General features: G+C 44.4%; 2 protein-coding genes across 2 annotated transcripts; one reads left to right on the plus strand and one right to left on the minus strand.

The window, feature by feature from the left end:
* The first annotated feature begins 8,680 nt into the window (after positions 1 to 8,680).
* Positions 8,681 to 33,320, plus strand: FSD1 (fibronectin type III and SPRY domain containing 1). Its single transcript, XM_060784949.2, has 13 exons — positions 8,681 to 8,814; positions 14,178 to 14,273; positions 14,567 to 14,698; positions 16,367 to 16,468; positions 17,645 to 17,667; positions 17,857 to 17,978; positions 20,682 to 20,891; positions 22,217 to 22,315; positions 22,752 to 22,911; positions 23,042 to 23,121; positions 26,764 to 27,015; positions 27,421 to 27,509; positions 32,391 to 33,320. The coding sequence occupies exons 1-13, from the start codon at positions 8,800 to 8,802 to the stop codon at positions 32,499 to 32,501; spliced, it is 1,491 nt and encodes a 496-aa protein (XP_060640932.2). The 5' UTR covers positions 8,681 to 8,799; the 3' UTR covers positions 32,502 to 33,320.
* A 1,552-nt stretch (positions 33,321 to 34,872) lies between these two features.
* STAP2 (signal transducing adaptor family member 2) lies at positions 34,873 to 60,630 on the minus strand. The gene is made up of 13 exons (XM_060784950.2): positions 60,324 to 60,630; positions 58,938 to 59,009; positions 55,237 to 55,368; positions 48,742 to 48,798; positions 46,477 to 46,607; positions 43,967 to 44,098; positions 42,137 to 42,206; positions 41,235 to 41,337; positions 40,831 to 40,914; positions 39,399 to 39,557; positions 38,615 to 38,695; positions 37,835 to 37,900; positions 34,873 to 35,076 (listed from the first exon to the last, which is right to left on the minus strand). The coding sequence occupies exons 1-13, from the start codon at positions 60,423 to 60,425 to the stop codon at positions 35,018 to 35,020; spliced, it is 1,248 nt and encodes a 415-aa protein (XP_060640933.2). The 5' UTR covers positions 60,426 to 60,630; the 3' UTR covers positions 34,873 to 35,017.
* Positions 60,631 to 60,948: the final 318 nt, after the last annotated feature.

A 60,948-nucleotide genomic window follows, 5' to 3' on the forward strand; every position in this document is an offset into this window, starting at 1 on the left:
ATATGAGACGAGGAAAGAATTTTAGCTCAGTCTGGTCAACGTTGGAGTTTCATGACCATCTTGTTTCTAAGTGGACGTCTAGTTTCATGTTTCAAGTTTTGCCAGATTCCTGTTCTGGGTATTGGATCTCCATGCTGTTATGTTCTTTTGGATTTTCCATTCTTAGATCTTGTGTTTTTACCTTTGTACCTTGAAGTTCATGGACTGTTACCTTTGGAGTATACTGTTTGGACTATACTGTTTCTACCATTTTTACTGCTTTGCTGACATATCCTTCAATAAACTGCTTATGATTATACTGAACTGATGTGGTGTTTAAGGACAGAGGTGTTCCTGCTCTGGGATACACGACTATATGAAATCTAGAGGCAAGCTGAACATGAGTCAAGGGTGTGATGCAGCAGCAAAAAAGGCCAATGTGATCCTAGGCTGCATCGATAGGTATCTAGGTGGAGGAAAATTACAGTTTAAATATTTGAAAGATGTCACATTGAGGAGACAGGAAGCTTGTTTTTCTGAGGCTCCTGGAATCAAATGGCAGGAAAAGAAATTCAAATTAAACATGAGGAAGAACGTCCCGACATAAAGAGCTGTTTGGCAGTGGAATCGCCTGAAATCACTGCATTTTAAAATTTGTTCTGTGTATTTTAATAGGTGTGTTTCATAGAAATATATTTTAATATAAGTATTTCATTGAACGTTTCATAGTGATGAGTTTTTACCTATGACGTGCCCTGCCTTGAGAGCTGCGAGCAGAAGTGAGTAAGAAATAAAGTTAGACATGTATTTCGTGGAATGTTTTGTGATGTTGTGTTTTTAACTATGTTGGGCCTCACCTTGAGCCATGAGGAGAGGCAGTTAAGAAATAAAATTATTATTATTATTATTATTATTATTATTATTATTTGTTGTTGTTGTTGTTGTTGTTTATTCATTCAGTCGCTTCTGACTCTTTGTAATCTCATGGACCAGCCCAGACCAGAGCTCCCTGTCGGCCGTGGCCACCTCCAGCTCCTTCAAGCCAGTCCTTTCAAGGATACCATCCATCCATCCTGTCCTTGGTCGGCCCCTCTTCCTTTTTCCTTCCATTTTCCCCAGCACCATTGTCTTCTCCAAGCTTTCCTGACTACTCATTATGTGGCCAAAGTACTTAATCTTTGCCTCTAATATCCTTCCCTCCAGGGAGCAGTCGGGCTTTATTTTCTGAAGTATGGACTGGTTTGATCTTCTTGCAGTCCAAGGCACTCTCAGAATTTTTCTCTAGCACCACAGTTCAAAAGCATCGATCTTCCTTCGTTCAGCCTTCCTTATGGTCCAGCTCTCACATCCATAGGTTGCTACAGGGAATACCATTGCTTTAATTATGCGGATCTTTGTTGCTAGTGTGATATCTCTACTCTTCCCTATTTTATCGAGATTGGTCATTGCTCTTTTCCCAAGAAGGAAACATCTTCTGATTTCCTGGCTGCAGTCTGCGTCTGCAGTCATCTTTGTGCCTAAAAATACAAAGTCTTCCATGGCCTGCACATTTTCTCCCTTATCAATCCATCTGGTTGCCATTATCTTGGTGGGTTTTTTTTTATGTGTAACTACAACCCAGCTTTTTCACTTTATTCTTTCACCTTGGTTAGAAGGCTCCTCAGCTCCTCCTTGCTTTCAGCCATCAAAGTGGTATCATCTGCATATCTAAGGTTGTTAATATTTCATCCAGCAATTTTAACTCCAGCCTTGGGTTTGTCATAAAATACACATTGCATGATGTGTTCTGCATACAAGTTGAATAGGTCGGGTGAAAGTAGACAGCCCTGCCATACCCCTTTCTCAATTTTGAACCAGTCTGCTGTTCTGTAGTCTGTTCTTACTGTTGCTACTTGGTCGCTCGTACAGATTCCTCAGGACACAGACAAGGTGATTTGGTATCCTCATACCACCAAGAACTTGCCACAATTTATTATGATCCACACAGTCAAAAGCATTAGAATAGTCAACAAAACAGAAATAGATGTGTTTCTGAAACTCCCTGCCTTTCTCCATTATCCAGCGGATATTGGCAATTTGGTCTCTCGTTCCTCTGCCTTTTCTAAACCCAGCTTGAACATCTGGCAACTCTCACTCCATGTCTTGCTGGAGTCTTCCTTGCAGGATCTTGAGCATTACCTTACTGGCATGAGAAATAAGTGCCACTGCGACAAGGCCATGATCCCTTGCAGGAGATTATTACTATTATTAATGTTGTTGTTGTTGTTACTGTTATTATTATTACCTGGAACTCAAATGCGTAACCTGACTCAGAACATAGAAGATGGTTTTGCAAGGCAGCAGATCATAGGAGCTCTCTTCTTAGACCTGTCAGCAGCTTATGATACTGTAAATCCAACAGGCCTTTGAGCGTGTGGCATTCTGGCCAGCCCGATGACCCGGTTGTGTCTCTCTGCACTTTGTTATTGCTGATACTTTATTTATTTATTTATTTATTTCGAACATTTTTACCCCGCCCTTCTCAACTCCTGGTGGGACTCAGGGTAGCTTACAATTGGCAATAATTCAATGCCGCATCATAAAATACAGAATAACAAATATAATAATTAAACATGAACATTAATAAATAAAGATTAAAACAGTATACTTACACTCTGATTAGCTATTGCCCGTCTGGTGGCTGTTTAGCTAGCCATCTACTAATGATTACTCCGCTTAACTTACCCAAATCCTCTTCCATGCCATAGTCAACATTATCGATTGTCCTTTAACCTAATTGCCTGAAGGCCTGGTCCCACAGCCACGTTTTAACCTTTTTTCTAAAGGTGAGGAGGGATGACGATGACCTAATTTCCCCGGGGAGCAAATTCCACAGGGGGGGCCACCACCGAGAAGGCCCTGTCCCTCATCCCCGCCAAGCATGTTTGAGACAAAGGTGGGACCAAGAGAAGGGCCTCCCCAGAAGATCTTAAGCTCCGAGGTGCGACGTAGAAGGAGATACGTTTGGACAGGTACGCTGGACCGGAGCCATATAGTTTTATAGGTCAAGACCAGCACTTTGAATTGTGCTTGGAATTGGATTGGCAGCCAGTGGAGCTGGCACAGCAGGGGGGGGGGGGGTGGTATACTCCCTGTATGATGCTCTGGTGAGTAATCTAGCTGCCGCCCATTGGACTAATTGCAATTTCCGAACAGTCTTCAAAGGCAATCCCATGTAGAGCTGATGGTTAGCTTATTCACAGGTTCTACTGAATTTTAGCAATTTTTAAAGATAATTGTTATATTTTGACTGGGATTTTATGTACATTATTGCTTTTATGCTTATGTTATATATTTGTATACTTGTATACTATGTATTGTGGTTCAGATGCAGCACCATAGTGCTTCTGTGAGCTGCCCTGAGTCCCCCAGGGAGATGGTGGCGGGGTACAAATAAATATTTGTTATTATTGTTGTTGTTGTTGTTGTTGTTGTTGTTATTATTATTATTATTAAATCATTGCCCCCTTCTGAGGAAAATGTATAATATCACAAAGGATTACCACCTCGCCTGCTTCATAGAAAAACTGCTACAAAACAGGGGCTCCTTTGTTGAGTCAGAGAAGCAGATGGCAAAAACAGAAGAACGGTCTGCCTCAGGGGAGTGTGCTTGCTCCATCAGTGTTTAACATTTACACAAATGACCAGTCACTGCCAGAAGGTACAGAGAGTTTCATCTATGCTGATGATCGTGCCATCACCGCTCAAGCAGGGAGCTTTGAAATGGTTGAACAGAAGCTCTCTGAAGCTTTAGGTGCTCTTACTGCCTATTACAGCAAAAACCAGCTGATTCCTAATCCATCTATAGCACAGACATGTGCTTTACATCTTACGAACAGACAAGCACCTCGACAAGCACCTATAGTGGGGAGGGGGAGATGCAGGAAAGGGAGACCTCAAATTCGGCCTAGGGATTGTAGAACTTTAGTAATTCCAAATTGGTCTCCTGACGTGGTAAATCGGTGTACCCAGGATGGCGGTCCCTCCGGATTGAAGGTGGTGTTGTTGAACGCCAGATCTGTCAATGGAAAAACAACTTTCATCCAGGATTTAATCCTGGATGAGCGGGCAGATCTGGCGTGCATTACAGAGACCTGGTTGGATGAAGCAGGAGGTGTAAATCTGACCCAGCTTTGCCCACCAGGGTTCTCCGTGCAGCACCAACCGAGATCCGGAGGGTGGGGAGGCGGGGTTGCAGTGGTCTATAGAAATACCATTCCTCTGACCAGGGGCCCCATCCCACAGTCAACCAATTTTGAGTGTCTCTATCTGAGAGTGGGTGATCGGGACAGAATAGGGATTCTGTTAGTGTACTGTCCACCTCGCTGCACTACGGTCTCCCTACCTGAGCTAGCAGGGGTGGTCTCGAGTTTGGCATTGGAGTCCCAATGGCTCCTTGTGCTGGGGGACTTCAATGTACACGCCGAGGCTACCCTACTAGGAGCAGCTCAGGACTTCATGTCTTCCATGGCAACCATGGGGCTGTCCCAAAGGGTATCTGGCCCCACTCACAGTGCGGGACATACGTTGGATTTGGTTTTCTGCCAGGGATGTGAGGAGGATGGCGGTGTCGAGGAGATGACTATCTCACCATTGCCATGGACCAACCACTACCTGGTCAGATTTAGACTCACTGCACCCCTAACCTCTGCAGGGGTGGAGGACCCATTAAGTTGGTCCGCCCCAGGAGGCTTATGGATCCGGATGGATTCCTGATGGCTCTTGGGGAGTTTCCCGCCACCTCGGTAGGTGATCCTGTTGATGCCTTGGTCACTCTCTGGAACGGGGAGATGACTAGGGCAATAGACATGATCGCTCCAGAACGTCCCCTCTCAAGTAGCTGAGTTAAACCAGCTCCTTGGTTCAATGAGGAGTTGGCAGCGATGAAGCAAAGGAAGAGGGAACTAGAGAGCGTGTGGCGTTCGGATCCGAGCGAGCCAAATTGAACACGGTTTGTGTCCTTTTTAAGGGTATATGCCACGGCAATAAATGCCACTATTGCGTCTGCAAAGAACCGTCCAGCTGAACTGTTTCAAGTTGTGAGAGGCCTTCTAAATTTTACCTCTCAGGTTGGGAGCCCTGACAACTCGACAGCTCGCTGTGAAGCTTTTGCTCAGTTCTTTGCAGACAAAATCGCTTTGATCCATTCTGGTCTGGACACCATGTTAACAGCAGTCTCTGTGGATGTAATAGATTTCAATGGCTTCTCTGTGTAGTCTGACATGGTGGTTGTTGGAGTGGTCCAGCATTTCTGTGTTCTCAAATAATATGCTGTGTCCAGGCTGAACGTAGCATTTGTTGGATTTTCTTGGTGGGTCTGTAGATTGTTTGTATGTTGTGTTTCCTCATCAGCTTCCCTATGCGGTCAACAAATGCTATGTTCAGCAAAGGACAAGAGAGATCTTCTCACTTCTGCAGGACTCTACCGTATACCATGCAGCTGTGGACAAGTCTACTTAGGGGCCACCAAACGCAGCGCCCAAACACGAATCAAGGAACATGAAAGGCACTGCAGACTACTTCAACCAGAGAAATCAGCCATAGCAGAGCACCTGATGAACCAGCCTGGACACAGCATATTATCTGAGAACACAGAAATGCTGGACCACTCCAACAACCACCATGTCAGACTACACAGAGAAGCCACTGAAATCCACAAGCATGTGGACAATTTCAACAGAAAGGAGGAGACCATGAAAATGAACAAAATCTGGCTACCAGTATTAAAAAACTCAAAAATTACAAGTGGCTCCGGTCCTTCCTAGAGGGTCGATCTCAGAAGGTGTTATTGGGAGACACCTGTTCAACTCCACAACCATTGTCTTGTGGAGTTCCTCAGGGCTCAATACTGTCTCCCATATTGTTTAACATCTACATGAAGACGCTGGGAGAGATCATCCGGAGTTTTGGGGTACAATGTCATCTGTACGCGGATGATGTCCAACTCTGTCACTCCTTTCCACCTGCTACTAAGGAGGATGTTCAGGAGGATGCTTGGCCGCTGTAACGGTCTGGATGAGGGCGAACAAATTGAAACTGAATCCAGACAAGACAGAGGTACTCCTGGTCAGTCGCAAGGCCCAACAGGGCATAGGGTTACAGCCTGTGTTGGATGGGGTTACACTCCCCCTGAAGACGCAGGTTCACAGTCTACGTGTGATCCTGGACTCAGCGCTGAGCCTGGAACCCCAGGTTTCAGCGGTGACCATGGAAGCATTCGCACAGTTAAAACTTGTGTGCCAGATGCACCCGTACCTTGGGAAGTCTGACTTGGCCACGGTAGTCCACGCTCTGGTCACATCCCGTATAGACTACTGCAACGCTCTCTACGTGGGGTTGCCTCTGAAGACTGCTCGGAAACTTCAAATGGTCCAACGATTGGCAGCCAGGATGCTAACAGGAGCGGCACCCAGGGAGCATACAACTCCAATGTTGAGCCAGCGCCACTGGCTGCCAATTTGCTACCGGGCACAATTCAAATTGCTGGCTTTAGCCTTTAAAGCCCTAAACGGTTCTGGCCCAACTTACCTGTCCGAACGCATTTCCTCCTATGAACCAGTTAGGACACTAAGATCATCTGGGGTGGCCCTGCTCTCGATCCCGCCGGCTTCACAAGCACGCCTGGCGGGGACGAGAGACAGGGCCTTCTCAGTGGTGGCCCCTCGGCTGTGGAACGCCCTTCCTACGGACATTAGATCGGCCCCCTCCCTATTGGCATTCCGGAGGAGAGTGAAGACCTGGCTGTTCAAACAGGCATTCAACTAGGCAGTGCAATTGATTATTGGAACACGGAAAATGGATGTGGAGACTGGATTCTGATTTTATTGGTGAGATGTGATGATTTGTTAAATTGATGTATCGATGTATTGATGTTTGATGTTTAATCACTTTGCTTTTAAATGTTCAATGATTTTCTACTGTGTATATTGGAATTGTTAACCGCTCTGAGTCGCCTAAGGGCTGAGAAGAGTGGTATACAAGCGAAGTAAGTAAATAAATAAATAAATTACCTGGGAAGGAATCCCACTGGAGCATTGCAGCACACCCAAAGACCTGGGAGTTACTCTGAACTGTGCTCTGACTTACAAGAAGCACTGCTTGAATATCAAGCAAAAAGTGGGCACAAATAATACGATACAAAACCTGACTGGCACAACCTGGGGATCACAACCAGTCACAGTGAAGACATCTGCCCTTGCGCTTTGCTACTTTGCTGCTGAATACGCATGCCCAGTGTGGAATACATCTCACCATGTTAAAACAGTGGATGTGGCTTAATGAGACATGCCTCATTATCACAGGATGTCTATGTCCAACACCTCTGGAGAAATACTATTTAGCCAATATTTAGCCACCGGGATTGTGGTGCAGCTGGCTGAGTGTCAGCTGCATTAAGATCACTCTGACCAAAAGGTCATGAGTTCAAATCCAGCCCGGGTTGGAGTGGGTTTCCAACCAATTGTGTAGCCTGTTGTCGACCTTTGCAACCCGAAAGACAGTTGCATCTGTCAAGTAGGAAAATAAGGTACCACCTTAAAGTGTGGGGAGGCTAAATTAACTAATTTATGAGGCCATAAAAAAAAGACTTCAGCAAGCACTCCAGCAAAAAGCATGCGGGGAATGCGGAAGTACTTCATCAGTGTCGCAGATGGACGATGAAAGCGACAGCTTTCCTGGCGGCCAGAAAAAGTTAAATAGCCTCTGTCTATGTCTGTATATGTTGTATGTCAAAATTGGCATTGAATGTTTGCCATATATGTGTACACTGTAATCCTCCCTGAGTCCCCTGCGGGGTGAGAAGGGCGGAATATAAAAGCTGTAAATAAATAAATAAATAAATAAATATTGCACCACCTGACAGCTGATGAGAAGTAACAGCCAATAATGAAAGGACTGATGTATTGACACCTCCGACTGATCCTCTGTGCAGATATCGCCCAGCACACCAACACCTTAAAGCAAGAAATAGCTTCCTAAGATCTACAGAGTTACTTGCGGGAACACCTCGGCAAGCAAGAGTCCAAAAGTGGCAAGCTTACGCCCAGAACCTCAATCAGTGTCTGAGACCAGATGAGAAACTCCCTTCTGGGCACACAGAAGACTGGGCAACTTGGAAAGCGCTGAACAGACTGCTCTCTGTTACCACAAGATGCAGAAGCAAACTTAAGAAATGGGGCTAGAAAGCGGAGTCCACACTATGCGCGTGCGGAGAAGAGCAAAGCACAGAGCAGTAACTACAATGCAATCTGAGCCCTGACACATGCACAATGATCGACCTTCTCACACCGACACCAGAGACCCTCCAAGTGACCAGGACATTAAATATAAGGCCATGTTTTTCACTTTGTTTGTGGTTTTTCTATTCATTATAACTGTATTCTCAATTTGCTTCTGACATGATAAATATAAATAAATAAATAGCCTTGTCTTTCTAGGCACCTTCTGTTTTTGACATTCAAACAACCAGCAGAAACCACTCTGTGCATGCTCAGAGGCACCCTTGCTCTTTCTCCTCTTTGCCTTCCCTTTAAACCTGCTCTTCCCTGGAATGTCAGCAACCTAGGCTTCCAAAGAACATCTCTTCTCAGCTTCAGCTGCATCCTTTGTTCCTTTTTTTGTAGCATCTCTTCCCGCTCTCTCCAGCTTTTGTGGCCTGGACTATCTTTCCCAGCATGCTCTCTCCTTGACGCGGGGAGGAGAAAGGCCACCACGTCCCTCCCCTCCTCCTTCCCCATCAGCTTTGTTAATGCCAAGGGAGGGAAAACCACACCGGAGAGAAAGATGGGGGACCAAAAGGTAAGTAAGGATGCTGATGGGGAAGGATGCTGGGGATGCAGCAATGGCTGGACCAGAGGGAGGAAAGGCTGCCATTGTCAAGAGTGACTTCTTCCTTTCAGCCGTGCTTTGGAGCCCTTCTTCCTCTCCTCCATCCCTAGGCTCCTTCTTTTTTATCCTCTGCTTTGTCATCTTCGTCCTGCTATGTTAAGGGAGGAAGGAAAAAGATAGGCCTGTCCCCTGCTTCTGAACAATTGATGGGGAGTGGAGGAGGAAGACGAGGAGAAAATACTCAGAATGGAGCGAAGGAGAGAGACCTGCAGGGTAGTCATAGCTTCAGGGTTCTGTATGCTCTTTCTGTGTTCAAATGACAACCCTCCGCACATAGAAACCCAGCATATCAAAGGATATGGCTCTTGATATGCTACTTTTCTCTGATTTAACAAATTTTGAAAATCACAGCAGGAATCTTTTGCCACATTAGCCCAGGTTGGCATTCCAGGAGTATGGCTAGATGAGAAAGCAGGTATGTGTCTGCTTTCCTTCCTTCCTTCCTTCCTTACTTACTTACTTACTTAAGTCTAGCTGTAAATTATAGAATAAACAGTGGTTCTTACAGTTGAACAGCACCAGTGCTTCCACTTCTGTAGTGATCACCCTTCTGATGGTTTTTTGAACTGAGGCTGGATGGCCATCTGTCAGGAGAGCTTTGACTGTGCCTTCCTGCCTTGTTGAACAAGGTTGCTCTGCTCTTTGGGCCCTCAATATGTTCATCCCCCCCCCCTCTTCAATTCATGTTATTAGTATCAAATTGGGTTTAATTTTTACACCCTGCCATATATGTAAGCATAGTGTACATATAAGAAAACAGAAGGAAACACCCTTGGGAGTCAAAAGCGATACATATTTCACAACTATTTTCCAATTGAATTATTGTCAATTAAATATCCTATATTCCTATGCAATATCGGTTGCGGACTTGCCATTTCAGCATGGGCTGATCCCAAGAGTGTATTGTGATTTGTCTTTTTTGATTTGTTTGTTTTGATTTAACCTTTTTTGGATTGTAAGTGTGACTGATATTATATACATTGTTTCCTCTTGTTGTAAGCCACCCCGAGTCCCCTTGAAGAGAGGGAGCGGGATATAATTACAACATTGTTGTTGTTGTTGTTACTCCTCCTTCCCCCTTCCTTCCTTTCATTTCCTTTCCTTCTCTTCCCTACCTCATTCCCTTCCTTTTCATTCTTCCTTCCTTCTTCATCCTTCTTTCCTCCCTTCATCCATCCTTCTCTCTCCTTCCTCCCTCATTTCCTTTCCCTTCCTTCCTTTTCTCCTTTCCTTTCCACCTCTTCCCTCACCCCTTCCTTCCTTCCTTCCTTCCTTCCTTCCTTCCTTCCTTCCTTCCTTCCTTCCTTCTTCATCCATCTTTCCTTCTTTCCTCCCTCCCTCCTCCTTTTCTCTCCTCCGTCCCTCCCTCCCTTCTTCCTTCTTCCCCATTTCTTCCCTTCTCCTCACTTCCTTTCTAAAATTGCTACCAAGGAGAGGCAGGTAAATAATGATGATGATGATGCAAGGAAGCTGATGAAAAAAATAGATCACATCCTCAGCCGCTGCAAGAAGATCGCACAGACAGACTACAAGCAGAGGCATAACACCATTGCTCTGATGATTCATTGGAACATGTGCCACAAATACCATCTGCCTGCAACAAAGAACTGGTGGGATCACAAGCCTGAAAAAGTTACAGAAAATGAACACGTCAAACTCCTCTGGGACTTCCAAATTCAGACAGACAGAGTTTTGGAGCACAATATTCCTGACCTCATGATCGTGTTAAAAAGTATGGATCATCGATGTTGCAATCCCAGGTGACAGCAGAATTGAAGAGAAGCAACTGGAAAAGCTGACACAATATGAGGATTTAAAGATCGAACTGCAAAGACTCTGGCGCAAGCCAGTAAAGGTGGTTCCAGTGGTGATCGGCACACTGGGTGCAATGCCTAAAGACCTTGGCCTGCACTTAAACACAACCAGCTGCAAAAGGCCGCCTTACTGGGATCTACACGCATTATTTGCCGATACATCACACAGTCCTATACACTTGGGAAGTGTCCGACATGTGACCCAATGCAACAGCCCGCAGAGTGATCTTGTCTGCTGTGGACTCATCTTGTTGCGTTTCAAATAATAATAATAATTTTATTTATTTATTATGTCAGAAGCAAGTTGAGGGTACCGTTAAAATGGATTTTAAAACTTGGCATGTTAAATGTCCTTTGACCAAAAGCTGGCCAATTGGAGTGCCTCTGGTGTCGCTGTGAGAAGGCCCTCCATTGTGCATGTAGCAGGGCTAAAGTTGCATTTTAGTCAGTGGTCTGTGGTTTCCTCTTCTCTGCACTCGCATGTCATGAACTCTGTAGCCCCATTTCTTAATATTGGCTCTGCATCTCATCGTGCGAGAGCGCAGTCTGTTCAGTACCTTCCAAGTTGCCCAGTCTTCTGTGTGCCCAGGAAGGAGTTTCTCATCTGGTCTCAGCCACTGATCAAGGTTCTGGGTTTTAACCTGCCACTTTTGGATTCTTGCTTGCTGAGGTGTTCCTGCGAGTATCTCTCTCGTATCCACTGTTTTAACATGGTGAGATGTCTTCCACACTGGGCATGCGTATTCAGCAGCAGAGTAGCAAAGCGCAAGCAAAGCGAAATGTCTTCGCTGTATCTGGTTGTGATCCCCAGGTTCTTCCAGTCAGCTTTCGTAAGATATTATTTCTAGCACCCACTTTTTGCATGTAAGTCAGAGCACAGTCCAAAGTAACTCCCAGGTATTTGGGTGTGCTGCAGTGCTCCAGCAGGATTCCTTCCCTGGTAATCCTCAGAGCTTGAAGTGCTTGTCTGTTCTTAAGATGAAAAGCACATGTCTGTGTTTTAGATGGATGAGGAATCAGCTGGTTTTCCCTGTAATACGCAGTAAGAGCACCTAAAACTTTGGAGAGCTTCTGTTCAACCATTTCAAAGCTCCCTGCTTAAGCAGTGATGGCACAATCGTCAGCATAGATGAAACTCTCTGTCCCTTCTGGCACTGGCTAGTTATTTGTGCAAATGTTACATATTGATGGAGCGAGCACGCTCCCCTGAGGCAGACCGTTCTTCTGTTTTTGTCAGGGATTGGGGCGACTGATATGATCTTATCACCTAAGACAGTGGTTCTCAACCTGGGGTCCCCAGATGTTTTGGCCTTCAACTCCCAGAAATCCTAACAGCTGGTAAACTGGCTGGGATTTCTGGGAGTTTTAGGCCAAAACATCTGGGGACCCACAGGTTGAGAACCACTCTGAGAATTTAGACCAACCTGCCTTTCTGAAGTTGAATCTTTGTTTAAATCGAACTTCCTGAGACCTTACAGTTGGGAACACTTGATATACTATTGGCCGGTGCTATGTGTTTGGTATTGGTGGTCCCACTGATTTAGTGCACTGCTGCACAAATAGGAGGTCAAGGTTATATCCTCAGTGCCATCTCCCATAGTTGTAGAATGGTGGACATGAGAGAAGCCTCCCTGCAGGATCGTAACACATCCGGGTGTCCCCTAGGCAACGTCTTCATAGATGGCTGATTCTGTCACACCAGAAGCGACTTGCGACTTGCAGCATAATGATGATGATGATGATGATGCAGGACGTTAGATTAGAATTTGGATGAGAAAAGCTGATCCTCCCAGAAATTGCTTACCCATCCATCCGTCCAGCCATCTATCATATCTATCTATCTATCTATCTATTTATTCATATCTATCTATCTATCTATCTATCTATCTATCTATCCATCCATCCATCCATCCATCCAAATATCTATCTATGTATCCAGCTATCCATCTATCTCAGCTTTTACAAAGGCATAAACTTTCATAGGACATTATTAATGTTTCAGTAGAGATCATGATTACCTCCTGCAATTTTTTTGCATATTGTTCTTGAAAACTTAAATCCACTTTTACACATAGGTTGCGCTCTCTCTCTCTCTCTCTCTCTCTCTCTCTCTCTCTCTATATATATATATATATATATACATACATATACACACACGCACATATAGAGCAACCTTTGTGTAAATTTGCACCAGCTGCGACTGTACCTCGTGAAGTCGGATCTGGCCAGGGTGGTCCATGCCTTAGTCACCTCCAGATCAGATTACTGTAATGCACTCTACGTGGGGCTGCCCTTGAAGATGGCCTGAAAATTCCAATTGGTACAACGGGCGGTAGCCAGTTTACTAACTGGCGCGACTTACAGGGAGCGGTCAACCCCCCTGTTTAAGGAACTACATTGGCTACCGTTTATTTTCCAGTCCCAATTCAAGGTGCAGGTTCTTACCTACAAAGCCCTGAACGGTTTGGGATCCGCCTACCTGAGTGACCGCATTTCTGTGTACGAACTCACACGATCTCTTTGATCATCTGGAGAGGCCCTGCTCTCACTCCCACCCCCCTCGCAGATGTGGTTGATGGGCACGAGAGAGAGGGCCTTCTCGGTGGTGGCCCCCCAACTCTGGAACTCACTTTCCAGGGATATCAGGTATGCCCCAACATTGGCAGTCTTTAGAAGGAGCCTGAAAACGTGGCTGTTCTAGTGTGCCTTCCCAGAATAAGGAAATAATTCCCAGCAAAATGTCCTCAGAATGCACTTTAACTATTGTTGAAGGCTTTCATGGCTGTAATCACTAGGTTCTTGTGGGTTTTTTTGGGCTATAGGGCCATGTTCTAGAGGCATTTCTCCTGATGTTTTGCCTGCATCTATGGCAAGCACCTCTGAGGATGCTTGCCATAGATGCAGGCGAAATGTCAGGAGAAATGCCTCTAGAACATGGCCCTATAGCCCGAAAAAACCCACAAGAACCTACTTTAACTATTCATTGGATTGCGTTCCCATCACTTCTTTTAAAACCTTCCTACTAGATATATCCTACCTTGTTCATGCCCAGCTTTTATTTTTTAATTTTAAACTATTACATTTCGCCCGGCCACAGGTTTTTAAATCCTTGTGTGTTATGATTTGTATGTGATTTATACTAATTGTATTGTTTTTTCATAGAATCATAGAATCATAGAGTTGGAAGAGACCGCATGGGCCATCCAGTCCAACCCCCCTGGTTTATTGCTTTCTTGTTTTATTGATGTGTTGTTGGGCTTGGCTTCATGTAAGCCACTCCGAATCCCTTGATAAGATGGTGGCGGGGTATAAATAAAGTAGTTATTATTATTATTATTATTATTATTATTATTATTAAGCTTTCTGGAAGATGCTCATCCTTGCACAAGCTTCTTTTTTATCCCACTTTTTAAAAAGTTGTCACATTCTCATGCACGTTCTTTTTCTTCTTTGGAATAGGACGCTCTACGTAAAATCATCACCACGCTTGCTGTGAAAAATGAAGAAATCCAGAACTTCATCTATGTCCTCAAACAGATGCTCCAGAACTTAGAGGTAATGCTCCAAATTCAGCTGACTGGATCTCGATGGTGCAAAACCACACCCTGTACGTGTTAGGGCTGTACGTAAATTGACTGTTGGGGTTTGTTCCAGATGCCCAAGGATTCTATGCTCCTTTAAAGTCTGGAATGAAAGGGGAATCACAGCATCCCTGACACAGAAACTACTAATCCCAACTGCAACCCCTCTTTGAAATTGTTCCATGATGAAAAACGGGGTATAAACTTATTAAAAGGGAGTCTCTCTCCTGGCTTCCGGGTTAACCCTGTTTTTTTGGCTTCCTTCAGGCCAATTCAGATCGGGTCCAGAAAGACTTGGAAGCTGAGTTCCAGTCGCTGTATGTTCTACTGGATGAACTGAAGGAAGGGATGGTCATGAAGATCAAGCAAGACCGGGCCAGCCGGACTTATGACCTGCAGGTAAGGGAGTGCTGTCTTCGATAAACAGCTGCCATTGTCTTGCCTCAGAAGGAGAGAAGACCAGCCAGGTATAGATTCATCATGACTTGACCTTGTGGTTGGCGAGAGGCCCTCGCTCCATGCTCCAGATGACATTGTTCTTGCCTTTGAGAGAGACACAAGCCGCCAGGCTCAGATCCATCCTGCGTTGGCTCTCCTTCCAAGGTCCTGCTGCCTTGGAGGGAGAGACAAGCAGCTTGACTCAGATCCTTCTTATTTATTTATTACTAGCTGTCCCCTGCCACACGTTGCTGTGGCCCACGTAGGTGTTCTGTGTGGGAGTTTGGCCCAATTCTATCATTGGTGGGGTTCAGAATGCTCTGTGATCGTAGGTGAACTATAAATCCCAGCAACTACAGCTACCAAATGTCAAGATTCCATTTCCCCCAAACTCCACCAGTGTTCACATTTGGGCATATTGAGTATTCGTGTAGAGTTTGGTCCAGATCCATCATTGTTTGAGTCCACAGTGATCTCTGGATGTAGGTGAACTACAACTCCAAAACCAAAGGACACTGCCCACCGAACCCTTCCAGTATTTTCTGTTGGTCGTGGGAGTTCTGTGTGCCAAGTTTGGTCCAATTCTATTGTCGGTGGGGTTCAGAATGCTCTTTGATTGTAGGTGAACTATAATCCCAGCAACTACAACTCCCAAATGACAAAATCAAATTTTTTGAGTGGAGGACATAAATTGGGTTGTTAGGTGTATCATGTCCAAATTTGGTGTGAATTCCTCCAGTGGTTTTTGAGTTCTGTGAATATCACAAACGAACATTACATTTTTATTTATATAGATTTATGTATTAAGAGCATTTCTTTCTCGTCCTTCTTGCTTCCGAAGAGGGACTCAGGACAGCTACCAGCAGGCACCATTTGGAGCCAAACAATATACAACATAAAGTACATTTAACCTACATTAAAAACACTTATAAATACATTAAAACAATACGCCATTTCATGTCATCCTCCAAATCAATCCATCGCCATCAGTTCAAACAGTCCATTAAAACCATTTTCAATCCATTGCCGCCAACTAAAAAAAACAGTCTGTTAAAACCATCTATCCTGCAAATGCTTGATCCCATAGCCAGGATTCGAGCTTTTTCCGGAAGGTCATGAGGGAGGGGGCAGATCTAATCTCGTTAGGGAGGGCGTTCCACAGCTGAGGGGCCACCACCCAGAAGGCCCTGTCTTCTTGCCTTGGAACTCCCTCCATGTCCCAACTGCCATTGCCTTGGAGGGAGAGGCAAGCAGCTTGACTCAGACCCTTCTTGCCTTGGAAGTCCCTCCATTTCCCAGCTGCCATTGCCTTTGCCTTGGAGAGAACAGTAGCCAGGCAACAGATCCATCATACATTTGGGTCTACTGCCATTGCCCTTGCCTGGGAGGGAGAGAAGAGCAGCCAGGCTCAGATCCACCGTGCTTGGTGTCATATTTAAACTGTGTTATCTATAAATATACTGGGCAATTAGTATTTGTTGGGTCTGATGAGGTCTGTAGTTTTAGCTGGCAACTCTATTAACTAAAATAACATTTCTATCTTTTTGTTTTCTGAATGGAGCCAGCCTATCCTTGGCCATTTCTTTCCTCTTTTGGCCTCTCCACTCCTCTCTTTGGTCTTTTTGGCAGAACCAGCTGGCTGCCTGCACCAAAGCTTTGGAGAGTTCCGAGGAGCTGCTGGAGACGGCCAACCAGACCTTGCAGGGAGCTGAGAACCACGATTTCAACCAGGTAAAAGCCCGAAAAAAATAATAATCAGGAAACCACACTGGCTTCCGGGTCAGGAATATGCCGAATAGCTTCTGTCGGAGTCTGAAAGACATTGGTTAGGAAAGGGGTGTCTGTAGATTAGTGTTTCTCAACCTGGGGATTGGGACCCCTGAGGGGGTTGCAAGTGGGTTTCAGGGGGATTGCCAAAGACCATCAGAAAATATATATTTCTATGGCGTTTCGGAAATTATGGCCTATATCTAGTTCTCTGAATATTTCTTTAAAGAATTCCCAACTCAGGTTGTCAAAGGCCCTTTCGGCGTCTATGGCCATTAAAGCCAGTTCTTTTTCATGATGTGGCAGAGAAGGCTGAAGATCTCTCCGCCTGTCCTTCTCTTCCTTTTTGGAAGCAGATGGCGAATCCTTCCACCAAAAGCCCTCCTCCTCTGTGATTGGCTGGCCTCTCAGAGAAGGGGAGGGCTGATCCTGAGACTCCAAGCGGGGAGGGGAGAGCAGGTGTGCTCGTGCATGGAAACATGGTGCGCATGTGCGTGCGACGGAGAGCATGTGAGGTTGGAGGGAGGCTCACGCCAGTGAGCCCTTTCAAGGCATGGGGCTTCTGTGTGGGAAGTTTGGCCCAATTCTATTGTTGGTGGGGCTCAGAACGCTCTTTGATTGTAGGTGAACTACAACTCCAAAACTCAAGGTTAATGCCCACCAAACTCTTCCAGTATTTTCTGTTGGTTGTGGGAGTTCTGTGTGCCAAGTCTGGTTTAATTCCATCGCTGGTGGGGTTCGGAATGCTCTTTGGTATAAATCCCAGCAACCACAACTCCCAAATGACAAAATCAATCCCTCCCCCCGAACCCCACCAATATTTAAAATTTGAGCCTATTGGGTACTTGTGCCAAATTTGGCCCAATGAATGAAAACACATCCTGCATATCAGATATTTACATTGCAATTCAGAACAGTAGCAAAATGACACTTATGAAGTGGCCACGAAAATAATTGTATGTGGGTGTCACCACATCATGAGGAACTATATTAAGGGAGTGTGACCTTAAGAAGATTGAGAAACACTGCTGTAGATGCTCCTTTTGATGGCTGAACTCCTTGTGACTCCTTGCCTTGATTTTTATTTCTTTTTCTTTCTGCTTTTCTCTCTTCATTCAACCACTTGGCACTGCTTCGAAGGCTGCGAAACAGATCAAGGACAGGTACGTAGCACACTTGAAAAAGGCCTCACCTTCCGTCTTTTGCATATAATCCAAGTCTTTAGGGCACACAATAAGGCAACAGTCTCCTTCCCATCCCAACCAAAAATCCAAGTAGGCAAACCCAACAGTACCTTGTTGCCTTTGCGGGCTGTTCCCTGACTCTTCTGTTCTTCTTCGCTTTGCCTCCAGCATCACCATGGCCCCTGCCTTCCGCCTGTCCCTTAAGGCCAAAGTGAGTGACAATATGAGCCACTTGATGGTTGATTTCGCACAAGAACGTCGGATGATACAATCCCTAAAGTTCCTGCCAGGTAACCAATGATATTTCAGGTCCAAATGGTGCCCACTGATGCATATAGGCAGCTCTGATTTCAATGTATTGTCGAAGCCTTTCATGGCTGGAATCACTGGGTTGCTTAAGTTTTTCGGGCTGTATGGCCATGTTCCTCATGAGCCCCCAGGTGTCATGGACATGGCCACACAGCCCAAAGAACTTACAGCAGCCCAGCTCTGATTTCCCTTGCAGTGCTGTCGTGGAGCTGTTTCCCTTTCTTTTTCTGTCAAAAACCATATTGATAAGCTAATAATGCAAAGTTTGAAACTAGGGAAAGTTGTTGAGACTTTTCGCAGTCATTCTAACTAATGCACCATTTTGCCATTGTTCCAAGTTTGACTCCCAGTTGGTTCTTCCTTTCTGTCCCAATACGGCAGATCACATCTCCCCATCATCCCTCACCAATGAGGTCATGAGTGATGGGAGTTGTAGTCTGGATGCAATCATAGTTGTTAGTTTTAACAATGAATTTGTGACTCACATCTTTCTATATTTTAATCTTTCCTCCATGTATTTGAATATGAGAATTTCATGGAAAGACGTGTTAACATGTGTATTTAATACAATGCCTATTTTGCTATTTTTTTCACTGTGTTGTGACCTGCCTCATGCCACAGGAAGAGGCCGTAAGAAATAATAATAATAATAATAATAATAATAATAATAATACCATGCCATACCAGGTGACAGTCGCATTGAGGAAAAACAACAGAAAAAACTCAGCCATTATCAAGACCTCAAAATCGAACTGCAAAGGCTCTGGCATAAACCAGCACAGGTGGTCCCAGTGGTCATCGGCACACTGGGTGGCGTGCCAAAATATCTCAACCGGCATTTGAAAACAATAAACATTGACAAATCACGATCTGTCAATTGCAAAAGGCCACCTTACTTGGTTCTGCGCGCATCATTCGAAAATACATCACACAGTCCTAGACGCTTAGGAAGTGTTCGACTTGTGATTTTATGATACGAAATCCAGCATATAGATCTCATTTGCTGTGACATACTGTGTTTTTGTGTCAGTAAAATAATAATAATAATAATAATAATTGTGATTACTATTATGACTATTATAACTATAATAATAATGATTATTTTGATTACTATTATTATTATTATTTCATCATTCCAATTTAATGTAAAGCTTTCTTCAGAACAATAAGGACTGGAATCCTGAACGTCCTACTCACCAAAGCTATCCTCTCATGAGATGTATGTTTCATTTCTGAACTTTGTAGCTGCCATTATGGATTACCACCTCACCTAATTTCTAGGAAATCTGCTTCAAAAGGCTCTGGCATAAACCAGCACAGGTGGTCCCAGTGGTCATCGGCACACTGGGTGGCGTGCCAAATCTGCTTCAAATCAGGAAAGCAGGAAATCTGCTTCAAAACAGGAGCTTTTTTGTTGAGTTCCAGGGCCAGAGAAGCAGATGGTGGAAACAGAAGAACGGCCTGCCTCAGGGGAGCGTGCTGGCTCCGTCAGTGTTTAACATTTACAGAAATGATCAGACACTGTCAGAAGGGACAGAGAGTTTCATCTGTGCTGATGATCGTGCCATCACCGCTCAAGCAGGGAGCTTTGAAATGGTTGAACAGAAGCTCTCCGAAGCTTTAGGTGCTCTTGCTGGCTATTACAGGGAAAACCAGCTGATTCCTCATCTATTTAAAATGCAGACGTGTGCTTTTCACCTTTAGAACAGACAAGCATCTTGAGCTCTGAGGATTATCTGGGAAGGAATCCCACTGGAGCATTGCAGCACACCCAAATAACTGGGAGTCACTCTGGACCGTGCTCTGACTTACAAGAAGCACTGCCTGACTACCAAGCAAAAAGTGGGTGCAAGAAATAATATCATACAAAAATTTACTGGTACAACTTGGGGATCACAACCAGATACAGTTAAGACATTTGTCCTTGCGCTTTGCTACTCTGCTGCTGAATATGCATGCCCATCTCACCATGCTAAAACAGTGGATGTGACTCTTAATGAGACATGTCGCATTATCACAAGATGTCTCCACCCTACACTATTGGAGAATTTCTACTGTTTAGCTGGTACTGCACCACTTGACATCCGTCAAGAAATCGCAGCCAATAATGAAAAGACCAAAGCATTTACATCTCCAGTCCATTCTTTGTTTGGATATCAGCCAGCACACCAATACCTTAAATCAAGGAATAGCTCCCTACGCTCTACAGAGACGGTTGCATGAATACCTCAGCCAGCGAGAGTCCAAAAGTGGCAGGCTAAAACCCGGAACCTCAATCAGTGGCTGATACTAGATGAAAAACTCCCACCTGGACACACAGAAGGTTGGGTGACTTGGAAGGCGCTGGCACCATGAGATGTAGAGCCAATCTTAAGAAATGGGGCTACAAAGTGGAGTCCACGATGCGTGAGTGTAAAGAAGAGCAAAGCCTGAGCCCTGCCACATGCACAATGGAGGATCTTCTCACAGCGACACCAGGGGCACTCGAAGTGGCCAGCTTCTGGTCAATGGAAATTTAATTTTTAATTTTGTTTGTGATTTTTCTATACATTATAACTGTATTTTCAATTCGCTTCTGACACAATAAAATAAACAAATGAATAGCTATCATTTACAGAGAAAATATTATGATGATTATTACAGTTTGGAGAACTACATTGTTGTTGTTGTCAATTTCTGCCTAGTCCCCAGCGCACCAGAGATCGACTTGGCCGAATCACTGGTAGCTGACAACTGCGTGACACTGGCCTGGAGGATGCCCGACGAGGACAGTAAGATTGACCATTATGTGCTAGAATACCGCAAGACCAACTTCGAGGGTCCACCCCGGGTGAAAGAAGACCAACCGTGGATGGTCATCGAAGGAATCAAGGAGACTGAGTACACTCTCTCCGGTGAGTCTGGGGTTTTGCATGGTGTTCATTGATGGAATGGGCTATCAAGGAGAGGCAGGTAAATAATAATAATAATAATAATAATAATAATAATAATAATAATAATACCTAGAGGCATCCAACTGTACATGCAGCATGCAGAAAGTTAGCAGAGAATTTGGATGAGAAAAGCCAATCCACCCAGAAGTTATTTATCCATCCATTCATCTATCCACCCTTCTATCCATCTATCTATCTATTCATCCATCCACCCATCCACACATCTATCCACCTATCTATCTATCCATTTATCCATCCATCCATCCATCTATCTATCCACCCAGCTATCCACCTATCTATCCACCTATCTACCTAGCTATCTATCCATCTATCCATCCATCCATCCACCCATCTATCCACCTATCTATCCATCTATCCATTCTTCCACCCACCCATCTATCCACCTGTTCATCCATCCATCCATCCATCCATCTACCTATCCATCCATCCACCCACCCACTCATCTATCCACCTATCTATCCATCTATCTATCCATCTATCTATCTATCCATCCACCCACCCATTTATCCACCTATCTATCCACCTATCCATCCATCCATCCATCCATCCATCCATCCATCCATCTATCTATCTATCTATCTATCTATCTATCTATCTATCTTTCTATCTATCTATCCATCCATATCTATCTATGGAAATGGCATTTAAATTTCCCCTTTACTAATGTCGTTTAAATGTGTTTTATAGGATGGTTATTCTTGCTTTGATTACTATTTGTTTTATACCATTTAAATGGTATTTTATTTAAATTGTATTACTTACTTATTACAGTCCAAGCCATTGAATATTTGCCTTTTGATGTCTGCGAACCACCCTGAGTCCCCATGGGGAGATGGAGTGGGATATAAATAAAGTTTTGTTGTTGTTGTATCTATTTACCTATCCATCTGTATCTATCTATCTATCCATCCATCCATCTAACTATCCTTCCATCTACATATCTCTCTTTGCATCCATCTATCCATCCATCCATCTAACTATTAATCTATCTATCTATCTGTCCGTCCATCTATCTATCTATCTATCTATCTATCTCTCTATCTCTCTATCTCTCTATCTCTCTATCTCTCTATCTATCCATGGGGTAGAACATTGCCATGGAGACATGCAAGGAGGAGCATAGCATTGCCTTGAAAATGTTTTTTGACTTCTCAGCGTCTCAGTAAAGATGGAAATGAGCTGGAGAAGGGAGTCTTGATAATTCAGTTCTTAACAGGATCCTATACTTTTCATTTCCATGTCGACAACCTATCTTTAACCCGCAGGGCTGAAATTTGACATGAAGTACATGAATTTCCGGGTCAAAGCCTGCAATAAGGCCGTGGCAGGGGAGTTCTCGGAGCCCGTCACTTTGGAAACCAGAGGTGAGGAAGAAGGTTGGGAGAAGGGCTTCTGTCAACTATAAGAAGTCCTCACCTAGTCCAACCCCCTTCAGCCATGGAGGAGGACACAATCCGATCCCTCCCGACAGATGGTCATCTAGCCTCTTTTTGGGAGTGAGACTCCACTAGACGCCCAAGCAGTCTATACTTCACTAGATTTAGAAAAGGCCTGAAAGTGCATCTAGTCCAACCCTCTTCCACCAGCCCTCCCAACCGATGGCCATCCAGCCTCAGTTGAGAAACCTCCAGAGAAGGATAATCCATTGCAAGAGACTCTCAAAAGGCATCTAGGCCAACCCCCTGTGCAGGAAGGCACAGTCAAAGCCCTCCCAACAGATCGCCATCCAGCCTCAGAGAGGGAGACTCCGTCGAGCGGCCTTCTCCGAGTTGGTCACACTTGGCTTTTCTTTGTCCTCAGCCTTCATGTTTCGCTTGGATGCCACCACCAGCCACCAGAACCTCAAGGTGGAGGACCTCAACGTAGAATGGGATGCTATGGGCGGAAAAGTGCAGGACATCAAGGCCCGGGAAAAGGACGGCAAAGGCCGCACTGCCTCTCCAGTGAACTCTCCTGCCAGGTATGAGAGCCGTGTTTCCATAGGACACCTTGAGGTCTTGTTTTCTGCTGCATCACAAGGAGTGGCGGGTTCAGATTGCAGGGAAAGAGTCTTGGTGCTTTTCCTCCCAGTCTCCTCTTTCTCCCTTCAGGTGTGTGCAGTCCCCGAAAAGAATGCTGACGGGACGTGGTGGAAGAGACCGCTTCACTGCCGAATCTTATACGGTCTTGGGTGAGACTCGTGGATTTCCTCAAACATAGGGTTGCTGGCGCCTGGTGTTTACTAGTACAGGCAGTCCTGGAGTTACAAACATTTGAATGACAAACGACTCCTAGTTAAGAACGGGGATGAGACAACAGGAAGTGAGAGAAATCTTCCCCTCCGAATGAAGGAAGAGTTATTTTCATGGGGAAAAGGTGTCACTACCGAAACTTTGTCTCCAATCCTTGTTTCCACAACAAGCCACACTTTTCAATATCCAGAAGGTTAAGGGAAATCTACCGAACAGGGTCAGAAACAAACACCGCAGGTGCCATATATATGTGTGTGTGTGTGTGTATACACACATACATACACACACACACACACACACATACATACGTACACACGCACACACGCACACACCAGCTTGGGTACCAGGCGTTGCCTGGGTTATTTGAAAAAGTCCATTTTTAATTGTACAAAATGCATAAGGTTGTGGGTGAACTACTGTTCTGTCGCGTGCTGAGCCTGTAAAGAATTTCCTTTAGAACAGGACGTGCAACCTTTGCCCAGCGGGAAGCCAGGGGGCCCAAAGAGAAGTTCTCAGAGGTTTTCCACCACAAATGACCTTTAGATGGCTTGTGAAGTATAACCAAGTTTTTTATTAATGAACAATCAAACAGAAACTTCTCTTGTCTTCAATAAAGCTAAACAAATGCTTCCAGGCTTTATGCAACTGGTGACTTCCTAATCTTGCCCACGAAGGACAGGCAACAGTCTTCAATAACTTCTTCTTTACTTTAAATGAAAATCCCCTTTTTAACTTCTCTCAGGCTGACTGTAATCTAACCATTACTGATGTGGGCTCCGCTACCGGGTCAAACTGCATCTCGAAGCACCGAGTGGACCTACCAGTAAAGGCTTAGATATTCTCCAGCTGGAGTTCTTTGGTCTTTAGGGCTGTTTTCCTGTAAATCTTTGGAGACTCTTAAGACTGTTTCCCCCCGGAAAGTCTTGGGTGCTCTTAAGACTGTTCTCCCCCGGAAAGTCTTAAGGGTTGAAGCTTTTGTACAGGGGAAGCTTGCACACGTCCTGTACATTAGCTTTCCTTGCTGAGACTAACTAAAAAATGGCTCCCTTTCCTTCCCAATTGCCCTGAGCAAGTCGCGGGACCAAAACTTAACGATGATGGGCAGGTGACTTGCCCTATGACTGAAACCAAAGGAAGCTACCTATCTGCAGAGTCCCTGAAACCTAGGACTGCAAACAAACATTTAATACAAAGCAAATAAAGTTGGAGCTCCTGGTACAGCCGTACCAGCACAACTACAACTCACATAATGCCAGGTTAACCCCCTGAAACTCCATCAGTACTTAAAGTTTGTGATGGGCAAGTTTGCTCTGGATGCATCATGGGTGGGGTTCAGTATGCTTCCTGACTGTAGGGTAAACTACACCTCCCACTATGATGAGTCAATCCCCTCAAAGCCCTCCAGTAGGTTGAGTTAGTAATGGGGGTTCTGTGTGCCAAGTATGGTCCAGGTCCAACATTTGTGGAAGTTGCAGTTTCTCTGGTTGTGGGTGGACTACAACTTCCAGAAAGGAAGGTCAGTTCCCTGCAAACCCCTCCAGTAATCTAATTTCAACATATCAGATCTGTGTGCCAAGTTTGGTCCAGATCCAGCAGTGTTTGTGTTCACAGTGCTCTCTGGATGTTGGTGAACTGCAGTTCCCTCAAATCAAGGTGAATTTCTGTCACCCGTTCTTATCTCAGTTTCTTCGACCTTTAAACGAAAGCAGCTCTTCTACTTTATTTACAACTATGTACAGCACATTCTCTGTACATGTCTGCACTTAATCACATCATGGCACAGAGTACAGAGCACGTTGTCTGTGCTGTCACGCGCTGGGCCTGTGAAAGAGTCTGTAGACAGGACGTGTTTTCTGAATGCCCAACGGGACGCCAGGGGTGCCTCGGCTGAGAGGCCCTTCGGATTTCCCCACACAAAGTTCTTTTAAAGACTTAGAAAGTTCGACAAAGTTTTTATTGTTGCTTAAATCTTCAATAAATCAAACAAATACTTCAAGACTTTGAATAAACTGGTGACTTGCTTAAATCTTGTCCACAAGGGACAGGCAACTTTCTTCATAAACTGTTTCTTCCTTCTACAAGGGAAATCCTGGACCCCTCCCAAGGCAATCTGACTTAAGCTCTGCTGGCATGGGCCCCTATACCCGGTCCAAATTGCGTTATGGCTGCCGCGAGTGGTCCTTACCAAACAGAGTCCTTTAGTAGATTTCCAAGAGGAAAGAAGGCTTTCAATTCCCAGCGAAGGCTGACTGTAGAACAGTGGAGCTGTATTTCTCCAGCAAAGAGCTGGCTGTAGAGTTGTGGAACTAAATTCCCCAACAAAGGCTATGCTGTAGTTCTCTGTAGAGCTGTGGGACTGGATCCCCCCAGCAAAGCTGTAAAAGAACAAGCTTTCTACAAGTGGAACTGATTCACATCCTGTATGAAAGGCTTCTCTGTGTGGACTGAACTAGAGGTCCCCTTTTTCCCTCCTTAACCCAGAAAAAGGGGCAGAACTAAATAACATAACTGATAACTGATGGGTCATTGGCCCGATGATTGCAAACCAAGGGAAGCCACCTTATTGCAAAATGCATGAAACTTTGGAATACATGCAAACACTCAATAGAAAGGAAAAGAAGTTGGAGCTCCTGGTACAGCCGTACCAGCACATTGTCTTTCTTTTCCAGCTTGTATAGGAAACTCCAAATATAGCCCTCTATAAATTTTACACACCTTCATTGTTTTAACCCAGTGCTTCTCAACTTGGGGCTCGGGATCTCGTGGGGGGGTCACGAGAGTTGTCAGAGGGGTCACAAAAGACCATCCGAAAACGCAGTATTTGTAGGTGAACTATAAATCCCAGCAACTACAATTCCCAAATGTCAAGGTCTACTTTTTCAAAACTCCACCAGTGTTCACATTGGGGCATATTGAGTATTCGTGGCAAGTTTGGTCTAGATTCATCATTGTTTGAGTCCACAGTGCTCTCTGGATGTAGGTGAACTACAACTCCAAAACTCAAGGCCCACCAAACCCTTCCATTATTTTCTGTTGGTCATGGGAGTTCTATGTGCCAAGTTTGGTTCAATTCCATCATTGGTGGAGTTTGGAATGTTATTTGATTGTAGGTGAACTATAAATCCCATCTCCTAAATGACAAAATCAACCCTCCCCCAACATCATTCAAATGTCGGCGTATCAGATATTTGTGCCAAATTGGTCCAGTGAATGAAAATACATCCTGCATGTCAGATATTTACATTACAATTCCTAACAGTAGCAAAATTACAGTTGTGAAGTAGCAACAAAAATAATTTTATGGTTGGGGGTCACCACAACATGAGAAACTGTATCAAGGGGTCATGGCAATAGGAAGGTTGAGAAACCCTGGGCTAAGAGAATGCTAACTAATAAGGAATCCTAGACAATGCTAACCAATACGGCACTCCAGCTAACCAACAAAGAATCTCCACCACTAACTAACTGGTCACTAGCCAATCAGGGAAACTGTGGTATTTGGGAATGGTGGGGAGATGCTGACTATGAAATTCTCCCTCCCAGCCTCTTTCCCACTCCATTTGCCTTCCTATCTGCTGCAGGAGACACCCTGATCGATGACGGGGAGCACTACTGGGAAGTGCGCTATGACCGTGACAGCAAAGCCTTCGCAATTGGGGTGGCCTACCGATCGCTTGGCAAGTTTGACCAGCTGGGAAAGACCCCTTCTTCCTGGTGTCTCCACCTCAACAACTGGCTTCAAGTCAGCTTCACGGCCAAACACAACAACAAAGCCAAAATACTAGAAGTCCCAGTTCCAGATATCATTGGTGTCTACTGCAATTTCCATGAAGGCAAGTCTCCTTAGTGCTTAGGAAAATGACAATTCACAGGATGCTGTAACCTGTTGCCATGGCAGTTGAGGCAAATTCATAGGGTCAGAATTGTGGGTAGGTTTTCCATGCTCATTCCACAGATATATAAACCCATTTTCCTAGTTCCAACAGACCTCACTACCTCTGAGGATGCTTTCCATAGATGCAGGCGAAACATCAGGAGAGAATGCCTCTAGAACATGGCCATATAGCCTGAAAAAACCTACAACCCAAATGCCCATTTTCCCTTATGTATATGCTTTTTGTAAATAAACTGCTGTAGTTAGTTACTCCTGGACTCTGTGTGGTGCTGGGTGGAAAGGTGTTCCCAGCCTAGTGGGTGACACTCTATCTCATTATTTTTCTCATGTTGTCTGCTTCCAGGTTTCCTGTCGTTCTACAATGCTAAAACCAAGCAGCTGCTCCATACATTTCGAGCCAAATTCACCCAGCCAGTTCTCCCAGCCTTCATGGTAAGGGTTTTTTTTGGAGTAGATGAAACAAAATCTCAAGTCCTTCTGACTGTCAAAGCAAAAGCAGGGTAAAGCTGAAGCTGAAGGAAAGGTAGCACAGCATAGGTAAAGAGGCATCACAAGAATATCTGGCCACTCTCAATGAATTCAAATCTCCTCGGGCCAGATAATGAGTTTTAAAGAATATAATAATGTGGTAAATGTGTAAGTGTATTATGTCATGTTTATTTAAGTTGATAATTTATAATTTTATTGAGTTTGTTTTGGACTTGTTATATGTTATTCTTAGCATATAATAACAATAACAACAACAACAACAACAACAACAACAACAACAACATACTTTATTCTGTTCTAGCTCCCCGAGGGGACTCAGGGCGAATTACAGAACACATATACATCATTAACAAGGACAGATAATACATATACAGAGGTAAAGGCTTTTCCCATCTTTTCCCATTTCCAGCATCTTGAGGCTGTGCTTGACTCTGGCCACGGGGAGGCGCCATCACACCGTCTTCCATGCTGAGGAGCCTTTGTCATCCATAGATGTCCTCCAGATTGGATAACCCATGTCCTTATGTGTGCCTTTTATTACCTCCCTGCTTTAAAGCGGTACCTATTTATCTACTCACATTTCTGTTTCAGTCTGCTGGGTGAGCAGGAGCTGGGGCTGATGGCAGGAACTCACCCCAACACAGGCTTGAACTGCCAACCTTTTGATCAGCAGGATTTTCTGCAGCATAGTGGTTTAACCCACTGTGCTAAGCCCGGCCACTATTTGGCACTATGTTTTATTTTGTTGTAAGCCGCCCTGAGTCCCTCCAGGGAGATAGAGCTGGCTATAAATAAAACATTATTATTATTATTACTGCCCCCTGGTGTTGCAGCAGGTTAAGCTGCTGAACTTGCTGACTGAAAGGTTGGTGGTCCGAATCCGGGGAGTGGGGTGAGCTCCTGTAGTTAGCTCCAGCTTCTGCCAATCTAGCAATTCAAAAATATGCAAATGTGATTAGATCAATAGGTACAGCTTCTGTGGGAAGGTAACGGCACTCCATGTAGTCATGCTGGCCACATGTCCTTGGAGATGTCTATGGACAACGCTGGCTCTTTGGCTTAGAAATGGAGTTGAGTACCACTCCTCATAGTCGGACAAAACAAGACCTAATGTGAGGGGAAACCTTTACCTTTATCTTATTATGGAGCAGAGGCAATACAGCACAGTATAGGTAAAGAGGCAATACAGTAATATCTGGTTAATATTCAAATGCATTCAAGTCTTCCAGGCTACTTGAATTACATCCAAGAGTATTAAAACTAAGAGTATGATGAAGCAATGCAATTCTAGACTGTGCCAACAGTGTCTAGAGATTGGGAAGTAATAATATTTGTAGTCACCGATCAATAGTGGCGGATCATGGGAACTGTAGTCTCAAAAGTGCAGGGCTTTAGCACAGTGGGTTAATCTGCTAGCTGCAGAATATCATGCTGATCAAGAGGTTGGCAGTTCAAGCCCGAGTTGCAGTGAGCTCCCAACCGTCAGCCTAGCTTCTGCTAGTTCGAAAAAAAGTAATATGAGTAGATAAATAGGTACCGCTTTGGCGGGGAGATAATAAAAGACACCCATGCGGACATGCTAGCAATTCAATCAGGAGAGTGTCTAAAGACAACAAAGCTCTTTAGCATGGAAGATGGAGCCACAGCACACACTCTCCCATGGACGGAGTCGAGCAATGCCTCCAGATGTTAGAGATGGAAAACAATGGGAAGCCTTTACCTCTTTTATGTATTGTCTGTCTGTGTTATTGTATAACAGCATTTAATGTTTTCCTTATATGTGTACTGTAATCCGCCCTGAGTCCCTTCAGGAAGATAGAACAGAATATAAACAAAGTACAGTAGAGTCTTGCTTATCCGATCTTCGCTTATCCGATATTCTGACTTATCCGACGCTCTTATCCAACGCCCCCCTTTTCCTCCAGCATTTCCCCTTCAATTAAAGGAGTGCTCCCCAATTCTCTCTCCATTCCCAATAAGTGAGAAAGGCAAGACAAGGAAGAGGAGGAGGGAGCAAAGGGGGAAAAGAGGCTTATGGATCCGGATGGATTCCTGGCGGTTTTGGGGGGGTTTCCCGCCACCTCAGTAGGTGATCATTTTGATGCCCTGGTCACTCTCTGGAATGGGGAGATGACTAGAGCAATAGACACGATTGCTCTAGAACGTCCCCTCTCAAGTAGCCGAGCTAAACCACCTCCTTGGTTCAACGAGGCAGCGATGAAGCGAAGGAAGAGAGAACTAGAGAGCATGCGGTGTTCGGATCCGAGTGAGCCAAATCGAACATGGCTTGTTGCCTTTCTAAGGGCATATGCCATGGCAATAAAGGCCACAAAGAAATATTTCTTTGTGGTCAATATTGCATCTGCAAAGAACCGTCTGGCAGAGCTATTTCGAGTTGTCAGAGGCCTTTTAAATCCCACCATCCAGGATGGGAGCCCTGACAACTCGGCACCCCGCTGTGAAGCTTTTTGCTCAGTTCTTTGCAGACAAAGTTGCTTTGATCCGTTGTGGTCTGGACACCATGTTAACGGCAATCTCTGAGGATGCAGCTGGAGCACCTGCTTCTTCGATTTTGATGGATTCATTTGATGGATTCATTGGACAAGATACTTGGAGGAATGAGGCCAACCACATGCGTCCTAGACCCCTGCCCGTCCTGGCTTTTAAAGAAGGCCAGAGGGGGATTGGCCGAGTGGGTAAAGGTGGTGGTTAATGCCTCCCTTCAAGAAGGCAATATTCCGGTGAGCTTAAAACAAGCTATAATAAAACCACTGTTGAAAAAACCATCACTGAACCCCCACTCAATTCAACAACTATCAGCCAGTTTCCAATCTCCCCTTTTTGGGCAAAGTCCTGGAACGTGTGATGGCTTCACAACTCCAGGTATTCTTGGAACACATGGATTATCTGGATCCAGCACAGTCTGGCTTTAGACCGGGGCATAGAACCGAGACAGTCTTGGTTGCTTTAGTTGATGATCTACGCTAGGAGCTAGACAGGGGAGTGTGTCCCTGTTGGTTCTGCTGGACCTCTCAGTGGCCTTCGATACCATCGACCATGGTATCCTTCTGGGACGCCTCGCAGGAATGGGCCTTGGAGGTACTACTTTGCAGTGGGTCCGGTCCTTCCTAGAGGGACGATCTCAGAAGGTGTTATTGGGAGACTCCTGCTCAACTCCACAACCATTGTCTTGTGGGGTTCCTCAGGGTTCAATGCTGTCTCCCATGTTGTTTAACATCTACATGAAGCCGCTGGGGGGGATCATCCAGAGTTTCGGGGTGCGGTGTCATCTGTATGCGGATGATGTCCAACTCTGTCACTCCTTCTCACCTGCTACTAAGGAGGCTGTTCGGGTCCTGAACTGGTGCTTGGCCGCTGTAACGGTCTGGATGAGGGTGAACAAATTGAAATTGAATCCAGACAAGGCAAAGGTACTCCTGGTCAGTCGTAAGGTCGGACAGGGCATAGGGTTACAGCCTGTGTTGGATGGGGTTACACTCCCCCTGAAAACGCAGGTTCGCAGCTTGGGTGTGATCCTGGACTCATAGCTGAACCTAGAACCCCAGGTTTCAGCAGTGATCAGGGGAGCATTTGCACAGTTAAAACTTGTGCACCAGCCACGCCCATACCTTGGGAAGTCTGACTTGGCCACGGTGGTCCACGCTCTGGTTACATCCCATATAGACTACTGCAACGCTCTCTACGTGGGATTGCCTTTGAAGACTGTCCAGAAGCTTCAAATAGTCCAACGGACGGCAGCCAGGTTACTAACAGGAGTGACGCTCAGGGAGCATGCCCGGTAGGTCCACTGGCTGCCAGTTTGCTACCAGGCACAATTCAAAGTGCTGGCTTTAGCCTATAAAGCCCTAAACAGTTCTGGCCCAACTTACCTGTCCGAGCGATTCTTCTGCTATGAACCAAGTAGGACGTTAAGATCGTCTGAGGAGGCCCTGCTCTCAGTCCCGCCTGCATCACAAGTATGTCTGGCGGGAACGAAAGGCAGGGCTTTCTCAATGGTGGCCCCTCAGCTGTGGAACACCCTTCCTACAGATATTAGATCGGCCCCCTCCCTGTTAGCATTTCGGAAGAAAGTGAAGACCTGGTTGTTCGAGCAGGCATTTGAAAAAGCAGTGTAATGAATATAGGAATATGGAACAATTGGATGATGAAACTGGATCTTGATTCTAACTATGAGACGTTAATGAGATATTTTATTGATGTATAATGATTGTTTATTATGCTACTTTTTAAATTGTTTTTAACTGTTTTATGATGTTTTGAGCATTTAATTTTGCTACTGTTAATTGCTTTGAGTCACCCGAGGGCTGAGAAAAGCGGTATACAAATATAGTAAATAAAAATAAATAAAGAGGCAGGATCAGAAGCGGAGACGTCCTCCCTCCTTTCCTCTGTGATTTCCACGCTCCTCATTCACATCTTGGCACTTCCTGCTGGGCTCTCTAACCCCGAGGCGTTGCCTTGCCTTAACTCTTTGAGTCCCTGTTGTTAGTATTCTAGGTGTCTAGTGCCGCGTCGGATGGATAACAGTAGGAGACTCCATATTATCCGACATTTTTGTTCATCCGATGTTCTGCCGGCCCATTTATGTCAGATAAGCGAGACTCTACTGTATATAACTATTATTATTATTGAAACACCAGGGATATATGGAAACAGTGTAAGAAAAAGATGAGGATGGGGAGCTGCCTTATTCTCTAGCTCCCATCAGCATGCTAAGGGACAATGGGAGTTGTAGTCCAAACGATACGGAAAGTCAAAGATCTGTGAGAGCTCTTTGCCAACCTTCTGTTCTCTTTCGATTAGGTTTGGTGCGGCAGCTTCCATGTCTACTCCGGGTTGCAAGTCCCCAGCGCCGTCAAATGCCTTCAGAAGCGCAACAGCGCCACCAGCAGTTCCAACGCCAGCTTATCGTAGAACTGCGCCGTTATCGCACGATCACGAGCCTCTCTCCTTAAGCGGAATGGCCAACCTTACCAACAAATTACAACACCAGTATTATTTTTTCTTAGCACAAGGATTATTTTCTCACCTCCTGGTTCTCATGTTGACCCATAAACTTGCCCAGAATGGGCTCACTATGAATGTATTTTATTTTCCTCTGTCCTCGATTGTAAAAGAGAGAGGGAGAGAAAGTCCCCTGCTGTTATCCATCGCAAGGGTCTTTCTCCCAAATCTCCCACTTTTGTTTGCCTTCAACTAACCTCGGCTGGAAAAAAAAGACTGCAACCTGTGCCGAGCGTTCACTCCATGGCTCGTCTCGTTCTGTTGTCCACTTTGCTCTCGTTTTATATCTGTCGATTCAGATTGTACAGCTCACAGGATGCCAAACAGTGCAATGTTCTCATTTGCCATGGTTGAAGTTCTATTCTTTAGGGGAAATTCCTCCAAAGGGGTCGGGGAATATGTCCCAATGAGGACGGGCCATTGGAAATAATAGGACTAGTGGTCACAGAGGGTGGGAATGGGATGGATACGCTGAAAATTTTAAAATAGGGACATGCCGCACTGCACAGCTTTGTTGCTTGGTCTCACTGTCGGAGGGTATGTCTCATTTCACAAAGGAACCGCTGGCTTCCCCAGTGGATTCTGGGAGTTGCAGTCCAAAAAGAGTCACTTTTCCTTGGCATACTGTGAGCTGCTTGTATAGTTTGTTTGCAATGTCCTTGTTTATTTTGATGTCTCACCACACAACCAGCTTCTGGCCTTAACAATAAATGGTAGACTTCTGCATAACCCACCAAACTGTCTCTGCTTGTCTGGGAATGGGGGACTCCCCGCCACAAGGCGAAACAACGACTTTAAATAGATTTTTAAGCAAAAATAAAAGGAAGCAAACATTATTATTATTATTATTATTATTATTATTATTATTATTAAAATCCCTTTCTCTCTTGATCAGGATCCAAAGGAAGGTGCTCAACTACAGACTTTGGAACTTATTTATTGCTCTGTTATTTTCAGATTGACTTGTGGAGACCCGTATGCAAATCTATCCAAGGGGAGTGTGCTTGCTCCATCAATGTTTAACATTTACACAAATGATCAGCCACTGCCAGAAGGGACAGAGAGTGTCATCGATGCTGACAATCGTGCCATAACCGCTCAAGCAGGGAGCTTTGAAATGGTTGGACAGAAGCTCTCTGAAGCTTTAGGTGCTCTTCCTGCCTATTACAGGGAAAACCAGCGGAATCCTTATCCATCTAAAATGTAGACGTGTTCTTTTCATCGTTAAAATAGACAAGCTCTGAGGATTACCTGGGAAGTAATCCCACTGGAGCATTGCAGCACACTCAGATTACTGGGAGTCACTCTGGGCTGTGTTTTGACTTACAAGAAGCACTGCTTGAATACCAAACAAAAATTGGATGCTAGAAATAATATCATACAAAAGCTGACTGGCACAACCTAGGGATCACAAACAGATACAGTGAAGACATCTGCCCTTGCGCTTTGCTCCTCTACTGCTGAGTACACATGCCCACTATGGAATATATATCACCACATTAAAATGATGGCTGTGGCTCTTAATGAGACATGTCGCATTATCATAGGATGTCTACGCCCTACTCCACTGGAGAAATTATACTGTTTTGCTGGTATTGCACCACCTGATATCCACCAGAAAGTAGCAGCCAAGAATGAAAGGACCAAGGCAGTGACATCTCTGGCCCATCCTCTGTTCGGAAATCAGCCATCACGCTAATGCCTTAAATCAAGAAATAGCTTCCTAAGATCTACAGAGATACTTGAAGGAACACCTCAGCAAGTGAGAGTCCAAAAGTGGCAGGTTAAAACCCAGAACCTCAATCCATGGCTGATACCAAATGAGAAACTCCCTCCTGGGCACACAGAAGGCTGGGTGACTTAGAAGATAATGAACAGACTGCTCTCTGGCAAAATGAGATGCAGAGCCAACCTTAAGAAATAGGGCTGCAAAGTGGAGCCCATGACATGTGAGAGTGGAGAAGAGCAAACCACAGACCACCTATTACAATGCAACTGAGCCCTGCCACATGCACAATGGAGGACCTTCTCACAGTGACACCAGAGGCACTCCAAGTGGCCAGCTTCTGGTCAAAGGTCATTTAGTATAATGCCAAGTTTTGAACTTGGTTTGTGGGGTTTTTTATACATTATAACTATATTCTCAATTTGCTTCTGACATGGTAAATAGATTGGGAAGATTTATACCAAAGGCATTTGTTTTTGCCTTCCTCTGAGGCTGAGAGAGTGCAATTACATGAGTTTTATACCATGTCTCTGAATATTTTGATGTGCGTCTTCCTTTCCTAGATTAGATTTTATCAGCGGAGAAAAGTTGGTTGAAGGATGGACAGACATCCTTTGAGATTCGGACGCATTTTTGCCCTGGAAAACGTCTTCCTTTGTTTGGCTCTTCCATGGATATTTTAAGAGGACTATGGCTTCCTTCATTCTTGAAGAGTCGCTCTCCGTTCCTGAAGTTTTCGTTCCAGTTCTTCGGACATCCCTGCAAGTGGAGCAGAAGACGGGAATTGGAAAAGGATAGCGTTTTGGGGGGAGACAAATGAGGGTCCGGAGGAGGAGTGGTTGGATGGCCACCCCACCCCACAAAGTCCTCTAAGAAGAGCAGCTGTGTAACTTCAGATTTCAATTTGATGAAGGATTTGGCTCAAGAAACTCACTTGTCCCCAGTAGACAAACAATTTAATAATCTTTGGACTACTCTGGACCTTAGAGTAGTGTTTCTCAACCTTCCTAATGCCGTGACCCCTTAATACAGTTCCTCATGTCGTGGTGAACCCCAACCATAACATTATTTCTGTTGCTACTTCATAACTCTAATTTTGCTACTGTTTTGAATGGTAATGTATTATCTGACATGCACGATGTATTCTTATTCACTGGACCAAATTTGGCACAAACACCTGATACATCCAAATTTGAATACTGGTGGGGTGGTGGAGGGGTTTTTTTTATAAAAAAATTTAGGAGTAATTTTTTATTGATTAGCCCTTAGGCCATATCACAATAAAAAAACAGAACAACAAGGACTGACAAGACCTTATCACACTCCACTTAGTAAGTTAAAATACGACACTTGCAACAATACAGTAAATGAATATGATAAGACATGATAAAACTGATAACTTATCAAGCTGAGTATATACATCATATTTCATTATCACCCCTACAATTTACCCCAATCAGCCCTACATATGTGGTTCTCAGACGTATTGTTTTGCTTAAGTACAGTGCTGTTTCATATGTTATTTTTGGGTCTTGGTCACACATAAAATATGTTGTTCTGATGTGAGATTCCCAATACATTGTCCGTTTGATATATGGACCAAGGTGGAAGTCTCTCACCTTTTGATACAATTTGCAATCAAAAATATGTGTCGCGCATATTTGAGGCGCATATGTGTGGCGCATATGTGTGGCGTCATTTGAGGTGCAGGAGATAGGAAGCCCACAACTTCTTATATAATTTGTCAATTGTGTAATCCAGGAGATGGGTAGTTGAGATTTTATCTGTTCTAGTAGGCACAATTTTGGGAGTCTATCAGGCTCCATTGGGTTGATTTTACACTAGTAATTGTATGCTCTAAGTTTAGATTGTGCATTGATTGTGTAAATTTCCAGTTCTGCTCTCACTGGAGCAGCGGAGGTCCTTTTATCTACTTCCAGTATACTTCTCAAGTGCTGGGATTGTGCTTGTTCTATTACTGAGATGGAACTTAAACCCCATACTTCTGCTGCATATAAAAGCATAGATGTAACATTAATTTTATACACTTTAATTATTGGGATTAGGGTACCTGGGTAGCTATGTGTTTTTAGCTTAAGTATTAAATTCAGGCTAGGCTTTGCTCTGAGGACACTCCTTTGGTGATGAGAAGTCCAAGAACCAGTCTCAGAGAAAGTTACTCCAAGGTAAGGGAAGGTGTTTACTTGTTCTATTACCTCACCATCCAATTGCCATCTGTGTCTATGCTGTCTTTTTCCAAATACCATTATTTTTTATTTCATCTTGTTAATGATTAGAGGGTTATTCTGACAATAGGAACTGAGTCTTCTTAACAAACTACGAAGTCCAACTTGTGAGTGTGATAGTAATATCATATCGTCAGCATACAGCAGAATGGGTGGTGGAGGTTGATTTTGTCATTCGGGAGTTGTAGTTGCTGGAATTTATAATTCACCCACAATCAAAGAGAATTCTGAACTCAACCAATGATGGAACTGAAACAATCTTGGCACACAGAACTCCCATGACCAACAGAAAATACTGGAAGGGTTTGGTGTGCACTGACCTTGACTTTTAGAGTTGTAGTTCACCTACATCTAGAGAGCACTGTGGACTCAAACAATGATAGATCTCGATCAAACTTGGCACAAATATTCAATATGCCCAAATGTGAACACTTGTTGAGTTTGGGAGAAATAGACCTTGACATTTGGGAGTTGTAGTTGCTGGGATTTATCGTTCACCTACAATCAAAGAGCATTCCAAACCCCACCAACAATAGAATTGGGCCAAACTTCCGACACAGAACCCCCATGTCTTGAAGGGACTCACTGACATGAGCCTCCCTCCAGCCTTACACGCTCTCCCTCACCTGTACGCCTGCTCTCTCCTTCCCTCTTGGAGTTTCAGAAACAGCCCTCTTCTTGGCTGAGAGGCCAGCCAATCACAGCAGAGGAGGGCTTTTGGTGGGAGGATTCACCATCTTTTTCCAAAACGTAAGAGAAGGACAGGTGGAGAGATCTTTTTCTCTGCCAAAGGAATTCCTAAGACCATCAGAAATATTGGCAACCCCTCTGAAACCACCTCATGATGCCCCAAGTTGAGAAACGCTGCATTAGTGGTTCTACATAAGGTCCAGGTAGTGGTAAGAAGTAGTAGCGTAGTGTAGCATAATTCAGTTTGGAAAAGACATCAACATCTGGCCACCCCGCCACACCAGCAGCCAATGAGTCCCCCAAAGAAGGAACAGAGAGGGATGGGGAAGGATGAGGCCACCAGGACGGCCAGGGGCAGAATGGGCCCAAGCCACCCCACCGCACAAAGAGACAGTCAATCAGTCCCCAAAGAAGAGCAGATTTCAACTTGTGAAGGATTTGGCTCAACTCACTTGTCCCCAGAAATAATAATTCTGTCCTGTAATGAATGGCTAGCAGTGGAAAATGTGAGAAAATCATCCAAGTATTGATCTGTTCAATTCTCGCTTGTGGTAGATATGAATTTCTCTCCAATGACTTACCAATGGAAAAGTTTCTGGGTAGAGACATTCCCAAACGGGAAGAAGTCCTCTCCATGGTCTTTGGGGCTGGAAATAATATAATAATATACTTTATTTATACTCCACCCTATGTCCACGAGGGGACTCAGGGCGGATTACAGAACACAGATACAGCAAACATTCAGTGCTGTTATACAGTTAACAAACACAGACAGTACATAAACAGAGGTAAAGGCTTTCCCATCTTTTACAATCTCCGGCATCTGGAGGCTGTGCTCGACTCAGGCCACAGGGAGGTGCTGTTGCTCCGCTTTCCATGCCAAGGAGCTTTGCTGTCCATACACGCTCTCCTGATCGAATTGCTGGCATGTCCGCATGAGAGCCTTCTATTACCTCCCCGCCAAAGTGGTACCTATTTATCTATTCACATTACTGTATTCAAACTGGTAGGTGAGCAGAAGCTGGGCTGAAGAAGGGAGCTCACCCCAACCCGGGCTTGGACTGTCGACCTTTGGCTGTTTACCCTGCTGTGCTTAGCCCGGCCCAAATATAAAGCTGCTTTTAGACCCTAAAGCTGAAAGGGATCCAATAATGTTTGCCTTGCTCCCAATCGACTTCCTTTCCAATCTCTTCTGAAACCTTACAAAATGACTAGACCAAATTTTCAATGTCAAAAATGTATTAGATGATATTCAAAGGACAAACCGATTGAGGGCAAGATTGGGGTTGGCTTTTGGCTTCCCTCTGAGGCCAAGAGAGTGCGACTCGAGTGTCCATGGCCAAAGGGGAAATCAAACCTACCTCTCTCACATGGTTTCTGGGCTGGGATCGGGGCCACACGATCTGGAAGGGCTTTCCACATGGCTCCTGACTGGACCATGGCTGTTCCAAATTGAATGATAAAGATAACACACATCAGTTCTTACTCTGGGCAGGTCCTGTTCTAATAAACATACAACTTTCTAATGTTACGTTTTAGACTATACTGCTCAGAATCCCCCTACCAAGCCAGCACCATTTTGAAACAGAAGCTGGGTGGCCATCTGTTAGGAGGGCCTGGATTGTATCCCCCTTAGGTTGGACAGAATGAGCCTTGGTTGGTCCCGTCCAACAGTATGATGCTATGGATGGAATTGCAACATTCTCTAACAAGGGCTGGATGGACATCTGTCCAGAGGGATTGGCTTGTGGCCACTGGTGGTCTGCAGACCACTGGTTGGGAATCACTGAACTATATGAATCTACGATGCTAGGGGCGTACTTCCAATATTCTTTATCAGAGACTGGATGGCCATCTGTTGGGAGTGCTTGGATTGTGCATTGCTGCACGACAGAATGGCAATACACTGAATGGCCTTTGGATGTTTCTTCCAATTCTGTTCTTCTCATTACCTGACCACAGTTGAGTCCTGCTACAGAAAGTCCTTGACTAATGACTGCATGGCCTCTGTTGGGAGGGATTGGATTGTGTTATGGCAGAATGGGTTCGGACTGGACATCTCTCCCAACTTTATAATTCTAAGCAATTAAGGAGCAAAAATGGAATTCCAGCCACTATTTTCAATACATTCACTCCGATTCTTACGTTTGTCATTCATGTAGGTCTGATCTGGAGGATCTTCTTCCATATATACATTCTCAGGCTGGGAGGCAGCCCTGGGAAGAGGGGGCTTAACAGGAGGAATGGGAGGCAGAAAGGCTCGGGTTCGAGGAGGTAAGGGAGGTTTTTGTCCTCCAGGGGAACCTAAAAGAATAGCATCAAGAGAAAAAATCAGTCGAAGTTTAAGCATCGGACAATGAGTGCATTCTACACTATAGAATGAATGCAGATTCAACAATTTATTGTTGAGAGGGATCATTATCCAATCACAACAACGGCACAACCTATCAGGGATCCATGCCACCACCTCGATTACATCATGGAGTCAGATTTGGCACCATTAAAAACATGCTCCTATATCATGACATCTCCTGTGCAGAGCCATATTTTGTTCCATGACATATCAAGGATAGTAACATGTATCCCTGATAAGTCTTGCCATTGTTGTGATTGGATAATGATCCCTGATAGGTCATGTCATTGTTGTGATTGGATAATGATCCCTGATAGGTCTTGTCATTGTTGTGATTGGATAATGATCCCTGATAGGTCTTGTCATTGTTGTGATTGGATAATGATCCCTGATAGGTCACTCCATTGTTGAGATTGGATAATGATCCCTGATAGGTCACTCCATTGTTGAGATTGGATAATGATCCCTGATAGGTCACTCCATTGTTGAGATTGGATAATGATCCCTGATAGGTCACTCCATTGTTGAGATTGGATAATGATCCCTGATAGGTCATGTCATTGTTGTGATTGGATAATGATCCTCGCTAGGTCTTGCCATTGTTGTGATTGGATAATGATCCCTGATAGGTCTTACCATTGTTGAGATTGGATAATGATCCCTGATAGGTCATGCCATTCTTGTGATTGGATAATGATCCCTGATAGGTCATGCCATTGTTGAGATTGGATAATGATCTCTGATAGGTCATGCCATTCTTGTGATTGGGTAATGATCCCTGATAGGTCTTGCCATTGTTGAGATTGGATAATGATCCCTGATAGGTCATGTCATTGTTGAGATTGGATAATGATCCCTGCTAGGTCTTGTCATTGTTGTGATTGGATAACGATCCCGGATAGGTCATGTCATTGTTGTGATTGGATAATGATCCTCGATAGGTCTTGCCATTGTTGAGATTGGATAATGATCCCTGATAGGTCTTGTCATTGCTGTGATTGGATAATGATCCCCAATAGGTCTTGCCATTGTTGTGATTGGATAATGATCCCTGATAGATCACTCCATTGTTGTGATTGGATAATGATCCCTGATAGGTCACTCCATTGTTGAGATTGGATAATTATCCCTGTGTTAAACTGCATTCATTCATTCATGGCAGCATGAGGTTGGACTACATGGCCTTTGGGATCCATATTCTGCAAAATGAGTGAAAAGTCACACCTTTGGGGTAGTGCGGTGGCACAGGGGGCACCCGGGCAGGAATCGAGGTACTCTCTCCACTTTCTTTATCCATCTCCATGATTTCTGGGGGAAAAAACACAAAGCACACAGGAGCTGAAATCACTATGGAAGATCACTAACAGGAGCACAGACTTCCAATGCCAGAGGACAGAGCTGGCCAACAGTCAACAACCGACGAAAACCCATTTTATAGATGAGGAATACTGAGTCTGGGAGAGAGGGCACACCTGTGACAGATATACGAACATATGGGAGTTTTCGCCTGACCCAATGTGCTTTGAGTCAATGGCAGCCTACAGTAAGAGTCAGGCAAAGAAATACATTGGTATAAGGTTTTCAAGGCAACATTCTCACCCAGAGATTCCTCCCCATCAGAAACGTACCCAAAGTCATTGCATAGCTCTCATCCAGGGACAAGGGCACAAGGACCCGTCGACTATTGTTGACAAAGAAATCCACCACCTCCTGGAGCGAGGAGCAGCGATGCTTGTGAAAGAGAAGGATAAAGATGTCAGCTAGAAGAATTTATCATGTGATATTAAGGTTTGAATGTTCAGTGGAATAGGATTTGAATCCTTGCTAAGCCATGGGAACCCACTGGGTGACCGAAAATTATAGATTTCCCAAAGACCATCCAGTCTAATCCCCTTCTGCCATGCTGGAAGATACTCTCTAAACTATATCTGAGATAATCAGCCAACATACAGCTCCTATTATTATTATCCTTACTACTGAAAGGGTCTTTGAGTGAAAATAGCAAAGCTATGCAAGGGGCTTTGAATGAAATTAGCAAAAAAAAAAGGAGCAACACGGAAGAAAATGTTTTAAAAAACAAAAGGTGACATGTAGAGGTCATACAAAGTTCGGTTGTGGTTAAGCGCAAAGATTGTGGTTAAGTGCAAAGTCTGCAGGTGCAAGAAGGTACTTTCCATCAAGAGGTTGATGGGATAGGAAGAATAAAGGTCAAAGTACTTTCCATGACAAAAAATATTATTGTTTACTTGAGAATATATAAAGGTTTACAAAATCCGAGGAGGGGGCGGCAGTCTGTGAAAAGCACATCCAAAGATGCTGTCTGTTCGCCTCATGCTGATCAGCTTGAATAAACGGTGTCTTACATGAACCTATTGGACTCTGTGGATTTCTTCACACCCTAAACCCGTGATCCCTTACACTACTACTACTACTACTACTACTATCTCCAGCCAGCATGCTGTTCCCTCTACAATTGAACTAACCAAATGTTACCTCCAAATCCCCATTAGTGTACCAATAGCCATCTTACCGGTTCTTCGACATCAATGACATACTCTCCACCATCCATATTGATCTTGTAGTGCTTAATAGTCACAGTTCTGCAAAGAGATTAAATCATGGTTTTGGCAGATAACTTTTGAGAACATTGCTTCTTTTTGTTACCATCAGGTCCCAGTCGTTGGCCATTCTTGTCAAAGTCAGCTGGAGAAAACATGGGTGAATGCAGTTTGACCTTCTTTTAACTGCCAGAGCTCAATGCAACGGAATCATAGAAGTTGTTGCTTGATTAAAGTGCTGAACCTGACTCAGCACATAGAAGATGGCTTTGAAAGGCAGCAGATCACAGGAGCTGTCTTCATTGACCTGTCAGCAGCTTATGATATTGTGAACCACCACCTGCTCCTGAGAAAAATACATAATATCACAAAGGACTACCATCTCACCCGCCTCATAGGAAACCTGCTACAAAACAGGAGCTTTTTTGTTGAGTTCAGGGCCAGAGAATTAGACGACGGAAACAGAAGAACGGCCTGCCTCAGGGGAGCGTGCTTGCTCCATCCATGTTCAACGTTTACACAAATGACCATCCACTGCCAGAAGGGACAGAGAGTTTCATCTATGCTGATGATCGTGCCATTACTGCTCAAGCAGGGAGCTTTGAGATGGTAGAACAGAAGCTCTCCGAAGCTCTAGGTGCTCTTACTGCCTATTACAGGGAAAACCAGCTGATTCCTAATCCATCTAAAACACAGACATGTGCCTTTCACCTTAAGAACAGACAAGCATCCCGAGCTCTGAGGATTACCTGGGAAGGAATACCACTGGAGCATTGCAGCACACCCAAATACCTGGGAGTCACTCTGGACTGTGCTCTGACCTACAAGAAGCACTGCCTGAATATCAAGCAAAAAGTGGGTGCTAGAAACAATATCACACGAAAGCTGACTGGCACAACCTGGGGATCACAGCCAGACACAGTGAAGACATCTGCCCTTGTGCTGTGCTACTCTGCTGCTGAGTACGCATGCCCAGTGTGGAACACATCTCACCACGCTAAAACAGTGGATGTGGCTCTTAATGAGACATGCCGCATTATCACGGGGTGTCTGCGCCCTACACCACTGGAGAAATTACACTGTTTAGCTGGTATTGCACCACCTGACATCCACCGGGAAGTAGCAGCCAATAGTGAAAGGACCAAGGCAGAGACATCTCCAGCTCATCCCTTGTTTGGGTATCAGCCAGCACGTCAATGACTTAAATCAAGAAATAGTTTTCTTAGATCTACAGAGACACTCGCTGGAACACCTCAGCAAGTGAGAGTCCAAAAGTGGCAGGCTCAAACCCCGAACCTCAACCAATGACTGATACCAAATGAGAGATTTCCCCCTGGGCACACAGAATACTGGGCGACTTGGAAGGTGCTGAACAGACTGTGCTCTGGCACCACGAGATGCAGAGCCAACCTTCAGAAATGGGGCTACAAAGTGGAATCCTCGATATGCGAATGTGGAGAGGAGCAAACCACTGACCACCTGCTGCAATGCAACCTGAGCCCTGCCACATGCACAATGGAAAACCTTCTTGCGGCAACACCAGAAGCACTCCAAGTGGCCAGATACTGGTCAAAGGACATTTAATTAACTACCAAGTTTGCAAACTTTGTGTGTGTTTTTTAAACCTGTTTGTTTGTTTTGTTCTATTAGAAATGTAATACAATGGTTTGGTTGCCCCTGACACGATAAATAAAAAGCACTGCAGCTACAGCTCCCAGGATTCCATTGCATTGGGTCATGGTGATTACAGTGTCAAACTGCATTCATTTGACAGACGCACCCCATGAGGCTGCCTAACTCACCCATTCAATTTCTGCCTGGTGGACAGAGAGATGCTTTGGCAATCCCGTCCTGGACGCAGCAGCATATTGCCACAGTTTTCGTTCTTCTCCAAAAGCACCTCTGCCTCCGTTCTGGACACCATGAAGAAACAGCTGAGGGAAGAAAAAACCCAATGTATAGCCTTGTAACTCTGTAAATATGACTTCTACAACACAGCAAAGTCCTAGTGGTGTGCTGGAACACAAAGCTTTGCTCTCCAATCCCCTAAGCCACTCCTAGAATCATAGAGTTGGAAGAGACCTCCTGGGCCATCCAGTCCAACCCCCTGCCAAGAAGCAGGAATATTGCATTCAAATCACCCCTGACAGATGGACATCCAGCCTCTGTTTAAAAGCTTCCAAAGAAGGAGCCTCCACCACACTCCGGGGCAGAGAGTTCCACTGCTGAATGGCTCTCACAGTCAGGAAGTTCTTCCTCATGTTCAGATGGAATCTCCTCTCTTGTAGTTTGAAGCCATTGTTCCGCGTCCTAGTCTCCAGGGAAGCAGAAAACAAGCTTGCTCCCTCCTCCCTGTGGCTTCCTCTCACATATTTATACATGGCTATCATATCCCCTCCCAGCCTTCTCTTCTTCAGGCTAAACATGTCCAGCTCCTTAAGCCGCTCCTCATAGGCTTGTTCTCCAGACCTTTTATCATTTTAGTTGCTCTCCTCTGGACACATTCCAGCTTGTCAATATCTCTCTTGAATTGTGGTGCCCAGAATTGGACACAATATTCCATATGTGGTCTAACCAAAACAGAATAGAGGGGTAGCATTACTCCTGCCAAACTCCTCATTCAAGACCTTTGGCCAAGACCAAGTCACCCTTCTCTGGGTGTATTCCATCTTACCAATATCCTTCTTGAATTATGGTGCCCAAAATTGCACACAGTATTATATTAGGTGAGATTACTCAAAGCAGAGTAGAGTGGGACTTCCCTTGTGCTGCTGAACTGCTGACATGAAGGTTGGCAGTTCAAATCTGCAGGATGGGGTAATTTTCCAGTCTTAGCTCTAGCTCCTGCCAACCTAGCAGTTCAAAAACATGCCAATGTGAGTAGATCAATAGGTACCACCTCGGCAAGAAAGGCAAAAAGACATTCCATGCAGCCATGTCGGCTATACGACCAGGAGGTATCTATGGACAATGCAGGCTCCTCGACTTAGACATGGAGATAAGCACCTCCCCAAGAGCCAGAAATAAGCACCACCTCCAGAGTTGGAAATGAAAGGAGAAGCCTTTGCCTTTGTCTGTGTATTTGTGTTGCATTGTATTTTACTGTAACAAGGCACTGAATGTTTGCCTGTGGCTGTTTATATGCTGTAATTTGCTCAGGGAGAAGGGCGGAATATAAATATAGTGTTATTACTAGCCGTCCCCTGCCACACGTTGCTGTGGCCCACATGGGGGTTCTGTGTGGGAGGTTTGGCCCAATTCTATCATTGGTGGGCTTCAGAATGCTCTGTGATTGTAGGTGAACTATAAATCCCAGCAACTACAACTCCCAAATGTCAAGATTCTATTTTCCCCAAACTCCACCAGTGTTCACATTTGGGCATATTGAGTATATGTGTAAAGTTTAGTCCAGATCCATCATTATTTGAGTCCACAGTGCTCTTGGGGTGTAGGTGAACTACAACTCGCAAACTCAAAGTCAATGCCCACCAAACCCTTCCAGTATTTTCTGTTGGTCGTGGGAGAACTGTGTGCCAAGTTTGGTTCAATTCCATCATTGGTGGGGTTCAGAATGCTCTGTGATTGTAGGTGAACTATAAATCCCAGAAACTACAACTCCCAAATGTCAAGATTCTATTTTCCCCAAACTCCACCAGTGTTCACATTTGGGCATATTGAGTATACGTGTAAAGTTTAGTCCAGATCTATCATTGTTTGAGTCCACAGTGATCTCTGGATGTAGGTGAACTACAACTCCAAAACCAAAGGACACTGCCCACCAAACCCTTCCAGTATTTTCTATGGTCATGGGAGAACTGTGTGCCAAGTTTGGTTCAATTCCATCGTTGGTGGGGTTCAGAATGCTATTTGATTGTAGGTGAACTATAAATCCCAGAAACTACAACTCCCAAATGACAAAATCATTTTTTTTTGAGTGAAGAACATACATTGGGTTGTTAGGTGTCTTGTGTCCAAATTTGGTGTCAATTAGTCCAGTGGTTTTTGAGTTCTGTTAATCCCACAAACGAACATTACATTTTTATTTATATAGATTACTATTATCTAGATTTTCATTGGCCTTTTTCACTGTCGCATTCACACTGTTGACTCATGTTCATCTTGTGGTCTCCTAAAACTCCTCAATCCTTCTGATATGTTTTCAAGCCAGGTCTCACCAATCTTGTATCTCTGCATTACATTTTCTTCTACCTAAGTGTGGTATCTTACATTTCTCCCTCTCAAAATCCATTTAGCTAGTTTTCCGCAATAAACATGGCATCCTCTGCCATCAAGGATCTTACAGTCCACTCACTCTGGAAGTTCCTTCTCTTTTCTTGGATCTGGTTGCTCCAGCTTCTGCCTCCGTTCCTTTTCTTTCTGAAGGGCTTCGGTCAACATATAAATATGTCCAGGAAGCAAAGTCAAACTTGGAGGGACTTTCATCTAGCAGAGGAGAAAGAAAAGAGGTTAGAGATCTTATATCAGGCAGCGTTCAAGATTTTATCAGTTTAATGTGTATGAATTTCCCTACACAAAGCAAGGTTTGATTCAGAGAAAGCCGGCATAAAAATAGGGGATGAAACATCAAATAATAATAATAATAATAATAATAATAATAATAATAATAATTGTATGGTTTTCTGGCATTGTATATTTCTGCTGCTTCTGTGACTGTTCATTGGTATTTTGATTCTGTAACCTATTTGTCAATTGATGTCCAGAATCAGCAGGATCCACCGCAGTCCTTTTTATCCTGGGCGACAACTGAGCCAGTATAGACTTCGTTTTGGTTTGTTTCTCCATAGTGCTAATGGAATCATAGAATCATAGAATCAAAGAGTTGGAAGAGACCTCGTGGGCCATCCAGTCCGACCCCCCTGCCAAGAAGCAGGAATATTGCATTCAAATCACCCCTGACAGATGGCCATCCAGCCTCTGTTTAAAAGCTTCCAAAGAAGGAGCTTCCACCACACTCTGGGGCAGAGAGTTCCACTGCTGAACAGCTCTCACAGTCAGGAAGTTCTTCCTCATGTTCAGATGGAATCTCCTCTCTTGTCGTTTGAAGCCATTGTTTCGCGTCCTAGTCTCCAGGGAAGCAAAAAACAAGCTTGCTCCCTCCTCCCTGTGGCTTTCTCTCACATATTTATACATGGCTATCATATCTCCTCTCAGCCTTCTCTTCTTCAGACTAAACATGCCCAGCTCCTTAAGCCGCTCCTCATAGGGCTTGTTCTCCAGACCCTTGATCATTTTAGTTGCCCTCTTCTGGACACATTCCAGCTTCTCAATATCTCTCTTCAATTGCGGTGCCCAGAATTGGACACAATATTCCAGGTGTGGTTCTAACCAAAGCGGAATAGAGGGGTAGCATGACTTCCCTAGATCTAGACACTATGCTCCTATTGATGCAGGCCAAAATCTCATACGCTTTTTTTGCCGCCACATCACATTGTTGGCTCATGTTTAATTTGTTGTCCTCAAGGACTCCAAGATCTTTTTCACACGTACTGTTCTCAAGCCAGGAGTCCCCCATTCTGTATCTTTGCATTTCATAATGGGTTAGGTGCTCTTAGTTCCCCTCCTCATCTGAGACCTCTCTGACTTGGTTGGACTGCTGGTAGTTACACTACCGCCAGCACAGCTCTCAGTATTCTTGGAGCAGGTAAGCCCCCCACCACGACAGAGGCACAATTCTGTGGCCCAGATGATTCACTGGAACTTATGTCACAAGTACCACCTGCCAGTAGTAAAGAACTGGTGGAATCATAAACCTGCAAAGGTAGTGGGAAATGAACATGCAAAAATACTGTGGGACTTTTGAATCCAGACTGACAAGGTTTTGGAACACAATACACCAGACATCACGATTGTGGAAAAGAAAAAAGTCTGGATTATTGATGTCGCCATACCGGGTGACTGTCGCATTGAGGAAAAACAACAGGAAAAACTCAGCCATTATCAAGACCTCAAAATCGAACTGCAAAGGCTTTGGCATAAACCAGTACAGGTGGTCCCAGTGGTCATTGGCACACTGGGTGCCATGCCAAAATATTTCAGCCGGCATTTGGAAACAATCAACACTGACAAATCACGATCTGTCAGCTGCAAAAGGATCAGTGCGCATCATTCGAAAACACATCACACAGTCCTAGACACTTGGGAAGTGTTTTACTTGTGATTTTGTGATACAAAATCCAGCATATATACCGTATCTCATTTGCTGTGTCATACTGTGTTTTTGTGTCAGAATAATAATAATAATAATAATAATAATAATAATAATAATAATAATTTATTTATATACCATCCCATCTCCCCAAAGGGACTCAGGGCAGTAAACAACAAAATCAGCAAACCTTCAATGCCATACAACAAACGTAAGTAAATACCCATCCTACCCAAACACCAAAACAAATGCACATTTATACCAAAAGTAAGAATCACTACATGAATGATATCATAGTTGTTGCCAGATATAGCTGGGGTTCTGAACAGCTATGAAGGAAAGTGCTATGTAAGGGGGGCCCATAAGGTTGTTGAAACATAAAGAAGGATATTTATTATTAAAGGAACTCACTTCTACCATAGTGAGGATAAATCCCTTCCACATCTCCCGAGACTCCACGCTTTCCATCTGAAAAAGAAACAAGATGAATTAGATGAATACATGTTGCAGGACCCAAGAAAGTCTTCCTTAGGAAACCAGTTCCTCTGTTTTCGGTTCTCCAGAGATGAAGGAATTATTTACTCTTCACTTTCTTTCCTCCAAGCCGAACATTTATTTATTTTTATTTATTTATTTGGAGTGCTTCTACCCCGCCCTTCTCAACACCCTATGGGGGACTCAGGGCAGCTTACAAAAGGCACAATTCGATGCCCAACAGTTCACAAAATACAATATACAAAATACAATATAACAACAACAGTTATAACTAGTTAAAACAGTCAAATTAATACAATGGCAGCAATACAATCATCTTGTGGTCAACGTTCGCCAATTCATAAATCCGTAATCTATCCAGCATTGTCATTGTCCTTTCCTACTCTGGTCTTCATTGTCTTTTATCCATCTGCCAGCTTACTCAAAGGCCTGGTCCCATATCCAGGTTTTTAACTTCCTTCTGAAAGAGAGGAGGGATGTTGATGACCTAATTTCCCCGGGAAGTGAATTCCACAGGCGAAGGGCCACTACCGAGAAGGCCCTGTCCCTCGTCCCCACCAGTCTCACTTGTGATAAAGGTGGGGCCGAGAGCAGGGCCTACCCAGAAGATCTTAAACTCTGAGGTGGGATGTAGAAGGAGATACATTCGGACAGGTACGCTGGGCTGGAGCCGTATAGGGTTTTGTAGGTCAAAACCAGCACTTTGAATTGTGCTCGGAACTGGAATTGGCAGCCAGTGGAGCTGACATAACAGGGGGGTGGTATGCTCCCTGTGATGCTCCAGTGAGTAATCTAGCCGCCGCCCGTTGGACTAATTGAAGTTTCCGAACAGTCTTCAAAGGCAACCCCACGTAGAGCACGTTGCAGTAATCTATTCGGGATGTAACAAGAGCGTGGACCACCATGGCCAGATCAGACTTCCCAAGGTACGGGGACTTCCCAAAACACCTCAGAAGGCAGTGTCAGGATCCAAAATTGCTTTTACAGATTAGAGATCTGGATCAAAACTAATGAATTTCAACACAAAGAAACATATTTTCATCATCATGGTCTCTGTACAATCCCACATATGGTAAAAAACTAAAATGTATAAATCTAATACAGATGACACTTGCTTTGAAAACAGTCCACCTGAAAGGGATCTAGGTGTCTTAGTGGACCACAAGATGAACATAAGCCAACAGTGTGATGCGGCAGCGAAAAAAGCCAATGCAATTTTAGGCTACATCAGTAGGAGTGTAGTATCTGGACAGAGGGAAGTCATTGTCCCACTCTCTTTTGAAATAATATTAGGTCCAGTTTTAGGCACCACAGTTCAAGGAGGAAACTGTAAAATGTTTAGAGAAAGGTGACCAAAATGGCCAAAGGTCCAGAAACTATGAATCCCTTGTGGAGCTGCTTACCTAGCACTTCAAAAACAGTAATGTGAGTGGATCAATAGGTACTGCTTTGGAGGGGAGATAAAAGGCGTCCATACAGACATGATGGCAATTTGATCAGGAAGCTGTCCTTGGACAAACAGGCTCCTTGGCATGGAAAATGGAACAAGAGCATCAACCCATGGCCGGAGTCAAGCACAGCCTCCAGATGACGGAGATGGAAAGGGGGAGGCCTTTGCCTCTGTCTGTGTACTGTCTGTCTTTGTTGTTAATTGCATAATAGCATTGAATGTTTGCCATATATGTATTCCGCAATCTGCTCTAAGTCCCCTCGGGGAGATAGAATAGAATATAAATAAAGTATATTATTATTATTATTATTATTATTATTATTATTATTTTATCAGCCCAAGGGCTGAGAAAAGCAGTATATAAATGAAGTAAATAATAATGTATTATTATTATTATTAGTTACTTTTTTCCAGGATGTATGGGAGCTATTGTGAAGCACTCCTTATCGATATTTTAGTCCCATGCTATGCTATCTGCGGCCTATTCAACCCATGTTGCGTATCCCTATTGTACTTCTCTTGAATAGCCTCCATCTCATTCGGCAAAAGATCGACAGATAACTGCATTTTACGCAGGTTTTGTTTGCAAAACAGTGCTAGGCAAACACCAGGCCCAGCCAAAACAGAATTGAACAAAAATCAGGAAGAATTGGTTTGAGTTAATTTGACCTTTCCCGACTATTTGCTTTCTAAATCGCTGAACACGCTGTGAGAAATCCAGGCATCTCTTTTGGTTTGGAAGCAGTGGTAGGAAATGCTGCAAACCACCTCATATCACTATAAGGTTTTAGTTATTAGTTTCCAGATGTTTTTTACCCAGTGATAAATTTATACTATACGTTCTATGTTTGTATGGGTCATTTGAGTTTTTATCTCTGCTTATTTTTGTCTACTATTAAGTTTAAAGTTAGGCTGTTTATATGTTGCTTGATGTGATCTGTTTTGATGTGATTTGTTTTTCTTTTTGGCATTGAATGTTTGCCATATATGTTGGAAACCCTTTGGGGAGATAGGGCAATCTACAAATAGAGATTGTTGTTGTTAGGAAACACCACCAGAATTTGGGGACTGTTTTGCAGTGGCTCAGGTCCCTCCTGGAGGGACGTACACAGATGGTGGAGCTGGGGGACTCCTGTTCAACTCCCTGGCCAGTGGATTGTGGGGTCCCTCGGAGTTTCATTTTGTCCCCCACGCTGTTTAACATTTACATGAAACCTCTGAGTTTTGGAGGTCGGTGTCAAATTTACGCCAATGACACTATTATTTCTTTCCACCAAGGACGCTATTCTGATCCTGAATCAGTGCCTGTCATCAGTGATGGAAATAGTTTTCTAAGATCTACAGAGACACTCGCCGGAACACCTCAGCAAGCGAGAGTCCAAAAGTGGCAGGCTCAAACCCAGAACCTCAACTAATGGCTGATACCAAATGAGAGACTCCCCGCTGGGCACACAGAGGACTGGGCCTTTATCACAAGTGAGACTGGCGGGGACGGGGAGCAGGGCCTTCTCAGTGGTGGCCCCCCGCCTGTGGAACTCACTCCCCGGGGAGATCAGATCAGCGACCTCCCTCCTCTCATTCAGGAAAAAGCTGAAAACTTGGATGTGGGACCAGGCTTTCGGAAACTCTGGCAGCTAAAAAAGAAAAACCATAATGATGGGCAAATAATGAAGAAATCTATTGGACCTATGGAATGCGAAACACTGACCATGAGACTGTTTATTGTTGTGCTATGGTGCTATATATTGATGTTTTTAATCTGTTAATTGTTTAATTATTGTAATTGTTTTTATATTTGCATGTATTTGGATAAGGGCATCGAATTGTGCCTTCTTTTTGTAAGCCGCCCTGAGTCCCCCCTGGGGGGTGAGAAGGGCGGGGTATAAGTAGCAGAAATAAATAAATAAAATAAATAAATAAGGCGCTGAATAGACTGCTCTCTGGCACCACGAGATGCAGAGCCAACCTTCAGAAATGGGGCTACAAAGTGGAATCCTCGACATGCGAGTGTGGAGAAGAGCAAACCACTGACCACCTGCTGCAATGCAACCTGAGCCCTGCCACATGCACAAGGGAGGAACTTTTTGCAGCAATACCAGAAGCACTGCAAGTGGCCAGATACTGGTCAAAGGACATTTAATCAACTACCAAACGCACAATTTTTGTATTTTGTCTGTTTTTATTTTTTGCTTTGTTCTGTTAGAAATGTAATATAATCGACTGGTTGCACTGACACGATAAATAAATAAATCAGTGATGGAATGGATGAAGGCTAATAAGTTGGAGGTAAATCCAAACAAGACAGAAGCACTCCTGGTCAGTCGGAAAGCAAATCAGTGTGTGGGGTTACGGCATATGCTGGACAGGGTCATACTTCCCCTGAAGACACAGGTCCACAGTCTGGGGGTGATCCTAGACTCATAGCTGACACTGGAACCCAGGTATCGGCGGTGGCCAGGAGCAGCTTCGCACAGTTAAAACTTGCAATCCAGCTGCGCCTGTACCTTGAGACGCCAAATCTGGCCAGGGTAGTCCACACCTTGGTCACACCCTGTTTGGACTACTGCAATGCTCTCTACACGGGGCTGCCTTTGAAGGTAGTTCGGAAGCTGTAACTGCCGCAGAGATCGGCTACCAGCTTGCTAACTGGTGTGCCATAACGTGAGATCATAGAATCATAGAATCAAAGAGTTGGAAGAGACCTCATGGGCCATCCAGTCCAACCCCCTGCCAAGAAGCAGGAATATTGCATTCAAAGCACCCCTGACAGATGGACATCCAGCCTCTGCTTAAAAGCTTCTAAAGAAGGAGCCTCCACCACACTCCGGGGCAGTGAGTTCCACTGCTGAACGGCTCTCACAGTCAGGAAGTTCTTCCTCATGTTCAGATGGAATCTCCTCTCTTGTAGTTTGAAGCCATTGTTCCTTGTCCTAGTCTCCAAGGAAGCAGAAAACAAGCTTGCTCCCTCCTACCTATGGCTTCCTCTCACATATTTATACATGACTATCATATCTCCTCTCAACCTTCTCTTCTTCAAGCTAAACATGCCCAGCTCCTTAAGCCGCTCCTCATAGGGCTTGTTCTCCAGACCCTTGATCATTTTAGTCGCCCTCCTCTGGACACATTCCAGCTTGTCAATAACCACTTCCGTGCTGTGGCAGCTTCACCGGCTGTCAATTTGCTTCTGGGCTAAATGCAAATTGCTGGTCATTACCTATAAAGCCCGAAACAGTTCAGACCCAGACTATTTGCAGAACTGCATTTCTGTTTATAAACCAGCTCAAGCACTCCAATCTGCAGAGGAGACCCTTCTCTCAGTCCCAACCCCATTGAAAGCACGGTTGGTGGGAATGAAAGAGGCAGCCTTCTCCGTAATCACTCCCTACCTCTGGAACTCCCTCCCAAAAGAACTAAAAACTGCCCCCTCTCTCCTCGCCTTTAAAAAGCTGCTATAAACACTTCTATGCACTCTGGCGTAGGGAGAGGAGGAAGATTAAAATGCTTTGACATCTATACTAAGGAGCCCCTGGTGGTGCAGCAGGTTAAACTGCTGAGCTGCTGAATTTGCTGAACGAAAGGTTGGCAGTTTGTATCTGGAGAGTGAGGTGAGCTCCCATTGTTAGCTCTAGCTTGATGTGGCAGCAAAAAAGCCAATGGGATTTTGGCCTGCATCAATAGGAGCATAGTGTCTAGATCTAGGAAAGTCATGCTACCCCTCTATTCTGCTTTGGTTAGACCACACCTGGAATATTGTGTCCAATTCTGGGCACCACAATTGAAGAGAGATATTGACAAGGTGGAATGTGTCCAGAGGAGGATGACTAAAATGATCAGGGGTCTGGAGAACAAGCCCTATGAGGAGCGGCTTAAGGAGCTGGGCATGTTTAGCCTGAAGAAGAGAAGGCTGAGAGGAGATATGATAGACATGTATAAATATGTGAGAGGAAGCCACAGGGAGGAGGGAGCAATCTTGTTTTCTGCTTCCTTGGAGACTAGGACACGGAACAATGACTTCAAACTACAAGAAAGGAGATTCCATCTGAACATGAGGAAGAACCTCCTGACTGTGAGAGCTGTTCAGCAGTGGAACTCTCTGCCCCGGAGTGTGGTGGAGGCTCCTTCTTTGGAAGCTTTTAAACAGAGGCTGGATGGCCATCTGTCAGGAGTGATTTGAATGCGATATTCCTGCTTCTTGGCAGGGGGTTGGACTGGATGGCCCATGAGGTCTCTCCCAACTCTTTGATTCTATGATTCTATGATTCTGGCAACCTACAAGCAGTTCAAAAACATGCAAACGTGAGTAGATCAATAGCTACCACTCCGACGGGAGGTAATGGTGCTCCACGCTGGCTCTTAGCTTAGAAATGGAGATGAGCATCAACCCCCAGAGTCGGACATGACTAGACTTAATATCAAGGGGAAACCTTTACCTTTACTTTATATATACTAAACCCTGTTTAGATACTGGAATTGATCTCAGCCTGATAGTTGCTGGCAACCATTTTATCTCGTAATAAGGTTTTAGTTGTTTTAAATTATTATTCTGTTTAAATTCATTTTACTTGATTATGTCTGTCAGGATTGTCTGATTTTTTTTGTTATTTTTTATTTGGTATTGAGTTTATAGTAATGACTGTTCTATTTTCTGTGACGTGTCATGTTTTGATGTAATCTGTTACATGTCTCTTTGTTAGCACTGAATGTTTGCCATATGTGTTGGAAACCCTCTTGAGCCCCTCTGGGGAGATAGGGAGGTCTATAAATAAAGTGTTGTTGTTGTTGTTGATGCATTGGGGTTTTATGGACTGCAACATCCAGAATTACTCCACACTGGGAGCCGAGGGTCCAAAAATATGGCTTTATTGAGCTCCTTTTCTTACATGGGACAAAATCCACCTGTAAAACTCATTGCCATGTGAAAGTGGTACCGAAATGAATTAATTCTACAGAGAGAAGGTTACCTTCAGGTTGACATCTTGGCTTCTCAACCTCAGATTCAGCTTGGCTTCGGTCCTGGACCAGCTGGCCACCGACCTCGGAGGGTTGTCATCAGTGAAGGAGACGAAGTCGGCCAGCTCGATTTTCTCAACATACTGAGGAGGGAAAGAAGTGAGACCTGTTCACAAGCTTCTAGTCCTCAAGGGTGTATTGTGTGAGTGCATCTTATGCCTCCAAGTCACCTTAGGGCAACCTCATGCATTTTAGTATCATGAAAAATGCAAGTATGAAAAAAATATACATACATTATTATAAATCTATCATCCATCTCTCGTGGTTATCTCTAGCATCTCTATCTAGTTATCTAACAACTCTCTTTCTCATATCTATCTATCATATCTATTAGGCTTGTGCATAATTTTGTTTTTAAATCGTATTTCATTAAAAATCATAAAATTTGTGCATACAAAGTGATATTTGAGCTTTTGCACAACTAAAACTTGTGCACCAGTTGCGCCCGTATCTTGGGAAGTCGGATCTGGTGACAGTGGTCCACGCTCTTGTTACATCCCGAATAGATTACTGCAACGCACTCTGCGTGGGGTTGCCTTTGAAGACTGTTCGGAAACTTCAATTAGTCCAGCGGGCGGCAGCTAGATTAGTCACTGGAGCGTCATACAGGGGGCATACCACCCCTGTGTTGTGTCAGCTCCACTGGCTGCCGATCCAGTTCCGAGCACAATTCAAAGTGCCGGTTTTGATCTACAAAACCCTGTACGGCTCCGGCCCAGCGTATCTGTCCAAACGTATCTCCTTCTACGTCCCACCTCGGAGTTTGAGATCTTCTGGGGAGGCCCTGCGCTCGACCCCACCTCTATCACAAGTGAGGTTGGTGGGGACGAGGAGCAGGGCCTTCTTGGTGGTGGCCCCTCACCTGTGGAATTCACTCCCCGGGGAAATTAGGTCATCGACATCCCTCCTCTCTTTCAGAAGGAAATTAAAAACATGGTTGTGGGACCAGGCTTTCGGGCAATCTGGCGGTTAGATAAGGACAATGATGACCAGAATCGATAGTATTTGACAATGTGGAATGAATCACGGACTCTGAGATGGCGAACGCTGAGTATTAGATTGTTTTTATTGATGTATAAACTGACTGTCTTAATTGTTATAATTGCTGTTTACATGTTTTATCCATTGTTATGTTTATGCTGGCATCGAATTGTGCCTTTGTAAGCCGCCTTGAGTCCCCCCTCGGAGGTTGAGAAGGGCGGGGTAGAAATACGCGAAATAAATAAATAAATTTGAAACATGCAGGAAAGTTGGGGAGGGAATTTAGAAATTGAAATGTTCACCAATAATTTTCATTAATGTTCTGTAACATTTGGATGTCTCCCAAGGTCAGTTTAATTTTCAGCATAACCATTAAGCAACTTTGGTGAAGCCAAGAGAACATAAAGTGCTAACAAACCAATTTTTTTTACTTAGGAGTTTTGCTCCATCATCACCATAAGGAAGGTGCTGTGGGTGGGACTGAACTTAATGGAGATTGAGAACACAGCCATCTTAAATGTAGTTTTGGAAAGTGATGCCCCCAATAGCAGAGAATGCAAAAGGCCCTGCCATAACTACATTTCCCAGAATGCAATGCTGCTCAGGACCCAAATGAGGGCTGAAGAACCCAAATGATAGCTGGCTGCAGAAGTCATTGTTTAGAGTTAGTCTAATAATAATAAATAAAATTATTGCATCTGCAAAGAGGACTAAAGTAAGCAAGCATTAAGCAACTTTGGCAAAGCCAAGAAAACATAAAGTGCTTTAAAATCTATTCCTTTTACTTTGTATCCTCCTCATAAGGAAAGCTCCGTGGTGGGCAGCCAGCCAGCCATTTAGAGTCACTCTAATAATAAATAAAATTATTGAATCTGCAAAGAGGACTAATGTAAGTATAAATCTGTGCTAAGTTGAACTTATGTGGCTGTGTGTCATAGAGACAGGGAGACATTTAAGGGAATTGCTGTTGATTTTGGGGGGATCATTTTGGGGGGGATCATTTTGGGGGGATCATTTTGGTCTAATGACTTTTAAAAATCCCCAAAATGCAGATGTGTGAATCTTTCTGAAACTTTTGGAAATGTATGCCCTGGTGATTGTGTGCATTGTATATAAAATTCAAGTAGATAGCTCTCGTAGTTTTTTTTAAAAGTTGTTTATAAAAACTTTGAAAATTCCCAAAAATCCCTGGATAAGTGAAACATTATGAAACTTGATGGGCAAAGAGTGGTAAATGTGTTCTACCATTCTAGCAAGTTTCACACCAAGAGCTTTAAAAATGAGGGAACCCTTGAAGTTTCCCCAATAGTAGTAATTATTGCATTAATGCACATGCATGTTTTTTGCTAAGTGTACTTTAGAAACACTTTCGAAATGAAGCTCCAGGACCCCACAGTTTTGTAAGGTGGTGGTCAGGGAAGCTTTTGCATAATTAAAACTTGTGCGCCAGCTGCGCCCATACCTTGGGAAGTCTGACTTGGCCACGGTGGTCCACGCTCTGGTTACATCCCGTATAGAGTACTGTAACACTCTCTACGTGGGGTTGCCTCTGAAGACTGCCCGGAAGCTTCAACTAGTCCAACGAGCGGCAGCCAGATTACTAACAGGAGCGGGGTACAGGGAGCATACTACTCCTCTGCTGCGTCAGCTCCACTGGCTGCCAATTAGCTTCCGAGCACAATTCAAAGTGCTGGTGCTGACCTATAAATCCCTAAACGACTCCGGCCCAGTTTACCTGTCAGAACGGATACTCCCCTATGAACCATCAAGATTGTTAAGATCTTCTGGAGGGGCCCTGCTCTCGGTCCCACCACCCTCGCAATCGCGTTTGGTGGGGACGAGGGTCAGGGCCTTCTCGGTGGTGGCCCCTTGGCTCTGGAACTCCCTCCCGCTGGAGATTAGATCTGCCCCTTTCCTCCTGACTTTCAGAAAGCTGGTAAAATCTTGGCTTTGGAATATAGCATTTGCAGAATGATGATCGAGTCAATAACTGCTGACCACACCGGCGGATTGTGATGAATTTGTGATTTTACTTTGATGACCTGGCTTTCTGTAATTGTATGATCTGTATTTTAATGTATGTTATGTATTAATGTTTTATGATGCTATTATGTTTATCCTACTTGTGTATGAATTTCCTGCTGTTAGTTGGCCTGAGTCCCTCTTCGGAGGTCGAGAAGCACGAAATAAATAATAAATAAATAAATAATAAGTACTTTTGAACTATTATTTTATCGATTGCACATGCCTAATATCTGTAGCTATCTATCTACCTATCTATCTTATCTATCATTCATATCTATCATTCATATCTACCAATCATATCTACCAATCATTACCTATATATCTATCATTCATATCATATCAAGCATATCAATCTATCATCTCTATAATATCTACCATCTACCATATCTTTCCCTCTCTCATCGTGATCTATTATATCTACATCTATCATTATCTATCTTTTCCCTCCCTCTTGCATTTTGATCTATCTCTTCTATCATATGTATCTCTAGCTAGCTTATTGGTCTATTCATCTATACATATATAGAGATATATACATATCTAAGTATATACGGTATCTCTCTATCATCTTCCTCTCCCTTCTCACTCTCTCTTTAGTATCCAACTCTCTGCTGATCCATATTGCTCCAACCTTACTGAACGTTACCTGAACATCTCTGTTGGTGTTGTAGAAATAGAGAGTCAATCCATGGAGTCCTGCCCAATATTTCTTGTAATCCTGGTGGAGTTTTGGGGGAGGAGAGGAAACAAAAATGGTATTACCAAAAGTTTCCTTCTGCTGGAGGTTTCCCCCACCTTCCAATGCAAGCAAGGCCTTCATAGACATCCAGTAACCTTTCATTTATGTGTTTATTATTTCCTGGATTTTGATCCTACTTCCCGATAAGGAGACTGACAACAAATAGACCACAAGTCAGCTAAGGCAGCACACCTAAATACCTGGGAGTCACTCTGGACCGTGCTCTTACCTACAAGAAGCACTGCCTGAACATCAAGCAAAAAGTGGGTGCTAGAAACAATATCATACGAAAGCTGACTGGCACAACCTGGGGATCACAGCCAGACACAGTGAAGACATCTGCCCTTGCGCTGTGCTATTCTGCTGCTGAGTATGCATGCCCAGTGTGGAACACATCTCACCACACTAAAACAGTGGATGTGGCTCTTAATGAGACATGCCGCATTATCACGGGGTGTCTGTGCCCTACACCACTGGAGAAATTACACTGCTTAGCCAGTATTGCACCACCTGACATCCGCCGGGAAGTAGCAGCCAATAGTGAAAGGACCAAGGCAGAGACATCTCCAGCTCATCCCCTGTTTGGGAATCAGCCAGCACGTCAACGACTTAAATCTAGAAATAGTTTTCTAAGATCTACAGAGACATTCGCTGGAACACCTCAGCAAGCGAGAGTCCAAAAGTGGCAGGCTCAAACCCAGAACCTCAACCAATGGCTGATACCAAATGAGAGACTCCCTCCTGGGCACACAGAAGACTGGGCAACTTGGAAGGCGCTAAACAGACTGCGCTCTGGCACCACAAGATGCAGAGCCAACCTCAAGAAATGGGGCTACAAAGTGGAATCCACGACATGCGAGTGTGGAGAGGAGCAAACCACTGACCACCTGTTGCAATGCAACCTGAGCCCAGCCACATGCACAATGGAGGACCTTCTTGCAGCAACACCAGAAGCACTCCAAGTGGCCAGCTACTGGTCAAAAGACATTTAATCAACTACCAAACTCACAAATTTTGTATTTTGTCTGTTTGTTTGCTTTGTTCTGTTAGAAATGTAATATAATTGACTGGTTGCCCTGACACAACACATAAATAAAATAGCTAAGGCTGTGTCGACACTATTGAAATCAAAGCACCACAGTGACTGTGATGGATTTGTATCTTTGGCACAAAGAATGTGGAAGACCTTCTCAAACGATGTCATCCAAGTGGCACCAAACTGTGTTAATTCTGTGGTGTGGACACAACCAAAGTCTCCCTCCCGCTTTGGTGTTTCAGAGCTCGAGTGCCTACCTTTTCTCCTGGGCTCTTCTTTTCCACAAACCCTTCGTAATAATGGGCCTGGATGGGGTTTTTGGCTTTCTTGGCCCAGCGATTGCAAGGACTGCTGGCCATCCCTTGGTGCCGACGGATTTAGCCACAGAACGACACTTTGGATGGAGTCCGAAGTTTGGCTCCAGGAAGCCAGGAGTCATAAAGCAGCGACCAGGCTGTCCTTGGCTTCTTTCGCTCTGTCTCTCTCTGTTTATTCTCTGCCCTTTCCGCCTCTGTTTACCCGAAGTTTCCCCAAGGCCCTCCCCTTGGCAGATCCCTCTGGACCTTGGACAGGTGAATCCCTCGGCTGGCTCTTTACCTGTCAAGGTGAACGAATAGTCATAAGAATAAAAAAGGAAACGAAGAGCCACGCCTTGAAAGTGGAGCCAAAGCAGACTTGATTTCTCCCTAGACCTTCCTGGAGTGTAGCTAAACATCTTGGCACCATATCGCCCAATGCTATGGAAGTTGTAGTTTGCCCTCTTTTGCACAAACGACCCTGTGAAACTGCAACTGACTGTGCAGAGTGTTTCCCTGTGTATTGAATCTAATGGGAGTCCTCCCTGGAAATCCAACTGAGTCTCCTTCTCTGGATTTTTTTTTC

The sequence above is a fragment of the Anolis sagrei genome, chromosome X (assembly GCF_037176765.1).
Source record: "Anolis sagrei isolate rAnoSag1 chromosome X, rAnoSag1.mat, whole genome shotgun sequence".
NCBI classification, from domain to species: Eukaryota; Metazoa; Chordata; class Lepidosauria; order Squamata; family Dactyloidae; genus Anolis; species Anolis sagrei.

What these genes read in the sequence shown, in the direction of transcription:
- FSD1 (XM_060784949.2), top strand. An exon ending in GCCGGACTTATGACCTGCAG is followed by an intron (nt 14,699 to 16,366) that starts GTAAGGGAGTGC and finishes TCTTTTTGGCAG; the next exon opens with AACCAGCTGGCTGCCTGCAC. An exon ending in CTACTGCAATTTCCATGAAG is followed by an intron (nt 27,016 to 27,420) that starts GCAAGTCTCCTT and finishes GTCTGCTTCCAG; the next exon opens with GTTTCCTGTCGTTCTACAAT.
- STAP2 (XM_060784950.2), bottom strand. Translation starts at nt 60,425, where the DNA reads ATGGCCAGCAGTCCTTGCAATCGCTGGGCCAAGAAAGCCAAAAACCCC. An exon ending in GAGCTATGCAATGACTTTGG is followed by an intron (nt 40,915 to 41,234) that starts GTACGTTTCTGA and finishes TTTTTCCCCCAG; the next exon opens with AAATCATGGAGATGGATAAA. An exon ending in GACCTACATGAATGACAAAC is followed by an intron (nt 38,696 to 39,398) that starts GTAAGAATCGGA and finishes AATTTGGAACAG; the next exon opens with CCATGGTCCAGTCAGGAGCC.